This window comes from Melospiza melodia, chromosome 2, assembly GCF_035770615.1.
Source record: "Melospiza melodia melodia isolate bMelMel2 chromosome 2, bMelMel2.pri, whole genome shotgun sequence".
Lineage (NCBI taxonomy): Eukaryota > Metazoa > Chordata > Aves > Passeriformes > Passerellidae > Melospiza > Melospiza melodia.
This window is the reverse complement of record NC_086195.1, coordinates 126,410,881-126,482,969: the sequence shown is the minus strand read 5'-3', so window position 1 is coordinate 126,482,969 and position 72,089 is coordinate 126,410,881. Positions and strand designations below refer to the sequence as shown.

The 72,089-nt window shown below is 39.4% G+C and overlaps 1 protein-coding gene across 1 annotated transcript; it reads right to left on the bottom strand.

Moving 5' to 3' along the window:
- Positions 1–11,703: 11,703 nt before the first annotated feature.
- TUBGCP3 (tubulin gamma complex component 3) lies at positions 11,704–60,196 on the bottom strand. Its single transcript, XM_063149946.1, has 22 exons — positions 60,014–60,196; positions 49,540–49,647; positions 47,707–47,774; positions 45,116–45,193; positions 44,279–44,496; positions 40,626–40,798; positions 37,759–37,877; positions 34,508–34,633; positions 30,950–31,018; positions 27,220–27,352; positions 25,773–25,939; positions 24,278–24,388; positions 23,773–23,881; positions 19,768–19,957; positions 18,390–18,525; positions 17,534–17,602; positions 16,656–16,791; positions 15,656–15,744; positions 15,389–15,520; positions 14,853–14,993; positions 14,188–14,304; positions 11,704–12,763 (listed from the first exon to the last, which is right to left on the bottom strand). Exons 1-22 carry the CDS (start codon positions 60,087–60,089, stop codon positions 12,605–12,607), a joined length of 2,724 nt encoding a protein of 907 aa, XP_063006016.1. The 5' UTR covers positions 60,090–60,196; the 3' UTR covers positions 11,704–12,604.
- Positions 60,197–72,089: the final 11,893 nt, after the last annotated feature.

Here is a 72,089-nt window from a genome sequence, read left to right as displayed (position 1 = left end):
GACAGCGGGGACCGGGCCACACTGCCACACGGGGCTGGGGACAGCGGGGTCAGGGCCACACCGCCACACGGGGCTGGGGACAGCGGGGACAGGGCCACACCGCCACACTGCGACCCTGGGCGCTGTAAACCTCGGGTGAGCTCCAGGCTGTGCTCGCTGCCTGCCGCACACAGCGCTTCTGCCGTAATTACGGAGAAGGCGTGGAGTGAAAACAGTGCTCGTGTGATGCAGCTGTATCCGCTCTTAATCCGTCATTAATGCCTCATCAAAAGAGTACTGTACTTTTCGTTTGTTTCGTTTGCCGAAGGTCAGCATACTTGGAAGCTATTGTCATACAGCATTGCAGACTTTTTACATATTTCTCTGGTATTGTTCCAAGCTATTGTATACGCAAATGAGTCAATTGGTATGCAGATTGTCTATCATTAAAACCGTTTCAAAATCAGCTTTGTTGTGGGTTTAGCGAGGAGCCTGCATACCCTTCCTGAATGTAATGTGTGGCTCTGCTCTGGTGCCGTGAGGTGGTTGTGGAACCTCACATGGGACCACTCCTCGTTTTCACATCGGCAGAACTTCCAGTGAAATCGTGGGAAATTTTCCCTGGGAACAAGTCTGCGAACTGAAGTCCTCTGCTTGCCTCACCCTCACCTTTGCAAACCACGCAAGGCTGCGTGTGGCCATATCGGTGCCTGTACTTTTACCTCGTCCCCCTTCTTTTATTGGGTTGTATTTTGCCTCAGTGTGAGTTCCTAAAGTCTGCGAAACTTTTTCCTGGTCTCCTTGGGGGACGTGTCAGCCCCGGAGCGGGTCCTGCCTTTCCAGCGGGCAGCACATCTCTGCAGCACCAGCGCTGAACCTTCCCCATCAGCCCAACACATCCAAACTTCACACACACTCAGGGCAGAGCCTTCTGCTTTGTTCTCACTATTGAATTTTAGCCTTGAACGAGAAACACTGCTTCAGGAAATAAAGGCACTTTCCTTTACTATCACTTTCACATAGTTATTTATTGTTTCCTCTGTGTTTTTTAGCAGTTCTTACCCAGGTATCACAAGCTCTTGGTGTAGAGCCTGGATTCACTTGTCCACAAGAACTATTTTAATGACTTCTATGTGAAAAAAATAAAGTATTTTTATTTGCAGCTGCATTGTGTCAAGTGGCATAAATTCTTCTGTCTTTAACAAGAGAACTATAATCATAATAAGAAAAAAAATGAAGGGTAAAATAAAAGCTACATTTTTATAAAATAATTCAATGCCAGGGAATGTTCATTTTAACAACTAGCAACATATCAGGAGGTTTAGAAAAACAGAAAATGTAGATATGGAATTCTTGCCAGAAGTGGAAGAGAGCTGAGTCAGAGACCATTTATACAAAGCCAGTATATACAAGGCTATGGGACCTCATAAGGTGCAGCTGAAAGAGCTGAAAAAGTTGGTTAACCTCAATGCAAACTGCTTTCTATCATCTTTGAAAAATCATGCAGGTCAGAGTGCCAGACAAGTAGGAAAAGTCTAATTTATGATCATCTACCAAAGAAAGATCTGAGAAACTACACACCAGTCAAGCTCACAATTTTCCTGTGAAAAGCTGTGTATTGAACCTTCATGGAAGGTATGTCAAAGCAAATTTAGGTCAAGAAGGTGACTAAGACAAACCATATTGGATGGCAGCCTTCTCTGCTGAAACAACTTGCTTGGTAGATGAGGGGAGAACTGTGGAGAAAACACTACCTTAATTTTAGCAAGTAATCTGACAGCATCTCCTTTAAAATCCTTGTTGACAAGCGGGAAAGTTTTAGTGAGCATGGAATTGCAACAATTCTTGACTACTGAGACCAGTTGCCAACAAGACATATTTTTCTGTCTTGGTTTCCAAAGTTAAAATAAAAAGCAAGAAGAAATTTTCCATTACTTCCAACTATTTCTTTATTTCAAGATGTACAGATGCAAGCCAGAGCCAGATGCTCATATCAAGATTTGTCAATGGTCTTTTTTCTATCACATCTGAAAAAAATCAGCTAAAATCCATTCCCAGTCCAGAGCTATTAAAACATTGGCTCTTAGCTGCAGAGAGACCACCTCCCTCACTTGTCAGCATCTGGGGAGAGATGTCACTCTGACACCACTGTTTGTGCCACAGGTGATGCTGGAGTGCCCTTGGGTTAGTTTTTAATGTCCATTTGAAGGCAAAGTTTAGTGTAGTCTTGAAGCATGATTCATGATCTACTGCAACTGTATGGACTCGTGTTATTTATTCTGATCTGGGCTGGATTTCAGAGCAATTTGTGTTTGCTGAGTAGACTGAATACTACACACTCGTTTAAAAGGGTACTGGCGGAAGCAACATCTTTTGCACAAGTGATTTTTGGTCTTTTGATTTGTGTTTTAAAGCATCATTGCATAAAGGAAAATTGTAATTTACATTCTGAAAGCACTCCCACCCTGGTGTCAGGTAAATTTGTGCAGATAAAATATTTCCAAATTAATCTTCTCAGCCAAGAAAATGGCAGTAAGATGTACATGGGCATGTGATGCCTGACAGAGCAGTAGTCTGGTGTAAAAAGGAGGAGAATAAACTAAGGCAATCTGTGCTTTCTGTTTCATATTCCCCTGACAGGCCTGAGATAAGAGATGTACCCATTGGTTCTCCAGGCATTTTGAACAGGGAGAATTCCTTTTTGTTGCTCATCAGCAGTGTCTAACTTCCTATGACTCTGGGGGAAGAACTGGGCTGCCTGGAGCTTCCACCAGCTCTGCCTAGTCCTAAACAAAGGCAAGCACTTAGATCACTGAAGCAAGCAGCAGTAGCACCCAAACACATAGAAAAAAGGTCAATTTATGGTTGTCAGTTCCAGTACAACAGTCTAGCAACTCTGGAGCCCTGACATGATGTCAGGAACCTCCTTCCCATCATTGCTCTTGCCCACTGTGATATCACAACTCATTTTAGGTTTTCAGCTGTACTATCCAAGGTGAGTGGTCACCAGAGACACCCTTCAAATAAGTGTGGAATATAGTCACCTCCAAGTCCAATTCACCCCAACTGAAATAGTGATGTTACTAATCTTATTTCTGTTTTCAAGTTCTTTCTGCTTGAAATATTCCTGGCATTTCACTGGGCAGAGTAAGTATTTGACAAGGTAAAGTCAAGTCTACTTGCCTGGTAGCAAGGGGTACAATTTGGTGATACCTTTGTTGCTGGTGAAATCAAGAAAATGTTGCTGTTGCAGGATTTCCACTCATTCAGAGACACTAACAAAGTGAAAAAGAAAACTTCCTGTCAGTGTCAAGACAGATTATCCAAGATTACACAACAATGTCAAACACTCCACGGGATTATCAGCAATGTGGGGTCTTGCCCTCTAACACACAGATTGCATGATTCCCTCCAGGCAGGAGGAACACAAATGCTGCAGATATGTATGAAAACATCAAATTACAGTCTCTCTGGCAGTCTCTGACTTCATACTGGTTGGGGGAGTGTTGGCTTCAATAGTTACTTCAGTGATGGAGAAAAGAGCTGATCCCCTCCCCACCCCACATAATTCTTTATTAGATTGTTGATATTAGCAATTAAGTGCTTGCAGTCGCAGGATTCACTACTGGACTTTGAGTAGGGCATTAGCTGGTAACAATACTGAGGTCTTTGTTGTAATTTTCTTTTCATTATCCTTTTATATCAGTGAGTATCATGGAATTGAAAAGGACAGAAAAGATCTCTCAGATCATTGGATCCAACTGTTGTCCTTTTCTGAAACATTCTTTCTCTTACAGAAGAAGAATATTAACTAATACTGATACTGCCTAAAAAAGAAAAGAATCAAAATCAGAAGAACACAGAAAAAACTCAGGAATATAAGCAAAAAGAGGATGTGATTGCCATACAAAATACAAATCTCAACAATAGTTGCAGTCAACTGTCCATGACTTCTAGGAGAGAAGTCCTAGGGCAATGGTATGGATTCAGTGATTTCAGAAGAGCAGTCTCATCATGAGACACCCTACACTAACTCAGCACCAAAAGCAAATTATAAAAATACTGGAATTTCTGTAATTCTACTGTACCCTAAAATCATAAGCAGCTAACACAAATATCTGTTATCCACAGCTGCTGTTCAGAAATGAAAACTTAACCACAGTGCCTGCCTCACAGCAGTGGAGTTGGTCATTTACTGGTCATGACAGTAATTTGGTACAGTCGAACAAACTGTGTAGTACAGTCAAACAGACCAGCAGTGTAAGTTGCAGGTTCTATAACCCAGGTTATTCTGGGGAAAAACACTGGACACATTATATTGGAGCAGGGAGAAGGAGAAAGAATGTCTTTGCCTCAGCTACAGAATTTGTGATGTCTTGTCAGCAAATCTTTTTCAAAGGATTGGCAGCCTGCTAAGAAGTTAATCTACCCCTTTTGATTTTGATTTAAAAGGCTTTCTCTTGAGAGTGATATGTCTAATTGTCCAGACAGAAAATGACATCATGGGCTGAATCCCCACCTCTCATGCCCTGTGTCCAACCCCCTCCTGGGACTGTCTGGTTACCTGAACATTCCCTCTTCTCCACAGCTCCATTCCTTTTACATCAGCAATGCAATCGAAGGGTCAGTGTCCATCCCAGCTGGGAAGGGCAGGTTACCCTGCAGGATCACCCTTTGGGAAGCTCTGCTTACACTGTCAGCAGTGTCTGCATGGCCAGGGACAGACCTCTCAGTCTGGACCTGCAGGGTTGAAGCATCTTCCTCATGAATCAGAGCAGCTTTGCCTGCATGGCCTGGGAGGGGCCCCTGCATCCCAGGCGGTCAGGCAAAGTAAGGGCAAAGTGCAGAAAAAGTCACAGACGTGGTTCATTTGAGAGCAGATTTAATTAATGAATTCCGCACAACTGTAACTTCAGTCAATACCAGTATCAAAGCCTTGTAATGGGTTTGCTTGCCAGAGAGATCTGCAAACCACCTGTGCTCTGAACTGGAGCCTTCTCCTTGCTTAACCTGCTCAAAAATTAATGTCTTTCTATTGCAAAAGGCAAAACAATTGTTTGAAAGATAACTGGTTTTTTAAAAATTTGTACTTGTGAAACAGAATATATGGTTACTTCAATTATCTGACATAATGGCTTTTTTGCAAACAACTTTTGCAGAAACATTACCTCCTCCAACATCTGGATAGAAATATGTAAGTATATATATATACAGCAGGAAAATAAGGAAAGAGAAATAAAGTAGATCTTGATTACCCAAGATATTTTTTAACATCAGTTTTTGAAAAGGAACTATACTTTCCTTTGACACCATTGGGATTTTAATTTAAGTTCTTAGGATATTTCATTAGCAGTAAGGTCACTCCAGATCTGCTTCTACAGTTCACTCCTGTAAAGTAACCAGAAGATTTTCCTACTAAATGACTACTATTTGTAATACCAACCTTGAAAATGAACACAGAAAAAAATCTAAGTACCTAAGGTTGATATAAATATATCACAGTATTGAAAATTACGATAACTAAGTGTTTAATATAACTTCTTAACAAGAACATTTAGTCTGAATCCAAAACTCCTGGCTATAACCAAAGTGATTTAAAATAGAGCAAGAATGTATTAAAAGCTACTCATATTGTATTTTTAATAAGGGAAATGCTGCTTTCCATAAACAAAAGAACATGTGATTTTTTTGACACAGATATAAGTTACAGTGGAAAAAGCTCAGAAAACCTCAAATAAAATTGGTGTTTATTTAAAAGGATGGTTTGACCAGTTGATTGGATGAGGTTCAATCAGCCCACACCGTCTGGTAATTCTAGAAACATCAGTGTAAAAAACCCTGCTTTTTTTGCTTTCTGCTATCCAGTGCCACACCAGCACTGGCTGAGAACGTGTTGCCTGCAGCAGTGGAGACCTCACCTTGAGTCTGTGCTGGAGGCACGATGCCATCACACCCAGCTCAAGCACACCCATTTGGTGGGGATCATGCAGCAGCACAGGGCACCCCGCAACAGCAGAGACTCTGCCCCAGTGCCCCAGCCAGCTTCTAGCCATTTCAAGCAAAACCTAATTATAGTATAATTATTGCTAGAAGCTGTCCTGAAATTTCACCCAAGATTTTCCAGGGAGGGAGATGTGCAACATTTTGTCCCAGCCAGCAAATTGCGTACAGATTTAAAACCCTATGCCAAAGGCTAGGATCATCACAGCCTCCAGAAAAGGTCACCAGTATTTTTATTGTGGGACAGTGTTACCTTTTCCGTGAGATCTCAACATGAAGAAGTGAATTCCTTTTGGCAATGCTGCTGTTCATTTAGTGAGGCCACAGCTTAGCCAGAGGGAAAGGCTACAATATAAATAAAAACACACCTCTGTTACAAGTCACAACCTTGTCTTGAGAAACTATAACACACATTATTACTCTGTCTGCACCTTGAATGAGAATTCATAATTCATATAAAACCCAAAGTATCCCAGATTATGAGGCCACTGCTGAAAATGCACCATTTGCAATTCTCCACTGGCCTCTAAAGGCTGCTTCAGGAATTTCAGTCTCTGAGTTTGAAAAGCAAACTCTGTATCCACATACTAGAGCACAAGTCAGGGGGTCCAAGAAATGTGAGAGGTTTATGAAGAGCTTCAGCTGGAGCTCTGCAAGCCACTGCAAAAGATTGGTCTGACCAGGGACACAGAGTCACCACATCTGTGCCATGTGACACTGCACTGGCAGCATCACTGGCTCTGGCGAGGTATGGGATCAGCAGGATTTCTGTACTCCTGCATCCTGATACATTTCATTTTGCTGGTGAGGTTTGGAAGTCCCTCAGCAGGGCCAGGTGCCTGCTACAAGTAGTAATGTGCATCCAAATCAGCTTGCCAAAACTGAACCAAAAAATTTGGTCTTGTTTGGTGCCTTCCTACCCTTTTAAAGGTGATTTTGAGAAGTTCTTTTTTTTATGAAGGAGAAAGGTCAAACTTAAAATAAGCCTGCAATTATACAATTGTCCAGTAAGAAACCTTCTAGTTCCGGCCACAAACAGCTGTAAACTTCTACACAGCTATTTCTTCTGAGTCATTTACAGTATTGCCCTTTTACAGTCTTAATCAAGGAAGTGGTAACATTTGTTATTTTATTTTGCTTCCTGGCTACCATCCAGTTACCGTTTTTTTTGTATTATTTCCTATTCTATTATTAATATCTATTTTGATCTTTTTATTTGAAGGTAATTTCTTTAGATTTCCCAAATATTTTGCCTGTGAAATACTGAAACCTGTGCATGTGTCCTAACTCTGGGATAAGCCTGGATCTGATTCCGGTTTTGTCTTAAACTTCAGTTCTGTTAATAAAGTGGCAATGAGTGGAAATTAAGCTTTTCTCATTTATCAAGTACCATTTTCACGCTACATTTTGTGTTCTCTTTATGCCTCCTGTTCACCACTAAATGGCGCAATTTCACTTCTCTCCATCTGATGGTTCAATTGCTGTTTTCTAAAGAATTTTAGTTTCTTCGTTTTCTACCCATCATAATGTGCTCTATACCTTATTTTTACACATTGTTAAAGGAAAGCTCCCAGCTGCCTTTTTAGTTACTGCTGCAAGTCTGTATGTAATTTCCCTCTGTTTCTTTATGCTCTTCTGCAGATTCAGCAAAAGCAAGAGGTAAAACTCAGTTCAAATTCCCTCTTTTAAGGAGTGAATGCAGTGCCTTCTTAGAAAGCAGGGCAGAAGACTGTTCTTTATCTCCCTCTCAGTAATTTTTTGGAAAAACTTTAAAGGGTGATGAAGTGGCCTCGAGTAGCTTTGGGAATGTTCCCATTGTAGAATTGAGAGGCATCCTGGGTGCCTAACTACCTTGTTCTTGAGGCAGGTAACTCAAATGCAAATAACTCATTTTCATTTTCTGCAGCACTGGAAGAATTCATAGACGGGGTAATCACCTTGTGACAGCTTTTTCCTATCATATGTTATAATACTCAGACTGATGGTAATAATCACTCCAATTGCATTTTCTATACCTAAATGTTTAGCTAACTTAATTGCTGTTCTGATAACTTCTGAAGGAAAACACTCAACATAATTTGCTCCACAAAGAGCTAAAGTGAATTAACTGTGCAGTGATAGAAATTTCACCTCCTACACTCCTCAGATTTTTCTTGGTATGTTTTTCTTTCTCTACAATTTCCTGAGCATCTCTTCGGCCACCATTTGATGCCTTTCAGGGCTCCTGCTCTCTTCTCTGCCCTTCTCTCCTTTTGTGCATGAATATCCACCAGTTTGGTTTCCTTAACTCTCCTGACCTCTGTGTTCTCTCTGACTCCATACCCCTCTGGTCAGCTTTGGCTTTTCACTTGCACTTGAGTCCCATATTTCCACTCATGTGGCACTCAGGTTTTAGTCCAATGATGTTATGAAAAATGTACAGTACTGGGTTGTCAGAGTTTATTAGCAAAAAGATAACTTTGGAACAAAAAGAAATAAAATAAATACTGACTGAGGTACCTTTGCTGCTCTTCTGGTGAAAGAGAGTAAGCACCACGTTAATCCTTATGAGTGATTTTCACACCTTAAGGACTGCATTGCACCAAGCTAACAAAAATAGTTAAAGTACTACATCAAGGAGCCTATTACTTTAGGGAGTCTGAGTGGTTCATACCTTAAAGTCATAGTATTCCTTGTCAACATAAAAATAAAATGTTTCCTTATATTTTAAAACTGTGGTTCAGCAAGCTCTCAGAATGATACACGCTAAATCAATGGCAGCAGAAATTTTTCACGCTGAACAACTGCAGATTAAGAAAGAGTATTTTACCTGTAATTGTTTATTATTATCATTCTAGGTATTGTAAGTAACCTTGTTTTGTTAAATAGGGTAGAGCAGGCAATGGTTACAATGCCCTTGTAGAAACCAGAGAGAACTAATTCCTGAATTCTGAAACAGCAGGTTCTTGTTCTACTTGCCAATATTTGCACATCTCATGCAGCTCTCCCAACTTTTTCCTCTCTCCAGTTAGCAGAATCTTATTAGTGTCTAAAGTGGCATTTTAGATTTCAAGTAATCAACAGATGATTTTCAAAATTAATGAGGCACTTTGGAGAACTCCCTGAGCACCCTTATGTGAGTGTGAAACACATTCTGTCATCTCTGAGGCTGCTCATTCAGGTGAAAATTGAAATGAGTACAAATGTGCACAGCCACAGCTTGTTTCTAAGGTCAGCATTAGGAAACATTCATGCAAGATCACAGACAACTCCTATCTTTAAGTCTAAAAGTTTAAAATAAAGCTTCAATTTTCTGTCCAAATACCTCCCTTTTACCAACCATTTATTATCTTGCAACTCTCAAACTCTGTTTAAAAAGTTACATATGTACTTAAAGAGTGTCCTCAATACTGAAAGTCATTGTTAGATGTAGCATGCTGGAAGTTACAGCTCCACATTGACCAAAGATAATTGGTCATTCTTGATAAGAATGCTATTTTAAAAGGTGGAAAAAGTTCTTGTCCAAAATACGAACACCTTACATATGTGACAGGAGGAAGATAGCATCCTTCCACAACTAATTTTAACAAAACATATCACATAGATGTAGGCTTTTAAAAGAAATAGTTTGTTCCTTTACAAGGCTGAGAGACCTTGGCATTTATTCACTGCCTGTGGTATGAGAGGAGAAAATACACAAGGCCTTGACTGGATAGAATCACTTAAATAAAACTGGACTATGATTATACTCCATCCTTGATCTCCTACCCTAAGCTTATAACTAATTCACTGGAAAAGACATTATATCATGAGCTTCTCCATGTCCTAGTGGATGCTTCTAAAATACTAAACTACATCATACAGTACCCTGGTACAGTCAAGCTGATCGAATTTACAGAGGGAGATGAAACTTTCAGGGGTTGTTTTTTAACTTTTTCTTCTTCAGAGGTCACATTGGTTAAGATATTACTTCCCTTCAGTTACCAGAACAATATCCCTTGTAGTTTAAAAGGAAAAATCATATTTTCCAGCTCTTTTAAAGCATTTATGATATTGGTAGCACCATATGGATAGGCCTTCACCCAGAAGAGTGTTGCATATTGTATGACACCCAAAGTTGGGTGATAGTTTTATTCTTGGTTTCTGCACTTCTACTTTTACTGCAGTTTGTCCAAAATTTCTTTAGGCCTTGGCAACCGTGAAAAGGAAGGGGCCAAGCGTGCAGGTTCAGTTGGCAATGGCCCTGGGACAGGATACAGTGAGCAGGAGCTGGGCTTGTTCCAGCCTGGAAACATGGCTGGAGACACAGACACACAGCTGTATCTGTATTTTCAGACACTGTAACTCTAAGAAAAAAACACTGAAATTACCATTCAGAAGTGTGCATTAAAAAATAAAGAACATCCTTGCATAGTAAATGCAAAGTTGCTAAGAGTTATCCTTTAGCATTGACTGCAGTATTTAACTTAAGTGTTGAAAAATAAAGAGGTGAAAATCTCTCATATCTCTCCTCAGAAATGAACCTTAATGGTGCTGCTGCCACCCACTACAAGGAAAGCCACTTGTGCAGTCACAGCAGCAGGAGCCTGTCACTGTGTGCATTTATGTAGAATTCAATATTGGTCTTTGGGCACAAATGAAATATCAGATCATTGCTCTCACACTTGTTAGGAACTGTTGACAGAGGTGAGGTTGTCACAAGGAAACCCGTGTAAATTGAAATAAATGTCTCAGCTGCCAGGTTACAGGGTAAGGGACAGGCGTCCACCCACAAAGCAGCATGGGGCAATGGCAGGTCCCCACTGGTCCCCTCAGCCTGGCAGTCAGAGCAACTCCTGCAGCAGAGAAGACCTTTCCCAGACCAACAGGTTGCTGTAAAATCACATCAAAATGATCATTGCCAGCATGGCCAGTACTGTGAGTTTCCTGGATACTGCTGGATTCATTCTAAGAGCAAAGAGAGTTTAACCTTCCTCTGGAACTTGTCCTCTAGTTCCAACACTGGTGCTGCCTCTCTGGCCTCTGACTTGTCTAGTGATGTGACCATGCAACAATCTTTCAACACAAACATGGCCAAAAGAGCACTCATGCAGCTAATATTTGGTTGTGTTTTTACCAAAACTTAATCTTTGCTGTTCTTCCAGACTTTACAATACGTTCCCACCACACTGGCAAAAACTGAGTTACTCCTGTCTATCAATGATCCATGACCTTATGATGCCAAGCTCAGCATCCTCCAGCTTTCCCTTGGCTCTCAGAGGCCATCCTTGCTCACAGCTGAAATGCTGCCTGCACACTACACCCAGTGACAGCACCTGCACCAGCAGGGCACAGGGTGAAAAGCCTCCCACATTTTAACAAAAGCAAGGATTCTGAGGCCTGCACAACAGGAATCCTGGTGTCCAGAGAGCAAACTAGCTAGTCCAGGGCAGCAAGTCAGCACATGGCCCCATCAGAGCTCACTGCCATGAAGGGTCACAGCAGCCTTATCTGCATGGCTGGGCAGGTGCCTCTGACTCCCAAGGGTTCCAGCAGAGTAGGGCAAATGGCAAAAAAGGCCCCAGACCTGGTTGATCTGAGGGTAATTGTTAATTAACTGCACACAACTCTCAGTAAATATAAGACTAGTACCAAAATCCTGCAATGGGAAGGGTTCTATAAATCAGTATAATTTTAACTGGAAGCTTCTCCTTTCTTAACCTGTGAAAAAAAATTATAAACTTTCAATTACAAAAAGCAACACACTTGTGTGAAAGATAATTGTGTTTTTATTTTTCTAAGCTCGCACTTGTGGAACATAATAAATGACCTGATATAATGACAACTTTGCAAAAGAATCCCCCTCTCCCCAACATCTGGACAGCAATATATAAATATTTACAATGGAAAAAATAGGAAAGTGAAGAGAATGACATCAACATTAGCCAAGTCAGTTTGTTTCTACATATCTGATTTTGAACATTAAGTACTCAAGATTGACCAACACTTTCCTTCAGTACTGAGGCTTTAACTTCATTTTCAGCTCTTATGTGCAACAGATACACTCCTGACTCTGCTTTTATAGTTTGCTCCTGTACAGTAACCATAGAATTTCCCAACTAAATTTTTATTCCAGGTTTTTAACTTTGAAAACAACAAAAAAAATTAAATATAACTTTATGTCTCCTGATACAAAGCTTCTCACACAGTCAAACACATCACAACACTGAAAATCAGCATAACGAAATGCTGTATAGCTTCTTAACAAGGACAATAGGTCTGGGTCCTGATCTGTTGGCTTTAACAAAAGCTCTCTTCAAATAGAACAAGTACATATAGAAAAAATAACCTTCTTATTTTCTTATTAAAAAAGGAAATGGTGCTTTCTATAAACAAAAGAACATGTGATTTTTTTTTTTGACACAGATATAAGTTACAGTGGAAAAAGCTCAGAAAGCTTCAAATCAAATTGGCGTTTGTTTAAAAGGATGGTTTAACCAGTTGATTGGATGAGGTTCAATCAGCCCACACAGTCTGGTAATTCTAGAAACATCAGTGTAAAAAACCCTGCTTTTTTTGCTTTCTGCTATCCAGTGCCACACCAGCACTGGCTGAGAACGTGTTGCCTGCAGCAGTGGAGACACGGATCCCACGGTGTGGTGCGGTGTCACATGTGCGAGCTGCGCCTGCCCCGCGTGCCCAGCGACACGCGCAGCCGCGGCTCCCGCGCCTTGTAGTGCTCGTTGAAGTCCAGCCTGAAGCTCAGGAACCGAAGGCTCTCGTCTGAACTGGTCATCAGCAGGACCAAGAACTGCTGGACAATTCCCTGAAAAGACAAACCCACGAGACAGTTACGGAAGCACCCCTGGTGTGTTTTAAACAGGAATATCAGGTGGTGCACAGATCTGGTAGACAGACAGAATCTGGGAAAAGGCAAGCACAAGGGTTCATATCCAACCGTTATGGTGGGTTCACTCTTTCTGCAAAAACCCAGAGCTCCATTTTTAAGTCTCCAGTGCAAACAGCTTGGTCTTCTAAAGTGTGTTCCCCACTCCCTGTGCCCTGCTGGCATACTCCATCTGTCTGAAGGCTCCCAGGCTGCAGAGCAGCTGCCTCTGTGTGCCTCAGGACAGCATTCAGGATCCAACCTGTGCCAACAGGAGACCTCACCTTGAGTCCATGTTATAGGCACAATGCCACCCAGGCCAGCATTAGGGCACTGCTGGCTTCAAACATACCCATTTGATGTGGCTTGTACAGTAGCACAGGACACCCAGAACAGCAAACGTGTGCCCAGGAGGACAGTCAGTGCTGCAGACCCAACCAGACTGAGCATTTGGAGCAATGTGAGGGGGGGATTTGCACTTGGCAGGTGGGAGGTACACTTCTGCATCCCATCTTCCCATTCAGCTCTAGCCACACCACTGCAGGAGCCCCATAGGACACAGGAAAGGAAAGGATTCTGGGAGGAGGGGAAGACTCATTTGAAGAGCTCATTCCTAATCTCCAGTAAATAGTAACGTGAACATGTCCATAACTAGAGCACTCCATTACTTCCAAAGGTGACCAAAGCTGGAAATCCTGTTTGGAAAATCCATAATAGGGCTCAGAATGAATACAGTCCAAGGAGGCAAAACCTACATTGCCAAATTGTAGCAATCTTGTAGAGCACATAAACCACAATTTATTTACAACCTACATTTAAAGGCCTACACTCATTTTTCTGGGGAATGGTAGCTTTAGCATCAGATATAACAAATAAAGACAAAGCCAGAATAAATTACTTACAGAAGACAGCCTGCACATGTTACCCCAAACATCTTATCCACTTCCCCCTCCCCCAGTGAACTTAAAACTAAGAGTCAGGCCCTTAATAATAAACTTTCTGCAGTCTTCAATAGCAATGACTTGCAGAGACTGTGAGGAAACAAATGGAATGCAGAAGGAATTCTGTCTTTTTCTCCCTCAGACTACACCAAAAGATAGCTATTACTTTCCCTGCTGGAGGAAGACAACTTACATGAAAAGATTCTTCTCCTTTGTCTGGGGAATATAAATGATCACAAAACCTTTGACTACTAAGCAACAGTGAACACAGGCTTTTAAGTAGAGAAGGAAAAAACAAAGGCCTAGCTCCACAAACTGCACACACATGAATACAGAAGTTACATCAATATTTGAATTGAATATTTGAAATTCATTTCTACACAAAGCTCAGCATATTTTAGAAAAATATAATTTAAGAGGCACCTGGTAAAAGTGAGTGAGTATTCGCAGCTGTGAGCACATTTTAGGTATTGAGTCTTGAAATTCTTTCATCCTCTTGTTCTCTTCTTCCTCTTCTGATGCAGTTACACCCCACTTGCCCTACAGAGAAACCACACAAGTTTAGAGGTGAAGCATCACATGATTCAAGTTGCTAACTAGGCCACCTTCTGCCCAGCTGCATCAGGTTTATTAAAAACAACCACTGCCATAGAAAGACAAACACAGAGCCTCCAAAATGGAAACTATCAGACCCCCCCCCTTGGTGGTCGTACAGCACATAAAAGAAATCAGAGGTTTATTAGCAAGGCAAGTCTCACACCAACACTGCATGTCAGTCTTGCAGCAAGGAGGCAGACATGGAGCTACAGCATCTTTTGCAAAAGGGTTCCACTCACTTCATCTAAAAGAGCCCTTTCTCATCCTCCAAAGTCCCCTAGAGAAATCAACTCAGATTTTGAGCAAGACAGAAATCAAAAACACCACTCAGCCATTTTGCTTGAAGTCAGCAGCAATGACTTTTCCAATGACTTTTACATCTGCCCCAACTATATTTCTCATCTTTACTGTACCTCTACATGATATCTAAAATCCTCCATATATCAAAAGCCTCAATTCATTTTCACACTCTAGAAATATTCTTCTTGTACCTCAAGCTCACGCTGTTTTTTCCTCTCTTCAAATTGCAACCTCAGCTGCAGCTCCTCCAGAGCAGCTCTGTACATGGCATCTTGGGCATTCTGGAGCTCAATGATCTGGTCAAAAACTGCTCGAAGCTGATTGAGAAGTACCTGTGAAACAGGTAGCAAAGTAATTAAACAGCTGTACAGCACAAGAGTTTTAACTTACTACCTTTCTCCAGAAAAGAAGCAAAGAAAAAAAAAAAGTAAAGAAAAAAATCTTTTTTACACAGCTGGAGAGACTGCTCGGCAAAGCCCTAAGTCAGCTGTTGCATGATCTCACAGCTTCTCAGGATGAAAAAGAACTGGCCCACACTACAGCAAGCCTTATTATCAACATGTGTCACTATGTCTGGGCAGTAGGTAGTGAACCTACCATTATTAAATCTTATATCAGAGGAATAAAAATTACTTTTCCCTTTGCTCCTACAATGTTAAAGAAGGTTGTTCCTGACATATATGCCAAGATCATAAAGTTACAATTACATGCAAAGGAGAAGACTCACCCTGGAGTCACTATCCAGCAAGCACCGAGCTATGATTGTGTCCAGAAAAACTTCATGAGCTGCAATGATGTGGTCCAAGTCCTGTGCTTGTTGGACCTTGTTCCAGAGCTCATCCCATGAACATTCAAGCACCTGGAGCAATGACACAGGATTGGGCTGTTTTGATTTGCTAGATGGCAAGCTCTTTGAAATTTAAGACACGCAACACATACAGAATATAGCAAATGCTTCATTTTCTAAGTAACTAATTATGTGGGTAGAGCATACCTCAAATGTAATGTAATACTGCATTTGGTGAATGAAATGGACCATTTCTGATGCCAGAACGTGACACTGATGCAGCACACCAGAAAGCTCTGTAAAAATCCAAAGAGACAGCATGTTAAAGACTGCAAGGACAAGCGCAGCCAACAAATCAGCTTGGTAAATTCTCTTCACCATATTGAATACTTCATAACACAGCCACTAATCTTAGATGGTAGCAGCAGCGACCTTCTGAGGCCAGGCGCCCTCTCCCATCCACCAGAAATTCTTAATTATAAAACAATAGATTTGTAAGTATTGCTATGCCATAATAAAGGGTAACTCTCAATAGTTATTTTTTACTGAAAGACATGTAGATAGATTAAAAAAAATTTCAAGAGTGAGCCAGTACAGATGCTCACAAATATGGCTATATTCTCTAGCTGAGAAATAGGATCAAAAAGTCCTGGTCCATGAAACATACACCACTACATTTCAGAGCTTTCCTATTTCTTTTCACACATCTTTCTCTTCTTAGCCTCTTCTGTTCTTAGCTAAACAAAAGCAGAGGGAATAAGTGAAGGTAAAACTAGTAAATTCAGAACTGTGCATACATGAGACTTAATGTATGCAGACAGCATAAGAAAGAGGGAGACATGGGGTACAAATAAGAAGGCATCAAGGAAGATGAAATACAAAGGGATGGAAGAGGTACAGTCTCACAACGAGGCCAGCATAAAGATACATACATAAGTGCAGCTTTGCAGGAATCAAGGATTAAGTAAAACAACAGATATGAAACTTCTACTTACTATTATGTTATTTTACTTTGATCACCCTTACCATCATTTACCATTAAAGAGCCAGTCAAGAGGAGCACCAAAAGGCAAAATTAATCTGAACATAATTAATCAGACACTCTTTTCCCTCTTAACACACAGTTTAAAATAAGATGCAGTCTAAAATAAGATGCAGTCATCTGTATCTATTTTAGAAGCATGTCACCCATCTGGACACCTCTCACCTGGCATACTTTTCAGAAGCTTTGCATTGCACATGTGCCCTTTCCATATATCAGTAAGAATATACTCCATTCTCTTTGCTCTCCAAAGGAAATTAAATACTCTTAGATAGTGGCTCATGCACTCACGTGTAAATACCTACAAAACAAAGAAAATACCAGTACAAATTAATAGACATACCACATGTCCTGAAGTACCAAGAACTTATTCACAGTTCATCTTATCTCGTATATGCAGTTTATTGGTAAATATTTAAAAAAAAAAAAGTTTCCAGGAAATCCCAGAGCTTTTGGAAAGATCCCTTCTTGAGGGCTGAACAGGGCACTGCTGGAAGTGTAAGAAGGGGTGAACAAAACTAAGCCTAAGCTTATTTTGAAACCGCATAAGAAAATTCCTTCTGCTGGTCAAACTCACAGTTTGTCCTGCTTAAAAGAAACGTTCTTTATAGAGGCTAAATACATTCAGATAAACAATGCAACTCCCTAACAAATTCCATTTAGACAGCATAAGTAAGTTCTCCACAAATACATTCCTCAGTTCCCTTCAAATTTTCCCAAATTAGTATCTACAGACGAGTAATTATCAAAGAATAGGGGCACTCAATTTATTAAGTCCTTGCTAAAAACTGTGCTGGAACAAATTAATTACTGATTTTCAGTAATGATTGTTGTAAATGTAGCTTTTTCAGCACTCACACTAACTGGTAAGAACTGAGATTTTTGCTTAACTGTTGATACAGTGGGTACATCCTAGATGCAAAAAAAAAAAAAAATCTCTGGTTTCACACTCCAGAACAAAAAAAGGTTACCTAAGTAAAAAAAACACAGTAACTTAATTCAGCACCCCAAACACATTCAGAAGCAGCAGTGTATGACATTACCGTTGCTATTGGCCCATCAACATGATAGTCCAAGCTGAAGACATCCCATCCAGTGTCCCCAGGAGATACCTGCATTAAAAACATATGGGACTGTCAGTGTGTAATCAGAGCATACTAAAGCTGAAGATGAGCATCACTTGCTAACTCTTTCATTCTGAAGGGCCTATGAGCAAACAAGCATCCACATCAACAAGAGATACAGGAGTTTCTTGTTGAAAGTAGCAGATTAGGCAGAAATGGATCAAACTATTTGATACAAGGGTGAGGCTGATCTCACACAAATACTGATGTTTGCAATGTCAGCGTTTCTCCACTGAACCTAGTAAATGAAAATACCAGTAAGGACAAATTCTTTGGCATCTGAAACAGATTTATGTCCGATGCTACAGCTCACTGAAGTCTAAACTCAGGGACTGAAGCTCTCAAATTAACTCAAGTTTCTTACTACAGGCCTCTTCCATGAAATGTGCTATCACTGCTTCCCTTTTTCTTAACTAGAGGCAAGAAGGAGGCACACACCCCAGCATGCCCCAGTTCTTGTAAGAGCAACAGCATTAAGAGCTGTCTGGAGAACTTCAAATCAGCACCACCAGCATCAATTTCTGTTAGGCCCCAAATACTCAACCTTGTATTATCAATGGCTGTAAACCCCCATCTTGAAATACTAATAGACAATAGACAGGGAAGGCAAAAAGAAGATGACTTATTAAATGACCTTTATATTACTCAAAGTAAACTTCAGTGGAAAGGAAGGGGGAAATGGATTCACACATGAAAATTTTGTTTCATACAGATGTCTGCATGTATACACACAAACAATGGCATCTTTCAGACCAGAGTCACCACAACAACAGACCTCCAGAAGTCGCACATCCAATCGCTTGAGAATCTCGGGATTATCGAACTGGGCATTCGTGGCCCTCACGGCTGTTTCCAGGATTCCAGTCAGATTATGCTGATACAAGGTTGTAGCTGGACGTGCAAGCTCTGGCCTGTGGTTATGGAACAGTTATAGTACATGACTGAAATACTCTGCAGCAGCAATTTAGTAGTAACTGCAGTACACAGCAAAACCCTTTTCTAACAGACATTCAAGACTATTACTCTTTCAGAATTAATCATGAAGAAAATCAGTGAGCAAAATATTTGCACAGAGTATGAGCAGAATATGTCTATTCATATGCAGCTACACTCCTGAACATGAGCATGAGGAGCAACTTAGTCCTCATTTAATGCCAGTAATTTGAAGTTACCAGGATTGCTAGTTTAGCTAGTCTGTAATTTGAGTTGCATTCAGATCTTAAATGAGGCAGATTACATCATTAGCACATCAAACCAATAATTTCCCTTTAGTTTTGAGAAACTTACTGATAGCCATCTCACAGGCTCAGAAGTGCTGGCAGGAACACAGAAACTCACCCCACCTATGTAACTTCAACTTTCCAAAGAGTTGCAACATGCAACTCTTGTAATACTCTCTGTCCCTCAAAAAGGAGAAGACTGGAAAACTTCTCACTCCTTCTGTCTCAAATGTAATACTGACTCCACAAATCAACCTCACTCAGCTTCACATTAAAAAGCATATACTGTTGATTTTGATTTACAAACAAGTTAATGAAAGCCTTATTACAAAGCCTGCCTTCTGGATCAAAGAAAAGCTTTGCAAGCCAATGCTTAAGTTTCATCAGTAGCACCAGCATGTAAAAATCAACTTGCAAATAATCTTAAAGAATTGGATTCTGTAGCTGTGGGTGCACCTGAGTGCTTGAAACAGAAGCTGGTGAGGAATCAAATAGAGTTTTCAAATTGCACTGAAGGTTTTGACACTATGTTTTAGACCAAATACCTCCAAAATATAGAGGCCTAATAATTCCAGCCAAGCTCATCAGCAGCATCAGAAGCAGAATGTTTCTGCTGAAATTTGCTGACAGGACCAAGAGAAGTGCCAACATCCTCGAAGCTGTCACAGGGCCAACATAAAGATATCTGTATTAGTACAACTTTTCAAGACTTTGTCAAATGGTACTGTATGTACCACTTATCAAAAAGGAAGAATAAGTTTTAATCCTCAGGGTCAAAGAAACAAAACCCAAAACAGAAGTTTTAAAGTTATTACTCAAAGATTTAATTGAACAAGGTACTTAGAGGGTCCTCTTCAAAAAGCAAAAGTTTCTGTGCTGATCATGCACAGAATCATCAGAAATTGAGCATAATTACCCTTCCTATTGTCTTACTTGAGCAAGTCCATTAAATGCCTGATAAAGTCTCCTTGACCAAGTAACAAGTAGCGCCTCATGGCCTGCATGTGTTCCAGCAAATTGTACTTCTTATTGAGAACATCCAGCAGGTATTTGCTGGTTTCAAAATAAGCTGCATCAATTTTCTCTTGAAATGCATTTTCCAGATCTGTGAACAAATCAGCAGCTAAAAGAAAATAAAAATTAAAATTAAATTAGTAGTTTGCAAAAACTGAGGCAAATAAGCTTTGGAGTTGAAACACACAAACAGAAAAACTGCCATGTCTTCTGATCCACTATGTTATACATTTGCCATAGCCAAAGCAGAAGCAAGTCTAAAGCAGCCTACACTTCAACAATATTACTTTTAATCTGTGCCCAGATTGTACTTGCCAGTAGAAGCTCATGTTATGTATATAAAAAGTTGGGGATTTTCAAGCTTGCTGAAATACTGCAGTTGACAAACCAAATCATTTATTGAGTTCTAAAAGCCCAGAATTAGGAAAAATCTTTGATGGGTGGAATCTAAATCAGAAGGCACCTCTAAGGGTGTGGGGAAAAATAAATCAAAGAAACAGACTTAAAACACTCAACAGAAGAGAGCTTCCATAGATAAGAGAATGAGAGAAAAGGGAATATGCTGGAGTTACCTGGGGGACAGCCAGCAACCTGACATTTTCTCTCCATCTTTCATGCATGGCAGTTTGGGGACAGAAAGCAGGAAGCAGCAAAAAGTAGTAGGAAGCTTATTTCACTGTTTTCTACAACTACAAGCTCATCAAGAAAGAGACTCCAGTAAAACTGTTATGAGTTAGCAACTGTGGCCTCTCCAGGCAACATGGAGCAATACTCCAAACACTGGATTGCCAACTATCATAAGATTCAGACCTTCAGCATTAAAGGATATACTCCCACTTTAACTACTCAATTAATAAAATGCTTATGAATAGAAGAAATAACCAGTGGCTCTAATGAAGAATTCACTCTGGGAAGGGAAGTCTAAAAGTCTGGTTCACTGACATTCCTGGAAGTTTCCAAACTATCATTCAGTAACCAGTGAAACTCTCCATAAGACACAGAAGCTCAAGGAAATGACACTTTTATAACACATTGCTGTGTTTAAAATCCTTTGACTAGAGAAATGCTACTCAGTCAAGCAGCACACATCAACCTTAGGGATGGGAGAATTGCACTTACTACAGCCTGCAGTAAGTGCAAGCGTCTTTGCTCAAGGTGCTGCAAGCCTTGCAGGCAAAACAAGAGAAGGAAAAAGCCAAGCCACAAAGAGTTACCAGCTGATCTCTTCAGCCCCTGGACACAGAGGCTGGGCCTAGCACTGGCTCAAGGCACAAGCAAAGCCAGCAGGCAACTCCCTGGCTTGTCTATAGCCAGCCCAACATGTGAGGCATGCTGGTCCTGTCTCCACTCACACAGGGGTCTGTCTGTCTAAGAAGTAGCTCTGGGATACACAGACCAGTCTCAATTTCTTACTATCTCAAGCAGAAAAAGCAGTCTTTCCCCTCTCCTTAGTACTGATCCTCTTGCCTTGAAGGAAGTGACCTGGCCACAGCCCTTCAGCTCAGACTGGAAAGTCAAGTTTACATCTGTAGCTGTAATGCACAACCTCTGCATACACACACAGCCCCCAGCACAGGCAAAACACAGCATTCCTGTCTGCCATGCAAAACTGCTACAAAGGTTCTTTACATCAACAAACACAAGGCTTAGGCACAAATTTTGAAAACTATGCAAAATTATCTCAGAACACTGAAGAGCCAGAAGTGGATAAAGAAAGGGTCAGACTAAAATCACTGACAGGCAGGTCCATGAACTGCTACTGAAAACAGTGTCATTCCTGGTCCAGAAGTCCCCAAACTACAGACAGCTACATGTTGGAGCTGAGGTCACTTTATTGGCCTTTTTTACTGTTCCTCTTTCCCAAATGCTACAATTCTCTGCCAGGCAGGATGACCAACTTCTACACAGTTACGTCAGACTTCTTGTTTTAATACATGTTCAGACAGTTTTCCACACCACAATTATTTCAGCATCAAAAGGAAACTGGGGAAAGATGATAGTTAAGGTTCCAAAGCAAATGAAAGAAATAAATAATACAGCCAAACCCATGAAATGCTCAGATTTAAAATGAGAAAAAGCATCCAGAACTCAGGCTGGCATCCTAGCTTTCCATTATCTTAATAATTAGTAATTATCTAAAGGGACTTTCAGGATACTGTTAGATGACACAAACAAGCACAAAAGGAAGCATTTCCAACATCCCTGACTTAGAATGATCTTTCAGCATTAATAGGTAAAATGCCCTAAACACAAATGCAGTTTCATGCAGAATTAAAGCAGTGCAATACCATGACGTATTAGGCTGCCAGCTGTAGGCTCAGCACACCTTCAGCACATTGCAGATAGAGTAATATATTTCTAAAACTACACTTCTGTCTCAAACAGTTATTCTCAGCACTTAGAATAATGTAGGTGTTCTTTGAAGCTCATCTCCCACATAATAGGAAACCTGTATTTGTGCAGATCTTCCATTCAATCAAGGAGAGAGAGAAACAAGTGCAAATTTAAAGAAATATTGGAAAAGCATGGCCATAAATGCTGTATAAAGTGGTCAAAGTAGTGCAGCCAAAGAATGGTTTTTTCCTTTTTTCCAGGAGTAGCTGGCAAGATGATTGTTCAAATGCATTTACAGCCCTTATTCACTTAACCCTGATGCCTTTCTGCACTTTAGGCTTATCTTTGACTAAGCAAGCACTGAACACGGTACAAGAATCACATTATTAGAAGACATAATCTTCCAGATATGAATGGGATTTTATCACTACAACATTTTTCATGGAGGTACTCATGCCAAAAGCCCACACTTTGAAGTGTTAATACTAAAACTAATCCAAGGTTATTTGGAGGTGAAAAAACCCCAACAAATCTAAGCCTAACTACCCTATATATGTATATGACTTTAAAGCTTGTGTAAGTAATATTTTGTTCTAAAATATTAAGAAGTATGTTCTTTGAAAACAACAATTTGACAGAAAAATATTTAAATTAGCATCAGAACACTTATCTCAGTGAGCTATATCTCAATGGTTAGATTATCTTTGGTATATTAAACAAGTTATCAAAACAAGTTACAGTAGCAAAATACCCCTTCCACCAGAAGGCAGCAATCTGCTCTTTCTTGGAGATGTAGCAGCACCCTACACATTCTTTGTTTAGTATTTAGACCAAGTCTCCTTGGTTTAGATGTTTACTATTTGCTACCTTTCATCATAATAATGTTGATTTCATTGCAACAAATATGCCTCCAAAAAATAACCACAAATGGTATAGAAGTTCTCATTCATTAGAACTGGGATCTATTCTAAATAAAATAAAATTATCTGAAGGAATTTAACAGTTAAGTTTTGGTTCCATGTTCATCAGCTGGATGAATGGCAATCCCATTTTTAAGTAATTTTCAAAAAGAATTTTACTAACCTTTCACATGCTTTTTGACATATTGATATAGTGCACTTACAGAAACGCTAGAAAGGCTTCTGTTCTGTTTTTACTGCTTATTCCATTATTTACAACTAACTGAGTATTTTTATTTTTCAACCATAGAATTAACATAGTATTATGGAACTGTATGATGGAATATATTTGATGAGAAGTCAAACATACTAAATTCTTATTGCAGCACTCAAGAACATTCCTGCTCCTCCCTGAGTCGAGGCAGCTGGAGGTAAACTGTTTTTTTTAATTGTTTCATTCACAAATTCAGTACATTAACAATCATCCAGCAAATCTATCAAATTAAGAAATTTATACACATGCATCAACATACATCTTTTGTAAAAACGAGTACACATTAATTTATCTATGCTTTGGGGCAGATGGGATTTCTGTACTCCTTTCCACCCCACCATCCAGTTTACAGTCTAAACCACACAGAGTACAGGAGGTCAGTTCAAAGGGAAATACTGAATAATACTAATACTGTACCATCTTTTGAAGACTCTGCAGATTTTGCAACAGCAATCATCTTTGTAGATGGAGTTTGGTCATGACAAACTTGATGCAAGAAGTTTATGGATTTTCCTATTAAAAGGACCTGAACAACACAGGATTTTTTTTTTAATTATTTGCATGTAAGAAAAAAAAAAATCAAACAAAGAAGCCATCCACAACCACCAGGACAAGATATTTTGTTATCTTTCTGTGCTCTTAGTTGCACAATCCCAACCACAGCAATCCAGAATAGCAATGCTAATATAAAAAGGTTTTAAACACATTTTAAAACTTCTTTTCCCCGTACTTGAGATCTCCTCCAAGTTTAACAGTTAGAGAATGGAAAGGAGAAACAGTCCTATAGCCCTCCTCAGCAAATAATTCTAAAATTCTTGAGAAGATTATTTTTTGTCAAATTTGGCCTCTATTTTCGCAATAGAAATCTAAGCAGCAGCACAGGGCAAACAAATCACCAGAAGATGGAATTTTAGATTCATACCTTTTTTGACTGCTCCATTGTAATAAAAGATGGGATCATTGATTTCCTCAAAGTATATTTGTCATGCCACAACCGATCAGTTTTAACTGTAGGATCTGAAGCTACAAAAAACTGAAGATTGAAATAAATATTTAAAGCAAAAGATTAATGTAAACTGTAACCTATAGTTTCAACTATTATTTCTGCTATTTTCACAGATGCAGAGGGGAAAAAAGAAAATACAAGAAAAGCAAAAACCCAAAAAATTTTTTCAATTGATATGGTGATCAAATGTTCCAGTCTCTCAACTCCACCCAAGAGAATCCCCTCATTTGTAAAAAAATTAAAACTAATTTATTAGTTTTGTTAAAGTGAAGTTTGGATGGATTATGTCTTCATCTTGTAAAACAATATACCTATTTCCTGGACACAAACTCTTTTCACTGTGTCCAAATGCCATTTTCCCCAAGAATGGCCAATTGTCTTTCTTCAAAACTGTCTATCATATGAAAATTATAGCTTTCAGTACAACACATCCAACAATAATTTTCACTTAAGAACACTCTTAATTTTCTACTAAGAACACTCTTCCAGTGCACATGCAAAGGTTAAAGCTAAAAAACTCCCTAAAATCCTAAAAAGACAGAATCTTAAATCTGGGGAGTAGGTGGGAAAAAAATAAGTGTTTTACACTTCTAAAAAAAGATTCATATACATTTTACACAATTTTACAGCTTAAAGATCAGCTGTCACTATCACTCAAATTTTGACCAAAATAAGGACATTCCAAGACAACAGACAGTATATTTGACCCTCAAATAAAATTATTCAGATTTGTCTCAGAAGTGCTCAACCAATTTTAAAAAATTATTCTTTGGCTTCTTGTAACAAAAAAAAAAAAATTAAGAAAAAAACCTAATAACTTTAAAGAGATTGTACTGATTGGAGGAAAGTGGTGAGAGAATTTAGAAAAGCATACAAAATATTTCCACGAAGAAAAAGGACAATTACTGGAACTTGATGTTACAGAAGTCACAACAAATAACTTTGCAGAGTTTCAATTCTGGAACTATAAACCTCTTCTACCCAGTCTGACAGACTGAGCTTATTTATCAAAGATAACAGTATGCAGTCACAGAAAAATATTGTGAGCTTCTATCCAAACACAAGGCTTGCATTCTGAACAGTTACAAAGAACTCTGCATACATTACTGCAAGAAAAGATACAGAGGAATTATTTTGTCTTCAGAAACGAGGACCTAGTGTCAGAACACCATTCTGACTCTACTAACCAGACCCAGCATATGATTAGTTGAAGACAACACATTGCAACCTGCAGATATCAAATTCATGAAGAATTCAAGAAGAGAGTGGTATTTCAGGTTATTGTGTGTATTGCTTACTCATGTTATACATTTTCATCACACTCTACTTTTCAAGTTCTCCTCTAAGCTTCCCACAGATTATCACACCACAATGCAAAGAGATGAAGCATTTACTGTAGCATATACATTACCTCATGGTATGTATCCTCCAGCTCTCCATCATAAATCCAGCGATACAGGAAGTTCAGGACAGGATGGGATACTAGGCCAAGAATGTGCTGAACCAGAGACCTCATGTAGGGATCTCCTGTTTTAGTATAGGCATGAACTGCTGAGGCTAGTTCACCACCTTTTCTCCCTGGAAGAAGAAAGAAACAGAAACATTTGAAAGAAAACCATATGCACCCCATTTAAATTTAGCAGCCACTGATTTTAGCTACCCCTGTGTCACATTGAGCTTGCTGAAGAGCAACTCTAAAAGGTAGCAAAAGTAGATTTTTTTTTATTGCTAACAGGGAATTCCTAGGTTTTAGGGCATGAATTATTAATCTCACTAAAGCATTAAGCAGAGTTATCTGTCTACTTTATGGCAGCTTAGAGGAAAATTCAAGGCATCAGATCACACACAGAAGTTGATGCTATGCTTCCAGAGAAGCATTAAAGGAGCCTTAGAATGTTTTCCTTCTCTCCTGTACTTGACACTCTCAGATATTCTGTGTGCATACATGCACACAAACAGGGTTTTCATGTTTCTTGGTTATAGCTGCCCTCATAGTCCCATTAGGGAATATCTCCTGTCTTCTTGCAATTGTAAAGTAAGAGGCTGTGAAAAGAAGAAGTTAAAAAATAGACTGAATATTTGATTTTGCTGCTATGCTCCACAGTTTACCACTTCCTTGCAGCAGAGGCCATGCAGCTCAAGATTTTCATGAATGTCTTAAAAATAAAGCCCATTAAAAAAAATTTGTTAACAACTCCAATAATTAAGGTAAAGCAAGTGTGGTAAGCTTTTTTTTGGCTAAGATGCTCTTTTCTGAAGGGCTACAATCTCAAATCTAAAGTAGAATCAGGGAGAAGCATCAATTACTGGTCAGCTTAGTCACCTACTGGTCAAAATTCTGGTAAACTCCAACATGACTCTCCCCAACATCCTCTTGTGGATTGCCAACAAAACACAATATTTGCAGGTTTGCAAAGTTTTTTTGTTTCACATGAGTCTGAAGACAAGGCAGTAATGACTCCTCTATGCCATCATATATAGAGAAATTGCATAATACTCAAAAATAGTGAAGAAACAAAGTCAACCATTTCATAACACATTAGTAGGGCTTTTTCATTTTACCATTCTCTGAAAAATGATTAAGCAACTGAAAATAGCATAAAAAGTGCAGGCTTAAAATTGAATTTTTGAGCACATTCTAGTCTTAAAAAAGTAAGAAGTCTGAATGTATCAACACAACACTATAATTTGTCATCATTTGTTTAAACTAAAAGAGGGAGAATCTGAACTACCTACTTGAAATTCTCTAAAAAAAAGAAGTCCAAACAAGCACTAATATTATTGATACCCACCTCTAGCATGCACAACTACTCAGTTATATAAAATCCCCAGAAATATTAAATTAATGTTAAACAGACCTTGACAGTGATCAACAAGTGCTGCAAGGGTCTTTAACCTTATTTTGGGGTCATATGTCCAGACTAGAAGACGGCGAAGTGTTAAACTGCTCTCAAGTCCCAAATTCACACCCTGATCATCTTCCAGTTGCAACTGATCAAGTTAGAAACAGAAAGACACGTCAAAGAACAAAACTGAGGAAGAACTCAGGTTTCATAGTTTGTTCTGAAGTCAGATTTTTACTAATACACTTGAAATACCCAGTGTTATGTATTCTCTCATCAAGTCACTGGGCCAAAACTTGAGAGCCAATTTTTAGAGAAACAGACTTGAGCACAGGTGAAAGAAGAGAGATAAGCATAAGCACAATGAGGCACACAAACCACAAAGACCAAGAAAGTTAAAGACAGCAAGGTAATAGTCATGAAGAAAGAAGAGCAAAGAAAGAGAGAAGAAATCCTGAAAGACAGCCTAGACAAAGAGTAAAGAAAAACATCTAAAGGACAGGCAGGCTGTGAGAAGTAAATTTTTCATTATTGCACATGCAGCTTATTTTAGTTCAATATGTGACAAATCCCCTTCAATGCCTTCCTCCAGAAGCCATCAGAACTTAAGTTAGTCTTATAGTGAGATTAAGGAATTGCTATGTTGAAAGAAAAACACCAAACTTTAAAAGCTACAATAAGAAAACTATCATAATGTGACTACCATGAATCTTCCAACACCATGGAAAATAAAAGCCAAGTATTTGCATCCAAGGTGCAAATGCAAATCTTATACAAGAACAGATGGAATAAGCAGGACAAGAACACAATTCAAGATTACAGAAGCAAGCTCCTGGAGCAGTACAAGGAGACAATCTCTTAGAAAAGATGCTGCTTCTGATATATGACAACCAACCCACTATGTGCTTTCCCATCTAGCACCTTTTTTTAGTCAAATGCAACATACTAGTTAAATTTAAGGCTAGTGTCATCCACATTAATCTCAGCCTTAGAGCCAGTTAAATTCATTTGCTTCCGAATTCTCCTGGGTCCATGCCTGGGACTTTTCTTTGGTGTTTTTGGAAATCAGCAATGACAAGAGAGATACATGAGCCACCCTTTGACTTTAGGGAAGACATGGTACATCTTCATCATGGAACTGCATTTTTAAATGGGCTGACAATGTGAAAACAACCTGCAAGAAAAAGACCAGAGACGCTTATGGAATAGCAGACAGTATGCTCAGGATTAGTCATTCAAGGGCAGAAACATGCTCAGGAGAAGCTCTGAAGACATAATAAAATGTCATAAAGAGAGTATAGAACCCTCTGACAAGATTCTTGTTTTTCTATGACCATACTGCTCTCTAGAACTGCAGTTAACAACTCCTAATCTGGCAGCCTGTATGAACTCCTGAATCAAAAAACGTCACCTACACTCAATTTCAAGTCAATTTTCTACATGCTTTCAAGAAGGTAAAAGGTACAGGTTTTTGTCCATTCTGCAGCGTGGCCTTCAAGCCCTTCCACCTTTCAAGTCACAAAAGAATCTCTCCTCCACTGCTGGATCTCCTTCCTTTCATGTCTTTGGGAATAAATGTTGCCAGAAGCTTCTGAAAATCCGAACATAACGTGATTCTGGGAACCCTTTCAGTTAGGTGCTGAGGGACCTGGATTCCCCAGAAACTCCAGTCTGCTGCTGCAGCAAAGCATTGCTGACACTGTACTGACTGTTCCCTATGAAAAGGCATTTAATCAACATGCTCAAGGCACTCATGAACTTTAACACTGAAGATGAATCTGGCAAGGAGCATGAAGAGTAACAATAAGACCAGCAGTAAAAGTAAGACTGGGAAAAATGTGTCTGAATGATGCTACATGAGGGGTGACACAAAAAAATGGAAAATGCTGAGGTACTTAATGCCTTTTTTGCCTTGGCATTTCAGTAAGATTTGCTGCTGGGGATACCAGATGTCAAGATAACAAGAGAGATAAGTCTGGAACAAGGAAGACTGAGCTCAGAAGGATCAGACTAGAGTACACCAAACAGATGGGATATGCTTAAGTGTGTGGGTCCTGATGGGATGCACTGAGTGTTGAGGGAAGGAGTTGCCCAATGTCACTGCAAGGCCACTCTCCATTATTTTTGCAACACAGCAATTAGAGGCAGTTTCTGACAACCCTGAGAAAGCAAATGTCATGCCTCTCCTCAAGAAGGAGAAGCCATAAAACTACACACCAGTGAGACTCACTTCATTCCTTGGAATAGCAACTAATCCTGGAAAACCATTTCTAAGCTTATGGAGGACAAAAACCTTCCTCAGGAAAAACAGCTCAGGAAAAGGAGAAGGAAATGGGAACATTTGTGGTGATGGAGTCTGTCTTCCCAAGCAAGTGTTAAGTGCCCTGAGGCCCTGCTTGCCAGGAGCAGCTGGACATCTGCCTGCTGAAGGGAAGAAGTGAATGAATTCCCTACTTTGCTTCGCTTGCACGCACAGCTTTGGCTTCCCCTTCTACACTCACTAACTTGACTGACTTGTCTTTTTGTCTTCCTTCTACTTTCTCCCTGTTCTCAAGAGACAGGGGGGAGCAAGAGGCTTGGGTGGGTGCCTGGCTGCTGCCCAGGGTCAACCCTCCATAAAGGCAAATGCAGTTTAAAAAAAATAACCCCAGAACTTTTGTCTTTTTCTTACAGGCTTTCCCTCCCACCCTACTCATCTCTTCTGTTGCAAGGTTTGGTGAGGCAGGAAAGGTAGACAAACTGCATCTCAAAGTACTTGAATATTTTAATGGTCAAGAAGTTTTAGAAATGAGAAAAAAAATAAAATCAAAGCACCAGCAAACCAAGAGAGAAAACACATTTTGGACAGAGCAAGAGGTAATTACAAAAGAATAACTGGATAATAGCCAGGAAAACCAAGCAAACACTATATATAACAAGCATTCCAAAAGTAAGAACGTTCAAGAACTGCAAGTTAAAAGAACAGATGCTTTGAAAACATTAACAAAAGCCTATGACAAACAATAAAGATTTTATTGAAGTTAGAGTTTTAAAAGGCAGTATAATTTAGCTTTAGGTCAATTCTCAGAATAAATTTTTCACCATTACAAGTAATGAACCTCTTGAAAGCCCCTTTCAAAAAAAGGCAAGCAGAAGAATGTTTATTTTATTTTAGAGACAGCATCTAGATGCACATACCTACAAACATTTGTGGAAAACCTGCAAAATTATCAGTACTGAGTTGGTCTGTATGTTACAGGAAAATAGTAAAACATCGAAATATCTGCAGAACAGATGTCTTTACTCTCAGAAAAACAAAGGGACAAGAAAAATGTACAAACTGCCCCACACAGGAAAGAAGCTGGAACTGGTACTTGTTATTACTAGCTGCTATATTGTGCACTGCTGGAAAGATGGACTGTTTTTTTCTCCACTCAAGAATGTGTGACATTGTTCAGGATTTGAATGATAAAGATATTATGCAAGGACACTGACAAAAAGGATGCAAAACAGGGACAGAGACTTAGAAATACACATTGCATTCTTTGCTTATGCAACACATCAAATACCAGTGAATTCTTAAGAGAAGAACATTCAAGGACACATACAGCAGAAGAGCAAGAAATGTACAGAGAATTGTGTTCACTGTCAACAAAAACTGCTGTACATCCTTTACATTCTAACAGAATAGGTAGGTACTACCTTTATAGGAGCTATTAGATAACAGAACAAAATAGTGAAGTTGAATATGTACCACCTAGCTTACCTGAGAATGTAAAACAGACAGAAGTCGGTAGTATTCTTTAAGTTCCTGATGTAAGGCTGCACAAAAACTCTGTAAGAGAAAGAGAAGGGAAAAAAATAAAAGGAAAAGTCATCAGAAGTCCTTCTGATTTCATTCTATCACCACACTTCCAACACAGTCAGAAATTTCTTGAAGGGAATCTTTCTAGAAGTTTCAGCATAAAAGCCAACTCTTAGAGTAATGGCCAAAGTATAAGTGCTTCCCTAAGAGCTGCCTCTACCTTTTCCAGGAATTTATACACATTATCAAGTGACCTTGTTTCTTGCTACCTTAACTCTATCACCATAATAAACTATGAAAAGTGTAACTCTTCAAGTAGACATATCATTTCAGTAATGGCAACAATAATTAGCACAAGGATGTACAAATTGTAACATGACCCGGTTGAAGATTTTTTTTTAAAATAATCATGTAAGATACAGTATGCAGTGAAGCAACAGAGTTTAAATTTCAGGAAGGCCTCTAACAACAGAACACAAAAGTTAGGCAATTAGCATTATATTTACAGTATAGACTATATTACATGAACAAGAAAACACAATGCTCAAAAAATGCTCCAAATAAGTGCTGCCAGATCTAGAACTATAAAATTTTGACCTTTCATCAATTCACAGTTATATACGATTGTTCACTTGACATGGAAGAAATGAACAACACAAAGTATATCTTCAGAAATCTGTAAAATGTTAAGAAGTTAATTTAGAAGTTAATTCAGGCTAGAACTAAAGCAAAAATTCTTCTTTGTAAAACAATTCTAAGCACAGCTACTTTAGGTTGTTTAAAAACCAAGATAAATTTTAAAAACAATTCCTGAAATAATACTTGTTTAGTGATAAATATTTTCCATAGTTTAGGGTTTGGGGGAGGTCTTGTTTTACTTTTGTAATGGTCTTAACCTAACATACAAACTAAAAAAATACCTGCAACACATTTTTCAAAACAGAACTAAAAATATGGCTCATTAATTTGGGAACAACTGATAAAGACCTTAAAATCCCCCAAGAAATGCCCCAAGTTTTTTATTTGTTTGGTTTCTTGGAAGAATATGCTCATGCACACACACAAATTCTTCAGAACTTTCAACCAATTCTCAGCTAATGAATTCGATATCTATTTTGATGAATTTTTTTAATGGGAAATTTCCCAGGATTTTCCTTCAAGACCTTTAAAAATTGCAGTCAAAAGAATTTGGAAAAAGAAAAACTCATAGAAAGAACCCAAGAACTTAAAGTATTTATTCACTAGAGTATGTAAAAGGCAGAAAAAATTTCTAGAAGCACAAAGAGAAAATAAATCTTCTTTCCTCTTAAGCAGCTAAGAAGCCTAGAAAAAAAAGTCATTAATCTTGCCATTGTATCTTTTTTAAGGAAAGGAGGTTCCTGTCTTCAACTCAACATTGTAAATTGCAAAGAAATTTTACATTCTTTTTATTCCAGGGGATACTGAAGGGCAAAAAAAAATCCCCTTATGTGTAACTCCACTCTTCATTTCTTCTCACTTGCTTCTCCATGAAATTTTTGAACCTATTAAAGTGGCACTTGCCAAGATAGAGGGCAGAGCAGAGCCTCTAAGAAAACAATCAAAGACACTGTTCTGGTCAAAAAGGAGAACAGTAATCACTGACTTTAATGATTTAGTAGTCAAAAGGATTTAGACTCTAACTGGTCACCAATTTTTCAGAGAAGCTTTACAAATTAAAATTTACACCCAGTACCAATTCCTGCATCACAAACCACAGACTTTTGCTTCCCAAACTGTTACAGAAAAACTGGACATTACCCCAGAATTCTGATTTGGACTGCTGCAAAAGAGAACTGAGGAAGGAAACAGAATGCTTGTTCAAGAGAAAAAAATTAAAATGCCCATTAACTCAAATGGATCTAAATGGGCTAAATGCCAAAGTAGAAGCTAAAGGATAGCTAACTGCCAATTATTCTTTTTATTTTCTGAGGACAAAGTAAAATTCAGATATTAATCAGCAACGGTAGGAAAATATTAAGTGTAATATATTGTTGCATCTCTACTTCTAATGTCAATGCCTGACATTTTGTGTGGTAAACTCAGTCACCAGAATCATACTAGAAGAGGTGACCGACATCTTACTGTATACCTGGTTTAAACAGGGGTTTACACAATCATCCTTGCAGAACATTAAGTGAAAGATGTTTTATACCAATACACACTGTTGTGCTAAATTCCTTAATGCACAGTGCACAGCACCTGAAATTCTCAGCTATGAAAGCCGTGATGAGCATGAAGGCATACTCTCTGTGCCCAAATACTGACAGCAAGAGCAGAATATAAGTTTTTGTTTGTACACTTATGTCCTAGAAATATACACAAGTGCTTGCCTCAAGCAAAATTAGCAGCATTAGAGCTATGCAGACTCAGGTAACTTAACTGCACAGCCTTCTGCACAGGATCTGAAACCTGCATACAGAAGCCAAGATACTACACATTTAAATTCACTGAAGAATTAAAGTTCTCCCCTTTCTGTAAACTTGAAGATTAAAGCCAGAGACAGTAAAAATAATCACAAGCAGGAAGCTGCTAGATAAAGAATAAAAGTTCACCCAGATATAAGGGGGAGAGTCCAAAGAAAATGCATACACAGGAGCACTGCCATATAAAACATGGAAATTAGCACTGGATCAGTAGAAAAATTATTATTTATATGTAACTAGAAGGGTTACTTAGAATAAGAGACAGAATGGAACAGAATAAAACATTAGAAAAGTAGGAAGCACTACAGTGTCTCTACTGACCTCTTAAGAAAAATTAGATTGAAGGGAGAAGCACTTCAATTTCTTGGCAGATTAGGTAGGATGTTATGGCTAGAGGCAAGGATAACATTTCTGTCGACTCAGAAGGGATAATATCCAGTTTTACAGAGGGAGCAAGTGAGAGGAAACGGGAATGTCTTAGCAGTAAATGTGGTTTTGGGTATTACAGCAGCAGTGAAGTTACTGTAGACTATAAATCATGATGATGAAACCTATGAAAACAAAAATTAATATTCTTTTGATGTTGTATTCAAAAGAAAGGGCAGAAGATAATGCACTACTTGCATTTTATGTAAGCTAGTGCAGTACTAACACATGAACATCAACAATAGCTGACAAGAATGTCTCCTGCACAGGTCACTAACAACTGAATTGGTGATTAATTACCTCAGGGATAACATCATCTCATTTAAGAAATGTTTTTGTTTATGAACATGCATGAATAACTTTAAAATATTGGGGTTGTTTAAAAATGGAGATTAAGAAAAGGAATTTATGAATGTTTCCAGCTACAAATTACAGGGGCAAATCCTTAAGACCAGAAAGGGAAATGCCTTTTCCTTCCCTTCTGATTATGACCCATATCAGATGCAGCATCCACAAATGGAGTATATCAAACAATAAATTATTCAAGCTCCACAGGTTATGCATCATTCTAGCACTGCATTTACTCAATAGTTTCTTAGCCAAACAAGAACAAACACTGAAGTTAGACTCTTTTATCTAGCTGACCCACCTGTCCCACCAGTCCAAATGCACGATCCAAACTCCTCTGGTCTGTGTATTTCCTTATTTTGTTATGGAGCCACCCCAGCTCTGCAAGTCTGCTTGTAGTATCTCGGAGAGATTTTGACAAGCTCACCTATAAAGTTAACAGAAACAAGTTTGCAATTAAGTCAAATCTGCCACACCAATACTGATTTCTTCACAAAGGTCCCCCTTTCTAATAAAAAAGCCAGTTTCAGAAACAATTCATTTTACATTCTACAGTACAGATACTACAGAAAAGCAAACAACCATGTAATAAGCATTATATTTATACACATGTGCATTGAAAAGGCAGCAGCAACAAACTACTGGCAACTTTGAGACCTTCTCTTTTGGAAATCTTAATATAACAGTATTCATACACTCTTTTTATATCAGGCAATTATGGCAATAACAAAATGGTCTTCAGAAAAAAGGAAGAAACCTGCATTTTCATGTTGCAATATCAGCCTCTTTATCTTATCCTGACAACCAGCAAGACTGAAAATACGAGTGTTGAAACAGAGGTATTAATGACTGAAACTAATGAAAAAGCTTTGACAAAATAATTAGTAATTGCTACATGTGAAAGAACCCTTCAATAGAAAATAAATGACCCAATGCCTGACTAAGCATCAGGAACCAAGATTAAGTCCAGATTTTTAAAGTTATTTAATCATATGTCCTTCTGAACCCTTCTAGGCTGTTTCTGGTTTTCTTCTACTATCTCACTAACCTTGCAAGCCTGCCTTAGTCCCAACACCCTATTTGGCTACCACTACTACTTTCATCTGCATCAGCACATTTCTTCCTCTAATTTACCAACAGATAAGACACTTCCCACTTGAGATTTTCTTCTTCCACATTTCACCATATTACTCAAGAACACTACCATCAAACATTCAAAATGTCATTGAATAAAAATCCCCAAACAATCTGACTGATAATACAAACCACGGGACAGAGACTGACTTCTACCCACAGCAACTGGGCCTATCCCACCTCTACAGGCAATTTTAACTGTGACAGTCAGCTGGAACAGTCAAAACCAAAGCAAGGAGTTGTTCCAAGAAGTTAAACTGCCAAAGAAGTAGAAATCAATCCCCTTCATTAAACCTTTTAGTTAACAGTACAGGCATTCTCCAAGATAACAATTAGTGTCAGAGTGTGTTATCCACACCAGTGTGGGCTTGAAACAGGCTGCAGCATTTGGTTGTAAGACCACAGTTCAGTCCCTAGCCCTCTTGTTTACCCACAGAGGTACAGCTTTAACTTCTTGAACAACTTCTGTAGGGTAAATTCCAGCCCAAACAAGCATAATTAGACACAGAAACCCTGCCCACAGCTAAAACCAAAGAGATGACATAAGAACTACTTAAAATTCTGCAAGTACAGAGTGCTTGGCAAACACTGAGCACAACACATATCCGCTGGAATTAAATGAAGAACAAGCAAAATTGGCTTGGTGTTATTACATTTGTATGCCTTAGACCAAATCAGAAGCTGCTAGCTTATATGGTGCTGAATGTCACCACCAGACCTAATATTAACACTAAGATTAGGAAACATTTCAGCAAGAATAGCACCTTAGAAGGTGTGCTTCTTTCTGGAAAAAAAAACCCAACAATCCAGACTGCATACAATGAGATTGCCATCTGAGGGAGAGCTACATGCTCTAACTACTATTTTACCTAATGTGCAGTAACACAGCCAGAGGAGGTATGAGCTTGGTCCTCCTTGCTTGTCAGAAGTTCCAGCTGCAGCTCTGGTGGGTCAGATAATCTCACCTTCACTGGGTCCAGTAGCTCAGACCAAGTACAAGTAAGGAAGAATGGAAGACGACTGATTTCACAAAAATAACTGAAGACAGGGCTCTCAGGCAAAGATTATTCAGCTGGCTTGTGGTCAGTAATTAAATTCCCTGAATTACAAGTTCCAAGTAAAACAGCTTCTGACCTCAAACCAGCCTATTGGATATGAAAGCTACACAGAAAACCAATGAACCCATTGCCAATTTTGTAATCACTGACTAAGTTTTCTTCACTTTCCCCTAGAAAAATATACTATGCTACCCTTCTTTTGCTACATATAATCCCATATATAGAATATAATTTACTCAGTGAAGGTGCTAAGGAATTACAAACTTTGCATCATCTACAGGTGGATGTTTATTAAGAATCTGTTAATTAATAAGATTTAACAGGATTTAAGTTTTTTCATTTATCCCTCCATTAAGCAGCTGTAAGTGTCATTGTAAAGTTATGGTGAACAACTACAACATTTTACTACTATCATGAAGGAAAAAAGGAAATTAGCTCAGGTATCAACATTAGGACCCATCTACCATGATCTTGGCACATGAAATGGCCCAGAAGTAATTTCCCCACCATTCAAGGACTATGTAATATTGTCATAGTAGAAAGTTTTTAATATAAGTAAAAATTTAAAGTGTTGTCTTTCCATCTGAATATAAAAACCAATTAGTAGAAACTGAGTTCTGAAACTGTACTGTCTAAATACTGAATGTGAAGATACTAAAGCAACTAGCACCATTCTTTGTTCTTTTGGGTCAGCTGCCCCAATCACACTCTTGGGGTTTTTGTGAATTGCAGACAGGCGTAAGATCTCACCACCTTAAAGCAAAGTCTCTCAGGCATCTCTCCTATTCTTTTGTCCCTTATTCAATGTCTTCATTCAAATTCACATGAGACCTTTCTTCAGTTCTACCACCAGTCCTTTCTTATCTGGGTCACCTGCATCTGATCACTTATAACTGTAACCAGGCCCTTAACAACAAGTGGCTAGCATCTACTCCACATCTCAGGCTGTTAAACTTAATCTAATAAGAATGCAGTAAAATGCCTGCATCTGCTTTATGTTAATTCTTATACACTGGAGAGGAAAAATGTTGACAGAAATCCTCAAAGCCGTAATTTACAAGTCCTTCTATTGGATTAAGAGTTGGGAGACTATTCACGTCTTGTGAAATGCTACATTTTCTGCCTGGCACCTGATCTACCCAATCAATTCTCAACTACTAATGTTGAAACTACTCTGTTGTAGTAACAAAAGAACCCCCAAAAACAAAACAAACAAAACCAGCAAAAAACAAAACAAAACAGCTGGTAGAGGGAATATAGACTTGTAATAATATTTTAACTATTTTACATGTTTCTCACAGCTATTTTTCCCCTATATTATTTTCTGTTCACATATGAAATACAAGTCATCATACAGTACCTTTCCCTCCACTTTATAGCAATTTTCAGAATTGCACATTTTGATGTTTTTGCCATCTATTCCCTGGAAGACATATAAAACATCTCTTACAAGATTTGCTTCCGTTATTTCAACAGAACCTAGAAAGGAAAAAAAAAACAAAAATAAAACAAGTATTTAGATTTGTTGAGACAATAAGTTTTGATTATAACTTTGAAGAACTATTTAGATGCATAGCCAAAAAAATCCCAAACTGTAAAAAAATATGCTGGGCTTGTAACTGGTAAAGAAACATTTCAGGTCCTCTCAGTCTGACAGGAAAGCCCAAGATTGGCTTTACCTGCCTCTAATGCCACCTGTGGTTCTCCCAGAGCAGTCAGTCTGCATGGCACAGGGCATGTCCTATTTAACTGACACATTGGCCAGTTTTTAAACCTGGTTATCTCTTGATACAGCACCAGTGCAAGTTCTGAGGGAAGCACCACAGTAACTTTATCTTTCTTTGAACAAACAGTTCAAGTTGGAATAGACTTCTAGAATAATCTCTTCTACATTCACCTAGAAAAAGAACAGTTAATCCAGAAGGAAGAACTGCTTGTTTCATAATGGCTTTCAATTACATATGCCACTGCTCAGTGAGAAGACTGATCAAATCAGACTGCGTAACAGCCATGGAGCTAGAAAATATTTAAGTGTGAAGTTTGCTTCTGGTTCTTATCTCTAGTCAGAGGGTAGATTGTGTTAGAGATGCAAGATATTTATGAATTTAAAGGCAACATAAAATCAAAAAAGGCATTGTGTAGGCCTTTGAATCTATCCCCACCTTTTCTGGGCAAACTGTCACCACATGCTTTTGTAAATTTATTTAGGATTTCAAGAATTAAACAATTTTAACCACAACTATCCAGAAACTGAGATGCTACAATTTGCTTCTCCCAATTTAGACAGTACTCTTACTCTTGTCAGTTTGCCTCCCCAACAATCCATTTTCCCAGAAAAAATCCAAGAAAAATTAAAATCTACTCTTATTTCAGTATAAGTAGTCTTCAGATTAAGATACCATTTAAAATTCAGTCTCCCAACATAACAATAAGATGTGCATGACTGTAGGTTGTCCTTCTTAGGAACTTGTAGTGAAATGGTGAAAGATTGAAGTGCACATTTCTTTCATTGATAAATAATACGACAAGTATTAACATCAGCCATACAATGTGCCTTTTTATACTCTGTGTGTGGATGTAAGAGTAAGAAAACTTCAACATAAAAAAAATAAAAACAAGCAACTTTAGGAGAAAAAATTAATTACAGGAATTTAATATTCATAGAAATGTATCATCTTGACAATAGACTTTATATTCTGAATGCAGTCCTACTTCCATTTCTACACCAGCAAGTGAATACATTTAAGACAACTGTCAGTCCTTATACCCATCCCACACAGGAACCAAAATCACAGCTGCTGGCTGACTCAACAGAAGAAGTATTGCTTTTTATAGCAATCAGTATAATATATTAAGAGGCAGTGCTAGATTTTATCTTTTTCTATTTCTCTTTCCTATGCTTTTTCCTACTCCTTTTTCTACTTTTTCTTTTTTCTATTTTTGTATATATTAAATCTATTGCATACATAAAACACATATTTACATTATACAAATATAATGTATATATCTGTATAAATATGTGTTTATGTATAATGCACATATTCTTCTTGCATACAACAGTCTTGTTAATTAGGTTCTAAATGTCAAATATTGCCCTCAGATACACCAGTACAACTCTGATCTATAAGCCACTGCTTTGTACACTGCTACTCAATGATGCAGAGGCTGGCAGACAGGCCATATTATAGTTCCTTAATATCCACACTTACTTGAAGAGAAGTTAAAAACAACCAAAAACAAAACACCACAAACAAAAGCCTGCATCTCTTATTTTCCTTTGTCAGAGAATAATGGTGCTATGGGACGACAACATCTGCCATCAGCTCACTTATTCAGAACTTACTTTTACAGTAAGAGTTGCCACAGAGATCACCTGTTAAACAATTCCTCCTCAGTTGCACTTGTGTAAATTCAGAATAGATCCTCTAGACATCAGTTTCAGGTTTACACACACTTAATCGTGGATGTAAATTAGCAATATTAGGAATTTAGGAAGAAATTCTTTACTGTGAGGGCTGATAAGGCACTGGAACAGGTTGCCCAGAGAAGGTGCGGATGCCCCATCCCTGGAAGTGTTCAAAGATACTCTGGAAGGTTCTTGAGCAACCTGATCTAGTGGAAGGTGTCCCTGTCCACAGCAGGAGAGTTGGAACAAGATCATCTTTAAGGTACCTTCCAACTCAAACCATTCTGTGATTTCATGAGTCTATATTAATATTTTTTTTATTTTATTGACAATATTTTATGTCACTTGTTCTAAATACAACCACTGTAAAGAGTATGCTAATCTAAAGAAGAAAGTATATTCCAGTTCACATTTCCAAGTTCTGAAAGACACAGAACCACAAACAGATAAGAATTTCAACAAGTTCTGTTTACTGAGCTCTCTGACTCAAAAAACAGTAGCATCTTCTGATCATCAAAAGAATGATCATTGCTCACATATCACAATCACTTAACGATGACAAACACTGGAATGAACTCAGTATTTTAAGAGGACCAGAACACAATCCAACTAACCAGTGCAAAAAGAAATTAACAACCAGCCAAAGAGACTGTGGTCAAATACACTAGTCTTGCATATTTGCTTCTATCCTTCTATTAAGCCCATTCTAGAAAAACACCCTTCAAAAAATCAACATGCTATGATCCCAAAATAAAAGATAATGGAGGATATAGATAACAACTGTAAAAAACCTTCTCTTTAACAAATACATCTTTGCTCACCACTTGTGTCCCCTTCTCGCCTGGACCTCGGCACAGCACGAGAGACAGCATTTGGGAAGCCTTTTGAGGTAGTGCTTTGTAAGGAAGGCTGGCTTGCAGTCAAAGTCCATGCAAGACGTGAACCCAGCTGCTGACGGAGGCAATCTCCAACACCTGCAGCTTGATAGGATTGTCTACAAGGATAAAAGGGAAAAAACACCTTTAATTTTATACCCATTTTATACCCATTTCATGGAGTGGAGTGACATAAATTTTGAAAGATGCCCCAAGTTTTTTGCACATGTTTTGTTGGGGAGGGGTAGTGGTGATTTAATAACAGAACCTTAAAAAAGGGTAGAGAACACAAAAGCAATTTATTTTTTCCTGTAAGCCTACATTTTCAAAAAAAGCCCCCAGCTGTAGAAAAGGTAAGTGTAAGTTTGACATACGTGATTTTATATCAAAGATTAACTGTGATGAAATGTGTAATTATACTGAAATAGGTTAAAAGTGAAGGTACTATAAACATAATAAACATAGTCATAGTAGAGGAACCTAAATATTTAAGTTTTGTTATTAACTGAAGATGTAGTTACACGTCAAAGAACTAAAAGAAAATAGAGAAAGAGAAGAAAGCTCATTTTTCAGCTACTCTACTCTTTCAGATAGTTTGTATCAAGTGCCTGAAGATGTTATCAAGGAAGGACTATCCAGACAAGTTCCAATGTCACCTCCTTTCAAACTTGTCAATTTTTTTCACAAAGAAAGTCTTAACCGTGAAAAAACATCACATTGGCCAAGCTCCAGTTGTCCAGGACCTCCCTGGTTAGCCAGGGCTGATTAAATGATGGCCAGGATCTTGGTGAGCCATCCAGTCCCACACACTTGTGAGCATCTAAGTGGGTCAACAGGTCCCTAGATTACAGTAGATCCACCCTGCTCCCTGTCCACACCTGCCAGCCCAGGAGGCCACCTGTCCTGAGAACAACTGGCCTCAGGGCTGAAGACTGAGCTCTGCTGTGTTTAGCACTAGTAAGGCCTCGGAGTACAGCATTGAATTTTGGCTGTTCAAAAGAATATAACTCTAGAAAAAAAGAAAAATGGGTATAAAGAGAAGTTTAGGAGGAATTAAACTTATAGAAAGCTTTAATTTGGGTTCTTCAACTCAGACTACAGGACTAAAGAGCACAGTGAAATTGCAATAAAATGGAACAGTATGAGCAGGTCAGAACAAGAATATGCCAGAAAGAGGGTAGGTTCTGCTGATATTTTTAAGCAAGGAGATATAAGAAATAACCTCACTGACATATCTTTCTACATTGTATCAGTATTATACAATGATTGAGGCTAAAAGTGACCTCTGGAGATCACCTCCTACAAGCCCTCTGATCAAAGCAGATCAACTACAGAAGGCTAGCTGGTAGACTGCTCAAGTCATATTTTTAATATTTTCAAGCACAGAGACTACACAACCTCTCTGGGCAACCCATGTCAGTGTTTCACAATATGCCCCTACTCAAACATACATCCCCATCTTAATGCAAAAATGTGGGGTTTTTTCCTTTTTGATTATCTGTGATTCACAACTCACATATTTTGCCAGTTACTACTTGTTCTTTCCCTGACCCAAAAGAGTCTGGCTCAGTCTTCTTATGCCCCTTGTAATATCATTACATAGGTAAGATGTAATCAGGACTTTTCTTCTCCAGGCTGAACAACTCCAGGTCTGCCTCAGCTTTCCCTCACATGACAGATGCCTCAACCCCTTAAATAGTTTTGGGCTTCTTTCCCCAGACTCCTCCTTCCAGCCTGTCTACATCTTTTCTTTGTACTATAACTGGACCCAGCATTTCAGATGTCCTCATCAGTACTGAGCAGTGAGAAGTTTTATTTCCCTCACCCTTCTGGTGATGTCCCTCACAACATAGCCAAGGAGGCTCTTAGCCTTCTTCACCACACATTGCACACTCATCTTCAACTTGGTGCCTACCAGGAATCCCAGGACATTTTCTGCAAAGCTGCTTTGCAATCAGTCAGCACACAGTATGTACTGATGCATGGAATTATTCCTTCCCAGGTACAGGACTCTGAACTTCAGCAGGTTCCTGTGAGCCTGTTTCTGGAGGCCACTGAATCCCTCTGAGAAGGAGGTTAACAACCTCCTTTAACAACCACTCCTCCCAGCTTTGTATCATCTGCAAAGATGCCAAAGACTCACTCTGTGCCATCAGGTGGGATGAAGGATGCAGCTTCTGGTTATACCATTAGGGACTGGGTTCCAAGTGGACTTTGTGCCACTGATGATAATCCTTTTGAGTCTAGCAGGTTCAGCTCACCTCACTGTCACCTTACCTAGTCCATATTTTATTAAGCCTGTCAATAAGGCTGTCACAGGTAGACAGCATTAAAAGTTTTAGTAAGGTTGAAATAAGCAACCATGAGCAACCAAAGGCATGCTTTCCCCTTGTTCACCAAATCAGTCATCTCATCATAGAAAGCTGTAAGATTGGTCAAGCATGCCTTTCTGAATTCTGTGCTGACTGCTCCTAGTCCCCCCCTTTTTGTCCATCACATGTCTGGACATGCTTTCAGAACAACAAGGACTTTCCCAAGGGTCTCAGCATCCTGCACTGACTTGACCAGCACAAAGGCAAAGCAAGCACCAAGTACCTGCACTTTTTCAATATCTGCCACCTAAGTCCATGCCCCTTGAACAGGGGCCCGTGTTTTCTCTAGCCTTCCTTAACTGCTTATGTAGTTGCAGAAATAGCTGCTGTTTCCCTTCATGCACCTTGACAGATGAACCTCTACGTCAGTTTAGGATTTCATTGCAGCCACTCTGCCTCTGGATGCTCCTTTGCACCTGGCCCTGCTTCCATCTTTTGTACACTTGTTTATATCTGAGTTATGTCAGAAACAACTTGTTTCTCCATGTAGGGCTTCTGCCACTTTTAATTCCTCCTTGCCCATTTCTTTCTGAAGCTTGCAGGAGGTGATCCTTGAATACGAACCTTCATTCTAGTCCAGAAGTGAACCAGATGATCATTGTAGCCCCCTTCAAACAGAAATATCCTATTCTGTTCTCTCCTTAATCCCCCTTTTCTCCAGGGCAGCCTCTCAGGGAATCTTTCCAAGAAGATCCCACAAGAGCTCCACGTCTCCTACCCTGAAGTCCAGGGATGAAATACTGCTTTTTACCATGCTTCCACTTCCAGAATGCTGAACTACATCATCTTATCACTCCTGCAGTACTTGTATTTGTAAAGCCTGTTAATAACAATAAAATTCAGTTCTGTCAGCACTAATTCCATAATATGAATTTAATAATTCCTGTCAAACACACTCTACTAAAAAAATATGTCTTCAACTCAAAAAAAGCTTTGATCCTTTCTGAAAATTCACCTTGTGATTTCATGTTTGTTTCACAACTCTTGGGGGCGGGAAAGAAAATTAGGAGACAAGAAGATAGTGATTTAAAATGGACACATTTGGACAGCCATTTATGGCTTCATATGATCATATGCCAGCACCTGATATTCTGAACTGTTCAGCTCAGAATTTAGTTTCTTTTCACCGAAAGTGGAATTTCCATTTCCAATGGCATACAAAAACAGAGGATGAAGGAAAGAAAAAATGCAAGTCTTCTCCAAACCTATCTGCAAGGTGAAATTTACCCTGGAATGAGTGACTGTGGAGTTGGAGTTGGCCCATTTAGGGCATAGAGGCTGATGCTGCTGATCCCACTGCTCCCCATGCTGCAGGAACTCTGGGCAGACTGAGCACTGCGGTCCTGGTAATTCAATGGAAGGGTCTGAGGCCTGGCATAGTAATAAGGGGTTGAGTGAGCATCCCGTGGCAATGCTTGAGCAAAAAGCGTGGGATAACTTGACACCTGAAAAGAAAAGGATTTGAAAAGGGAGGAATAATAATAAAAAAAAAGATGTGGGAATTGCTTGAAGTTACATCTTCAGTTAATAGAAGTGTAATATCAACAACACAAGAAATATTTGAAGACCGTGTTTGCACAAAGAAAAATTTGTCGATGCAATTATCATGACAAAAAAGTGCCTTACAGTGAGCAACAGTACTTTAGCAACACAACTTCTTTTTGCCTGCAAATCATCATTAGCAAGAGCTGCAAAAAGCACTTTGGTGCCAGCAGCGCTGCAACTGCATTTTGCTTTCCCTACTCCATTTAAAATTCATTATCACATGAGCAGACATCACACCACCAAGCAGAAAGTAAACATAAAAACCACCCTTCTAATACACTCACAGCTTCAGTTACACATGTTGGACAGCTCATATTTTTACATTTATGTAGTGTAAGAAAACTACACCAAATATTACAGATACTTAACAAGTGTTTTCTCCCTTTCAGCCTCACATACAGATATCATCAAAACAACCTTGAGGTATTGCTCAAGCCTGGATAATGATTCTTGAACACGTCTAAAATAAGTGACATACATTTCCTATTTCTCAGAAGCAACAAAAATATCCTCACCTACCTTGTTAGACTGTTTACGTGGATCTTCACTAAGGCTAAGCAGGAGGTAGAGTATTGACCATTTGTTTTTCAAAATGCCCTTCAAAGAAAAATGAAGACAAACATAAATAAGTTCAACTCTTGATAAGAACAAAAGTCTTCTTAATTATCCAACCATGCATGTAAATAAACTTTCCAGATAAATATGACTAACTCAGAGCCACATTTTTTGAATAAATTGGGAATGTGCAGTGCAGCCTCTGTATTGCTAATTTTATGAATTTTTCCACTGTGTTCAAATCATGAATCCTCACCTGCTCTGAGATCAGCAAGCAGGCTGAATTTAAAATTCATAGCTACCAAGAATGAGGTTTATACAGAGTTGAACTGTTACCAGCATTCCCACACACTCTCACCACTTAAAACATCTCAGATGCAGCCATTAATTTAACCTAAATGTGAAAAAGGAAAACTCTTAGTGAAGTTCTAAGCAAGGAACTATCTTTTCTCCTTTCTCCCCGCCACTCTCCTTTACAGGGAGGCCTTGAAAGTGAGGGTTTTGATTTCTGTTACTTTAAATGCCATTTAAGAGAGCTACCAATTTTTTAATAACTTAAGACAGAGATATTGTTAATATGAAACTTGAGGAATACACAATATATCTTTAGCAAACAGACACACACAGACTTTTAGAATAAGACTGTCTGCAGTTTTAGATCTCAGCAGAAGGCTGCCCAACCTCAGCTAAAGTCCAAGCTACAGAGTACTTTAAAATGAAAGCAAGCACTAAAATGATTTATTTTAAATATGCATGTTCCTAGATATGCTACTCCATAGTTCTATGACACTAACACTCGCACCTGAATTTACCAGGGACATAGAACCTTATGATGGACATTAGGCTGAGTCAAAGCAACTTCTACAAATTCCCTCACAAAATTTATCAGTCTATGATCTGCAACACTGAGCAATGCTGAATATAAAGCAAACTTGAGTCATATCAAGATTCAACACAGACTCCATCTCTTATGAAGCAACATAATTTACTAAAGCTCTACATTTTTATATAAAAGGAGACATTCTATATTATTATGTAGAGCACACTTCTATTATCTTCTGCTTTAATCTCAAGAACAAACAACAAGTAGAGATACTGCATCTGCTGCAAGTAACTAATACAGCAACTGATAAACAAGTGGTGAAGAAGGAGCAGCAAGTGCTTCTTCTACTGGCCAGGACAGAATAAATCTAAGTGCTTCAAGAAAAGTGGTTTGCTCAACTGGCAGGCTGCCATAAAAATAAGCACTGACCTCCTTTCCTGTTTGGAGTAATAGATGAAACAAAGTTAAAACAGATTCACCTGCACTTTTTCCCCCCTCCCAACTGCTTTCAAGAAAAATGCTGGAAGAAGAGCCTAATTGATTCAGAAAACATATATCCCTTTAAGCCCTTCCCTATGCTCACAGGAAAAGGAAATGATTGTACACCATTAGTAATAAACCTAACAGCAGATTGAATAATAATTGGTTGTGTGAATTTTAAAAAAGCCATTATACTATTTCACATACACAAGATGCTAGCAGAGGCAAAAAAAAGGTTAGAAGAATCTTAAATGTTTGAGAAGGAAGTAAAATACAAGGAGATAGCTTGCATTAGATTCAGAAGAATAAGCAAACATATAACACAGGCAAGGCATTTTGTTCCAAAGATTAGTCATCATGCTCTGCATCACTTTGCTTGTCAAATGGCAATGCAGTACATGAGCTACAGACACATTACACAAAGTCTGAATTAAGAGCTGTCTGCAAATCAGTGCTCTGCTGTACAAAGCAGTGCAATTAATACACAAACCTACAGGATGCTGAAACCAGGACAACTTACTCAGTAACGAGTCCAAACACTAACAAAGTAAAGGGTGAGTCAAGTATGGAAGAGGGGCGGAAGAGAACCAAGTTCTGTCTAGTCATACTCCCCACAGAATACCTTTTTTGTAATCTTAATCTTAGCATTATCATGTTAAAGGTTTTCCACACACTAACATCTTTAGTGAGAATATTGGCATGCAGTGTTCTTTGATTAACACTGGTGTTAGAGCCATCCAAGTCAGCAAGCACTTAACCTTCAATATTAAAAGACCTGGAGCACTTAAACATTCAAATGCGTGAGAATATTAGATTAGTAAAATCAATACACTGCAAGGCATTTCTGTAAAACAAATTATGAGAAAATTCATCAGTTTTACATATAAAATGATCCCTTTATTTTTATAGAGTCCCTTTCTTCATATGAAGTACCTCTTCACATAACTTGAATCAAATACTAAAAACAGAGCCAGGGTTGAGAGGCATCTCTAGAAGTTGTCTGGTCCAAACCCCCAGTTCAAAGCTGGGTCATCTACAGCAGGTTGCCCATGACTGTGTCCAGTCAGGTTTTGATTTGTCTCTAAGGATGAAGACTCCACAACTTTTCAAGGCAAGCTGTTCAAATATTTAACCATCCTCCCAGAAAAAAATACTGTTCATGACCTGAGCACTCTCCAAAACAACTCCAACATGAGAAGAATGCTTATGAGTGCTTTCAGTTTCTTTACTCTTTACACATTTATTAAACTACCTGTGAACCGAGCTTTCTGTAGAGTTCTGAAAACAAAGCAGCATCTGCTTCCCTTCTTTGTCGCACAACTATTAAAAAAGAAAAAGTAGATTAAAAATTTGAAAGAAGTGTAACAGTCATTTCTTAACATATACTTGAGGTAAATTATAAAATGCAACCAAGAAAGCTTCATGATGCTGGACTGTTTCATTGTATTTACTTAAACACTGTTTTCACCTTATCTGCATTCCAGCCCTAAGAATTCTTGCAATGCAAGTGATCAATACAAGTACCTGCTTTTCTTAACCCAATCAAACTATACATTTTTTGTCCTGGTAAAGCCTAGTCTGCCATTCAGTAGATTTAGGGACCTAAGGGACTGAAGACACAATTGAAAGTAGATAATCATTAAAGAATGTTATAAAAACCACATGCAATTGCTCCAAAACTAGAGTGCAATTGTTTCTATTTTAGGCAATAAAATCAAGGATAAAAGTAGTAATGCCATTTACTGCAAGTCAGGCAGAATTCCAGGGTCACACAACTCTCATGTATTACAAAAATAATAAATCAATGCCAGTTACAGAAGTACCTTCTCAGAGGAGACACATCTTCCAACTAAGATTTCTTAAAAAGCTATGTTGCATCAGAAAGAGTCATGTTCAAAGAAAACCAGGACAAAGACATCTGAAGAAACTTCAGTGATCAGAAAAATAGCTATTAAGTGTTAGAAATGTTAATTAGCATCAAATGTCACTGGTAAGTACACTTTGCCAAGAAAGGCATTACTTGTATGGTACCTCCAAAATAAATGGAAAGTTGGAAGGACATATATCCAGCTGAAGTTTGGGACGAGGATGAGGAAGACAGTCCTCTTCAGAAAACTGGCAACAGGCCCAAGGAATACATGCTGTGTTGTCTACAAAGTAGCCAAAGTATGGCACAAAGTCTATATTGTAGATTTCAGTGTTTTGGAGTTGTAGCTAGAGGAATTCTAAAGGGCTTATTTGTCTGTCAGCAAGCCACGGAAGCTCTGCATTAGCAAACAATACACGTGGACCTTAAACCAGTTATAACCACTGACGTCAGTTATCCTAATTCAATCTCTGAATATTCAAAGTTCAAATATCAAGTTTTCATTTCATTAGTACAATTCAAGTAATTGTTTCTGGACATGCTACTGCGTAGCAGAATCTGCTGAAAGCAGTATTTGGCTTTTCAAGAAGAATTCATCACATTCCCTTTGGATACACACAGTGCAACATGTGACTCAGAGCAGCAGAGAGCACAATGGAATGGAAATGCAACATCCCTTACAAAGTCATGGTCTGATTTTGTTTTTAAGAAGGTGGTGGCAGAAAACTTGTAGAGAAACTGAAGGCAAGCCAGGTAAGTCACAACCCATTCCATCCCAGGATGCTCATTCAGTAAATTTCACACAGGTGCTCATGAAGTTAATTGTGCCAACATGCAATATTCCTGAAGTGCACATCTCAAAAATATCAGTCTTTTACTCTTCTAAGAAGAACTATGAATTCATAATTTCCAAGTACTATTAAGGTGAATGGAGCGCAGTATTAATTGTTCTTTGTCTTCACAGTGGCTAAGATACAAAGCAGCAAGGAAAGTTCAAGTTGAGCATTCAGAAAAATCTGAGCTGTGAATACAAATAGCCACTCAGGAATATTTACTAGGAAATTAATGGCATTTACATCATGAGATTTTCAGGAAGAAAGCATTAATAATAGATTAGATAACTATCTGTGAGGCAGAGCTGTCCCCTTTTCAGAGAAATAACCTTATTAACTTCAAAAAGAACTTTGTGTTTCTAAGAAAGGAACAAGATGCACGTACGTTCTTTCTTGATTTTCTCCGCTACAAGAAATTCATCACGCTCAACAGTGGGAGCAAAATTGCTTCCAATAACTCTCACGGCATACTGAAACTGTTGGGCTGCATCAGCTGAAAGAAAAAGAAAATTCTCTCAGTTAAGTAGAATGCTACAGTTCTATTAAAACTAATTTAAAAAAAAAGCAAGACTGAGATTACATTGCTATGTCTGAAAGCAGCAAAAACATACCCGGCTTAGATCTGATAATGTTGTGCTGCAGTTCTGAGGCCCACTTCTAACCAGAGGGCAGGATAGCACAGTTTATCACAGCATTAATGTGATATTTCAAACACACTCACCTGTACACACTCCACAAATAACTGCATCAAACTTTGTGAGTAAGCCCTTCCTATTCTGAGCTGAAAGAGACACTTAGGTCTACCCAGTTACTCGAGAGCATGTGCACATTAACTGGCTCTGCCCCTCCCATGGACAGAAATGCTGTGGGACCTGGCACACAGACACACAGTTCAGCTCACACACCACAGCAATACACTCATGTTCATCACCTACCCATGGATCTTCACTCAGATATCCACAACAGTGCTTTTACCAGTTTGCATCTTGGTTTGGTTTTGTTTAAAACCGTTTGAATGGCTTCACCATTTGGTTCAAAGCCAGCTCAGATAGACCAGCATCACATCCCCATGAGTAATGTGTATACTAACACAGAGGTCACAAATCAGTGACCTCCTTCCACTGCTTCTTCCTAATGCAGTAATTCTGGTTTTAATCTTATTAAACATCACTGTTTGAGTGCAAGTATCTTGCTTTCTGGGAAAACTAAGAGTCTGGTAACACCAAGATAGGGCCAGGTCAGTGTTAATGCTTCTACAGCATAATCATATTCCTGTTTATCAACCTGAAAATCAAACAATAAGCCTACAGACATGTCAAGTGCCCTCATAAAAGGTCAGACAGATTTTTAATCCTTATCTAGAAACAACTGTAATAACACAAGAAAATATCCAAGCGTGCTTGCCACACTTGAATCTTTTTACTTTGGGAAAGAAACCCATCTAACAATGCTGGATATTGTCTGTTCTGTACATAACAATGATGTGTGCAAATGCATCACAGCCTCCTGTGTTTTATATAGTCAGTTGAGCAATCAGCTCTCAGGGAAAACTGCCAAGTAATGCAGCAAAGGTTCAGCCAAGGATGCTGGTCAGGACAAATATGTACAAAAGGAACAGAAAAATGAAATAAGGTAAAGGACCACTAGAAGATTAGAATATTTTAAGCATTTATCATCTCTTAACTAATTAACTAATATCTGCAATTAGAAAAAAAATCACCTTGGAGATACTAGGAGTCAAATATTGATTAAATGCATTAAAATCTTCAAAAATTTATGGAAAGAGGTTTGAAATTTGAAATCACAATGTGCTAGATTGTGTTTGAATGCTCCACATTCTTCCTGTATGTCCATTTTATACTGTCATGTACTACAAATGTCATCCACCAGTCCAACTCCATCAGAATATAACTAGAACAGCAAGCATTAACCAATTCACACAAAGGAATACCTCACACAACCAGGAAAACAGTCTGCTCAGACAAAATCATTAACATTGAACAGTATTTGACAATACTGGCCTACAGAAGGAACAAGAGTATTGTTGTATTGTCAGAGAAGAAAATGCCACTATTACTGTATGGCCACAAATGTCTATGACAAATGCCTCCTCTACTGTTAGACTAAGCAACCTTTCAACTGCAATAAGGTTTTGAAAATACAAATAGAAAAATTTAATGGTCCAGCTACCAATGAACTAGGTGTGAAGAGTTAAGCATGAGGAAGCATTTCTGTGTAATTCTAAAGTTTAATGCATGTCACAACAGAACCCAAGATTTCAAAAAGTATTCTGCATGGCAAATTAAAGCCAAATACTGGCACTAAGTTATCCCAAACAGCATATGTTCCATTAATTCCTCAACTACGTACTTGGCAGCAGATAGGAAAGGGGCAAGCTTTTCCTGTAATGGGGAACTTTTAAGGAAAATCTGTTACATCCTGTAACCACCTTCTATTTCAACACCAACTACAGCAAGACTAGTTAAAGCACTGAAACTTTGTACAGCCTTTTCCATACTGCCCTAACAAGGCATCTGAGAAAGATCTCTAATTGAAAGACTATAATTCCATCCAAAAAATCCTGGTTTTTAACCTGTTGCACTACTGAAAACATGGAAAATTATCTGTTCTTCATACATTGCTGATTTGCATCAGCAATTCAACAGCTTTGTAGCAAGACTGGTTTTTTATTTTATTTAATTCAGATTTTCATGTTTTATTCATATCAAGCCCAGCTTCCTTTTTACAAACTAAATTCCCTGCTGTGGGTGTTTCTTCAGCAGATTATTTCTCATAAATTCATAAAATAACTTCAGTACCTAAAATGATTAAACATAACTAAATGCAGATGTGTCAGTATAATAAAATTTCACACAGCTTATAACTAACAGGCACATCTAATTGCTTCCCTCCTCAAAGAATCATCATTATGACAGCAGACACACTTTAAATATACAGCCATCTATCTATTTGAACATCCTTCATCAGAAAATGATTACAGCATGACTCTGTTACATAACAGCAAGCTCAATGTATCTGATGCAGCTGTCTGAAGGCTAAAGGGGTAGAACAACATTGATCACTGATTTCCAGAGGTCTGATCAGAGCAGACAGAGTCAGCCACTTCTCCTCAGACTAGATCCCTTAAGGAATACACACAAAATTAATGACTCTGATAAGCAGCAGTTCTCACAGCTGAACAGAGAACTGTCACTTGTGAATCACAAGAAAAAATATGAAAATTTTAAAACTGTCTCCTTTGAACAAAAGCAACCCATCAATCCTACAAAGATCTATATTCCACACAGCCATTCAAACTTTCCTACAATGCAGTATTAGAATTGAATTACTTCAAAAGCCAGGTAACAGCACTTTAAAGCTGAAGAAAATACAAGTGTAGCGCATGAAAAAAAATACACAGAAGCAATGCACAGAAAGAGTCTGGTTGTAAAGAAAGCAGGGAGAAATTGGACTAAAGATAAAATTTAAAGATAAAATTTGTTCACAAGACAAAGAGATAATTAGCCAATTATTACTTGCAAGAAGGCAGCATTTCAGAGGACGTGCTGAAATTCAGCAAGATTTTGCTATAAAGAAGCTTCTAGCATTACCTATAATTCTAGGGAAGTGAATTGAAATTCACTTTATACTCTTACATATTTCTTTAAATAAGGTTGGTTATTGGTCAATTAAGTTTCCAAAAGTGGGCAGGGAGAAATCCTGAAAAATCTAAGTAGTAATTGAAACTGTTTTTCCAAATCATTGTGAGAAACTGTTTCCTGAAAAGAAGACACTTGGTTATTTAAATACATCTAGAAACAATTTCTAAACTATAGGATCATGCTAAACAAAGTTTAGCTAAACCATTTTCTTTCTTTCTTGAATGACTTCAAAGATTAGCAAACTCTCCAGTCAGCTGTCCATGATCACAGACAACCATTTTCCTTAAACACAAACACAAAATTATTGTGAAACAATTACACTCTAAACTGCATTCAGTGCTGTAGGAATGGCGCCGGCAAGGGAAAAATTATTGCTGCAAACTACTTCAGATACAGATGCTGCCAAAAAACACATATGAAAGAAAAAAAAAAAACTCCAAACAACAAATTTCTTTCCTCTAACAGTGTTTGTTGCAAAATTAAGCCAGGAAGAAAAGCTGTAAAACTTCTCACCTTCTCAGACATACCATGAGTACATAGGATGTTTGCCAAGACAGCACTGCTGCTCTATCTCCTCTGTTTTACTCATATCAGATGTTCTACATTACTACGAAGTATTACCTGGGGGGAAGGGCAATTGCATTAACACTGCATATAATGATAAATTAGAAGACTAATCTGAAATGTCATTAGCACTACTATTTTGTTCTTCAGGAGAATCTACATGCATTGTGAGCAAAACTGCTTGTTCCTGTAGAAAACACTGGGTTTGAAATGTGCAGTTCTAGGCCCAGCCTGATTATGACATGCAAGGTGCTGCACTGGCTTGAGGCAACCCCAGGCACAACTGCAGACAGGCAGAACACATTGAGAAGGACTTGGGAGTTCTCATGGATGAAAAGCTGGACATGAGGCAGCAACATGAGGTGTGCTTGCAGCCCAGAAGGCCCGATACCCATCTTGGCTTGCATCAGAAGAAAGGTGGCCAGGAGGTCAAGGGAGGTGATTCTCTCCTTTACTGTGGCCTCACGAGACCCCACCTGCAGTGCTGCATCCAGCTCTGGGGTGCCCAGCACAAAAAGACTTGGACCTGTTAAGAGCAGCTCCTCTGGAGGCCACAAAGATGCTCAAAGGGCTGCAGCACTTCTCGTGTGAAGCCAGGCTGAGAGAGCTGGGGTTGTTCAGCCTGGAGAAGAGAAAGCTCTGTGCAGAGACATTACTGTGGCCTTCCAGTACTTAAAGGGGGTTATAAAAGAGAGGGAGAGCAAATTCTTACATAGGCAGATAGTAATAGGACAAGGAGGAGAAACAACTGTAAAATAAAAAAGGAGACATTTAAACACCATGCTAGGTAGAAATTCTTTACAGTGAGGATGGTGAGACACTACAGCAGATGGCAAGAGAAGTTGTGGATGTCCTGTCCTGGAAGTGCTCAAGGCCATGTTGGATGGGTTTTGAGCAACCTGATATAGTAGAAGGTGACCCATCCAATAGCAGCAGGGTTTGAACTAGATAGCCTTTAGGATACCTTCCAAATGAAGCCTTTCTATGACTCTATGAAGTATTAATGAAAAAAAATTAATTTTACTTCAGTCTTCTGATTTAGTCAATTATCTTAAACTTCTCTTCTGTTGATGAAAAATTTTAGTTGAAGTATTTTAAGATTATTGTTAATATTTTGATGCACAGCATAGGAAACAAATATTTTTAAATTCTGTTAATATGGCTGGCTCTTGTTGCCTTACTAGTAAACAGTACTGTCCCACTGGACTATCAACAACTCTGTCATAATCATTTCAGAACTTTTCCTCACTGGGAATTTTTGCCACTTTTGCCAACTCCCACCTGCTCTGTTATTAGCATAGGTAAAACTCCCTCCATATCACACTTTGAATGAACTCTATGCTTTTCCCTAGGCTTTAATTTTAACATCTATTCCAATAATTCAAAGTTTTAAACACCAAAATCAAACAGCACTAACAAAACTGCCCCTGACACTCTGGAGATGAAATTGAGGCCACAGTATGGACTTCAGGTAGCAAACTGCTCCCCAAAGACTGAAATGCTACTTTACTTTCTAGAGCATGCACACCTCCAACAGTACTTTGGCACACAAAAATCTTCTTAGCTTTCAAACTCAAATAGATTTAGCTTGAATATTTACAGCAATTCCATTTGTTTCCATTGGAGGCACTATGAGTTCTTAGAGTTTTAAGATTACCAGGTTTGTGAAAGACAGCTAAGAACAAGAAATTCTTTGTCAGGACTAAAACCACTGTCCAAAGACAGGTGTGTGACCCTGTATAACTGCTGGAGCATACAAACACAGGGGAGGAAAAGAAAATTATAGAAACTACTGCACAGGTAAGCAAGCTCCCTGCAAGATCAGGTGTAAGTATAAAAATGAGTGGATAGCCTGGCAGAACACAGAAGGTAATATAAAGCCAGTGCAGTAATTCTTAGACACTATAAGAACATGTGAAGAGAGAGGTCAGCAGCAGCTCCACCTGCAGGGGCAGAGACCCCAAACTAATCCCAGTATGACTGCAGAACCACAGCACCACACAAAGCTTTACACCCCCGTGAGGTCTGGCTAGAGCACAGCAACAGAAAGCTTTCCAACACTAGTTTTAGGGAAAAAAAAGTTCAGGTAGATAATTTAAAAAAACCCAAAACAGACAGACACCTAAACAGTTCTTCCACACAACTCAGTAGACATTGTAATGAATTTCTCAGACGCAGAGCTGTTTGCAAAAAAGTAAATCCCAGTAACTAGGCCTATGCAGCTGAGTGGTTCTGGAAACAAAGCAAGCCCTCCACTTAGGGGATGATCCCAAAAGGGAGAAGAAAGAGAAGATGGCTCCACCACTGAGAGCCTAAAGTCATAGTCCATCAAACCACAAATTCACTTCAACATTAATCTTTAACTAGCAGACCAGGTGGAAGCCTTCTAAGGCCATCACAGGCAGAAACAAAAAATTCCTTGATGAGAGTTTATGGAAGACTTCAGGCAGGGGATTGCACAATGTAGACTTGGAAGGAGAGTAAGCCCACCTCAGCCTTAAGTGAACAATTACCACACAAACATTATATAAACAGAACCCTTCATCTCCTCCTCCAGCTGCAGCTTCCTCACAAACATAACAACACACAAGTGCTGAGAAGGAACAAAGGGAGAACAAAAATTCTCAAGTAGAAACTCAGGGAATGCACAGGCAGGAACAACCATTAAATCATCAAACATCAATTCCTTCATTATTTAACAATTAAATTTCACTCAATTTCATCAGCACCTTGTACTCCACATTCACAGCAGGTTAACTACACAAATGGTCTAAGATGGATGTTTTCAGCTCCTTGTCTTGAATTGTTAGTAGAGATTTCTCTACTAAATTTAAAGATCTTTCAAGTATCTAATGTTTTTGCCGCTGAACTCTGTAGGAGTACTTGAACATCATAAATTACTTTCCAAAGACTAAACTGATAACACTTGCAAAGTTTGCTCCAAAAAAGAGAATGTGCATATACAAAGCAGCCTAACTTGACCATACACAAGGAGCAGAGAAGCTGCACAGTAACCACACACTAATACATTACTTCAAATTTATCCTGTGCTGAAAGGAACAGGAATTACACTGAAAAACAGCAAGACGCTAAACAGCTTGTCCAGTGGGTTCCTTACCGCCTTCAGATACATGCACCTTCCTCAACACAGAGGATACTAGTGCTAACAAAATTACCTCATTGTCTTTTATGTATTCCTTGGACATAGATATCAAGGGGGTTGGGAAAAAAAAACACTACACAGGTTTCATGACTGAGACTTTCACAGAATTTTTGATTTATTAATCTTTATGCATTTGAAGTCTATAGCTGAGCTAACACATGTACTTCAGTTGACTGCTCCAAGGGAAATCCTGTCTCAAAGGCTGAGGTTGCAGTGCTAGCATTCCTCCTAACAAAGGAATAAAGAGCAGGGTAAGAACAGGCTTCCCATCTGTCACGTGCATAAAAACATGGGTGATAAATGTGGCAGACAACCCAGGTTTTTTTTAGCTGTGACTTCAAAGAAGTCCTCAGATAATCCTCAAGTGTGCAGACGAGCAGACTACAGGTTGCACACAGAAACTTACTGTGCTTTTGGCCAAGATTTCCACTTTCATTAGTCAAACACAGAGAGGATTATAGTTACATTATCGGGATTCCAACACACATAAACAGGTTCAACATTTTAAAAACAATAAAAATACCCAGATCTCTTCCATGTTTTTGCACATACTGCTTGTAAATAAAATTATTATTCCAGTCAGGAGATACAGAGAGGTATCGAGGCTATGACTTGAAAAAACAGCTAGATAATAAGTTACTACAAGTGAGCCATCTCACCTCAATACTCATACTTCAGTTGATACTCATGCTCTTTTTAACTTTTCAAAGTATCACAGACCTAGATAACACTAAGAAACAAGCTTAGATTGAGTTTAGATTAGATTCCAAATATAAAAAAAGAGTCATGAAGAAAACAGGACTAGATATTATAAAAATAATGTCCTTGAAAATGTATCCACTATAGCAATATAATTTATTTTCCCATTTTCTTAAAATTTGTTTTTGGAAATAGAACTAATAATTAATACAATAATTTGAGATTTCTGGTAGCAAATGTTTGAAATACTCTTAAACAAGAACATACACCAATTGTATCAGAAAAAAAAAGTTTCCAAAGAATGCTAAAGGCAAGAAAGAGCTTTAAAAATAGAGCTAGAAGACTGCCTTAGAATTGTAGCCTGATGTGAAATACCCTTTAAAATACAGTTAAAACACTTCCTAAAAGAAATATGTGGTAATAGAAGAACACAAGAAGAATTAAACAGTCTAGAAGCTACTGCTGATTTGGTGGAGATAGGAGAAGAGGAGAAATTTGGCATATCCTGATAAAATCTTACAACAGGAATTCTGACACAGAAATACTATAGATTCTGGAAAAAACATACTGCCTTAGAGAAGACTTAAAAATGCAATGGAGAAGGAAAAGATTTTGAAAAACAAAACACAGCAATCAATAGCTTTGATCATTGAATTATTCGGGTTGAAAAATACCCTTAATATCTTAGAGTTACATGGAGTGTTTTCTGTGAAGGAGTCCCTACTCAACAGTTCAGGGAAGACAAAGATTCCCATTTCCTACCAACTTTACCAAGGTTTTCAGATGAACCACAGAATCACAAAATGGTTTGGGCAGGATGGGACCTTCAAAGACCATCTAGTCCACTTCTCCTGACATGGGCAGGGACATCTTTCACTTGATCAGGTTGTTCAAAACCCCATTCAGTCTGGTCTTGAACACTTCCAGGGATGGGATTCCCAACTCCTCTGGGCAACCTGTTCCAGTGCTTCACAACCCCAACTGTAAAAACTTCCTTCTCTGTGTCCACTCTAAACATACTCTGTAATTGTTTAAAGCCATTACCCCTTGTTCTATCACTTTAGCCTTGGTAAAACATGCCTTTCTTATACGCCCTCTCTAAGGACTGAAAGGCCACAGTGAGATCTCTGAGCAGAGCCTTCTCCAGGCTCAACAACCCCAGACCTGCTTTGGAGGAGAGGTGCTCCATTCCTCTCACCATTTCCATGCCCTCCTCTGGACCTGCTCTAACACATCCACATCCTTTCAGAACTGGGGACCCCAGAGCTGCATACAGCACTGCAGACGGGGTCTCACAAAAGCAGAGCAGTGAGGGGAGAATCACTGCTCTCTACCTGCTGTCCTTGCTTCTTTTCAAGGAGTTCAGAATATGCTGCCCTTACAGGGTGCACATTACTGCCTTATGCCCAATTTTTCATCCACTCCCCACATCCTTCCCTGCAGGACTGCACTCAATCCACTCATCCCCCACTCTCTACAGATACTGGGGATTGCCCTGACCCAGGGGAGAACCTTGAGGTTCACACAGATGTGTTCATCAAGCCTGTCATGGTCTCTCTGCATGGCACTCCCTTCCCTCAGCACATCACCCGCACTGCTCAGCTTGGTGTCACCTGCAAGCCTTCCAAAGGCACTCTCAAGCCCACTGTCTATGTTATTAATAAAGATATTGATCACTGTCAATCCCAATACAGACCTCTGAGGGACACCACTTCCTACTGGTCTTCATTTTGACATTGAGACAGTGACTACAACTCTTTGGATGTGGCCATGCTGCCAGTTTCAGTTTCTCATTCACCAAACAGTTCATCCATTAAACCCACAGCTCTCCAACTGAGAGACAAAGATGGGGTGTGACACCACGACATGCTGTCTGCAACACATGGAAACAAAGTCTGAGAAACAGACAATATATATATATACACGCACCTTGTTACACACTTTCTAGATTTCTAAGATAGCAATAATCCACATGTAGGCCATGTTCTAATAATTTTTTACAACAAGTAATGCTCAAAAGTCTTAGTTACTATCCTGGAAATATCTAAAGGCATTTGTCAGAAGAAAGGGGCATGAAGAGAGGAAAGAATAAGGGACTTAACAGCCATTACAAGTAAGGGAGAAAGTCGTCTCTCATACAAGAAAAAAGATGCATTAAGAGCTTCTGCATGAGTTTCCCTAGTGAGCCATGCTGATAAACAGAGCAACTTAAAAAGGAGACTCAGCAGATGCACGCCTTCCTTTCCACCCCTCCGACTACCTACTAAAAACAGTCTTCGCCTTGACTGCGAGGGAGAAACTTACGCAAACAGACAAGAGATTCATTCCCCTGCTGGAGGCTCACAGCAGCACCAAGGCACCGAGGACCTGTAGCGGACCTGGCGCACGTCAATGGCTCCACTCGAGCGGGCACCGGCGGGAGGCGGAGGATCCTCAGCCCGCACACGGAGCCCCCGATCGCCCAAACACCCGGGCACCGCTGTCCCGCTCCCCGAAGAGGAGAGCGCCTTCACGGGCCGGCCAAACGCCCTGGGGGAGCCGGAGGAGGAGGGCAAGGAGCCGTGTCCGGCCGCCTCCCGCCGCAGGGCTCCGGCTCGCAGGGCCGCTGCCGTGCCCGGCCGGCCCCTCGGCACTGCCCGGGCTGCCGCCCCCGGGCCGGGAGGCCGCCGACGCTCCCTGCCGAGGGGCCCGGCACCTCTCCAGCCCTGCCGGGGCAGCCCCTGCGGGCTCCGAGCGCTGCCGGCGGGGGAATGGCGGGGGGACGCCGTTACCTTCGCTCTTGCCCAGGATGCGGCAGCACAGGCTCTGCAGCAAAACGTTGGGCGATTTTTGGTCCGGAGTCGCCATCGCCGCGCTGGAGGCAGGAGGCGGCACGGGGGCCGGGGGCGGGCGGCAGAGCCGGAGCACGGCGGAGGGAAGGAGGGGGCCGAGGACGCGCCGCCCGGTCGGCAGCGCAGGGAGCCGGCGGCACCTCCCGCTCCCGCCTACGGCGCCATTTTCACGGGACCCGCCGAAAGCCGCAGCCGCGGCCGCGCACCCACCCACAATGCCCCGCGCGGCGGTTCCGGGGCAGGCACCGCCCCCGCGGGCAGGCCCGGGGCGGGAGCGGCACCGGCACCGGCACCTCCGTGCTCGGGAACGGCTCCCAGCCAGCCCCAGGGTCTCTCAAATCATGTTCCATCAACGCACGCATTCACTGCAACACAGCTCTTCTACCGAGTGCAGGAGGTGGAGGCCTCCGCACGCCATGGCGGGCAGGAGCGAAAAAGCCCTTGATGGAGTGCTGACAGAGGGCTTCAGACGTGGGGCTGCACAATGCAAACACGGATGCCGAGTAATTCTCTTGCCAAAGCAGGTTCATTCACCCGGTGTGCTAGAGGCCAGTACATACACAGAGTCGAGGTATTTTTGATTTATTTACGGCTGAAAGGGGAGCTGGGTGGCAAATTCACAAAGCCAGCATCCCAACTATCAAAACTCTTTACTATTTATACATTTTAGTAAGCAAAGGAATTAGTGTTTATTGGCTACAAGTTACATAGTTCTCTTCTTCATTAATATTCTACCTTCTATTAATGATTCCATTGCTTCTCATGCTTAGTCCACATTCTCAGTCTTTCTCTTGAGTCAGTGGCCGTGAGTTGGGTCACAATCTCATCCTGCCAGAATTACCTTTTAACCCAGTCAGAGCTGATTTCAGCACAGCTCCTGAGTTATCTTTGTTATTTACTTCTTGGAAGTTCTGCTAGATGTCCTTGTGACATCCAAATTCTGCATTCTTTGTGCCCACCATCAGTGGTACATCCTTCATCCCAAGTTTTGTTAACCTCCCCCTGGTCTGAGATCATTGAAACTTATCAAGCCCTAAACCTTAACAAAGCAATTCTTCCAACAACTAATTTGTCTTTCTGACGCCTGGACATCACTAACAGCCTTTTAGTTGCTCTATGTTTCACAGATTAAATCTCCTTGTTGTTTAGGCTTAAAAGTATACAAATATCGAACATCAGAGGACATACTTTCTTCAGAAACATTTACATATTCCACAGTTTGCAACAATCCCACATTAGCTGTAAATGCTACGTACAGACATCCTCACAAGTGCTGAAAAGGAGCACAGCCAAGGAGAGCAAAAATTCTGAAGTACAAACTGAGGGAATGTACAAACTGAGGCAGGAGCAACCATTAGATTGTTGAAACTCAAGTTTTTTTTGTTATTTACCCATTAAATTTTGCCCAATTACATCACTACCTTATATTTTACATTCAAAGCGGGCTAACTACACAAATGGTTTGAGATGCAGATTCTCACCTTGTTAGGAATTTTTACTAGAAAGTTCCTAACTAAATTTGAAGATCTCACAGGTATCTAAGGCTTTTGCCTCCAAACTCCATAGGAGTAATTGAACACAGTGAATTACTCATGGGCAGGTCAGGTTCACTTACTGCCCCCAGAGAAGAGCAGGCCCTGGGGTGGCTGCACTTCTGTGATTTCCTGCCTTGGGGATCAAGGCTCGTTTGTGGCTTTTCCACACAAAGTGATGATGAAGCAGGGTGGGTCTGGAAAAATGTGTTAGGGTGCTGCACCCATGTGAGCATGACCTGCTGTGCCGTGCAGCTGGCTGTCCTCAGTCCCTGCAGAGGGCCTGGGCCCTGGCTGTGGGGCAGTGTGGGGACCAGGGACAGCACAGTCACAGCTGGTCTTTGCTGCTGCCTGGGACCTGCTCTGTCACCATGATACTTTCTGAAAAATCCCTTTGTTAGCGTTCAAAAACACATAATCACGGAGCGATTATATGCGGTGCTTTTTATTAAGAGCTCTGGGAATTGGCGTATCATACATCCGAAATGATCATCTTTTATACTCTATTGTTACATAACTTTCATGTTAATTATTAAACTTATATTGTTCTATTGTATACATAAATTTAGCCCCTCTCTGAATTTCCAACATAGTTTCTCACTATTCTTCTTATGGTTATATAATAATTACATTTAATTACTAAACAATCATCACATCTAACAATTATATAATTTATCATACTGCTTACGCAGGTGCAGTTGATCTGGGAAAGCACAAAGCCTAACATTTTAGATTCTATCTTTAACTTTTTCCAGGGTTCCACTATCACCTTTGCCAGGATTTTTCCCCTGAGAAGCCTCAGAAAAGAAATGTAAATTATTATCTGATTGTTCTGGAATGTGGTCTGGAAATTGTTTACCAACATGTGCATCTTTGATTGGTTCCATGTGAATTGTTTTAACTTAATAACCAATCACAGCCAGCTGTGTCGGACTCTCTGAGTCTGGCACAGGTTTTTATTATTCATTCTTGTCTGGCCTTCTGATGTCTCTCTTTCTTGAGTATAGTTTTAGTATATTAATGTAATGTAATGTAATATAATATAATATAATACAATACAATACAATATAATACAATACAATACAATATAATTAATATAATATAATATAATATAATATAATATAATATAATATAATATAATATAATATAATATAATATAATATAATATAATATAATATAATATAATATAATATAATCCTTCTGGAAACTTGGAGTCAGATTCTTATCTCTCACCTTGTCCTGGGGACCCTCACAACACCATAACAATTGGTGACCACACTGCTCCTCAGGCTTGTCACCCCTAGCACAGACTCTGATGTTACCAGGTGTCTGAGTTCCATCTCTTCAGTAAATTCATGCTGTGTCCAGCCCAAAATACATGCTTAGGAAATAGTTATCACCCTTGTGCTGCTGGAGTCCTGCATAACCTGTACGGGGTGATTGGAAATGCTGTAGCAGCAGCAGCCAGGTGGGCTGGTGCACTGCTGGCCATGGACAAATTCATTCCTGCTGTGCAGCACATGGTTTTCTGCAGCCCCAGTTGGCTTCATTGTCTCCACAGCCACAATTTTGTTTGTATGCTTTCTACAGGCACGTACACATGGCCTTTCATTATGGGAACATTACAGATGTAAACATCAGCTCATTGCTAGCATTACTGCTAGAAACAAATCACAGTGGCAAGCCAAGAACTGAAACACATTGAGGATGTATGGCAAGTCATTGCTTGGAATATTCTAGTAGAAACCTTCATAGTCTCATCACTCACACTATAACTCTTCAGTTCTTCCTGATACATTCTTTAGATTCTTTTACTTTTTTTTTTTTTTTGAGAAGTAAAATAGGACCCCAAACTAATAACTTTATCCCATGTAAATATGGGTTGTAAGCTCAATTTTCAATAGTTCTGAAATAAAGACTTCAAAGATGTTGTGAGCTTTATTTTTTTTGTACTGAACAGCAGAAGAGTCTCTGTTCCATTTTTCTGCCCAAAGCAAACACAGTTGTGCTACAAAGGGCTGGTGACTCACCACTGCTGCTAGTCACTTCAGATTTAGATTCCACCGTGGAAGGTGTTAATCTAGCAAGCAGCAAATATGGTTCTCACATGAGGCAAAAAAATAACTTTGGCAATTATATCTGGAAGTGGTATTCCTTTATAAAACCTTAACATTCCAAGGGAATCCAGTCATTCACAAATATCCTGTTACTGCTTTTAAGTGGATATTACTTACTGGTCACACTAGTTCATTTTAACTGAGGCAATTGTGCCACTGGTCTGAAATCAGAACATATTACAGAGCAGCACAGTGAGAATGTGCCATTGAAATGGGTGCACTCAGGCCTCCAGCAAGCAGCAGTACAAACACAAACCTAAGCTTTTCAACTTCAGCACAACCACATGCTGTGTTGTGCTTCTGAAGTAGTGTGACATTACTGACAATGTATTCTCTCATTTCTAGTCTCTTTTGCCTAAGGAAATGAGGCTTAATGCAGTTATTCTGTATGTCAGTGCCTCCTCATAGCTCCTGGATCTCATCATCAAGTTTAAACAAATTCAGCAGAGGCATAGAGTTCTTAAGGATATTAGTAAAACTTAATGGCATTCAGCAGCTGGGAGTACTAAGGCCTAAGTCGGTCCCCCCTTGAAAAGAAAGGTAAGAGCTTACTTCTCTCTGCTGTGTTTGCCCTTGGCAAAGCAGCTGATTGGTGTGCACACACCTGGGCAGGCAGACACATCCTAGCTCTGAGCCACCTACAGTGCCAGCTCTGCTTGCCCAGCCTGATGGATGGATGGTTTAAGAACTGAAGGGACAGAGAACTCTGGAAATAATGTGGAAAGTAGTCAGAAAGAGACAAGAGGGATGGAAAATGGAGAGAAACTAAGCTTCATTAGTGTCACTCCTCACAGACCTCCTTGCTTTTTTTGTAATGGAAAGAATGAATCCTAAAATCCTGTTTAGAAATGCTAATTCTGACAAAGCAGGTTGCTAGCACATGCAGCTTATTGTGGTTTTACCAACTCTGGTACAAGTATGATTGCTTAAATCAGCTTAAAAAATCTCATTACCAATGAGAAAGAAAAAATATAAACTATTTTCTTACTATATAGCTATAAGCTTGGTGCACCTTGCTGCTTGGTCTCTCAGCATTGTTAAAAAAAACGTTATTGCTGCTCAGATTTCTCACAGTACAGAATGTTCATCAGTTAGCAGAGTTAGATGTGTGCTTTTAAAATTATGATACTGTCTTACAAGAAAATCAGCTCATCCTTAGAAGGTTAAGGGGACTTGTGTTTCAGATCTGCTACTTAAAGATCATATTTCTGATAGTAAATAGCTTTATAATGAAAGAACATGTAATGAGATCCAGCAGGAGGTGGAAGCTGAAGCTTGCCAAAGTAAGGCTAGAAACAAATGACAGTTTTAATTCAATAAGGATATTCACTCACTAGAGATAGATGTTTAAAAGCATGGCACTTTATTCATATCTGAAACATTTTAAATCACCCTTCTAATCCAGGCTTAGTGACCAGATATGAACTGACATGGGAGGTACTGAGTTGCAGTTCCATTCTGCGCAAGATCAGTCTGTAGGGTATCATTGTCCCTTTTAATCTTAAATCATCTAAATCTAATCAATAGTACTAAGCAAAAAAATCTTATCCTTACAAAAAACCTAAAGGTTAATTGTGCTGGTTTTGTGTACTCTTCTTTGGTTATGCCTACAGGGCGCAATACCTTAGACACCTCTTGCTGTTCATGGGGCACACCAAAAGCAGTAGGGAATAATTTTTTACACCTCCAGCATTTCAATGTGCTGGACAGACTTTTTTATGTGTCATGTAGCCAATGTTAAGAATTAGAGTGGCTGGAAATAGGGATGGATACTGTGTGTGCCTTAGTTAGCATATGGCAGCCCTGGAAGTACAGCAGCTGGGCCTCTCCTGGCTCCAGCACCGCGTGGCTTCTGCCCCTAAGCATGTATTTTCCACACAGGCAATCTCATAATGGCCTAGAGCCCTGCTATGCTGAGTCTGCAGCATCAAAAGGGTATTAAACAGATCTCATTTTTGAAAGGCCATATGTTTTAGGATGATGTTCTGTGACTCAGTTTCAGATGCATGTCCCTGTGCACAAGTGGGGCTCAGATGAAGAGAGCGTTTAATCCAGTTTAACCCTCCTGCTCATGTTAGTTCTGCATTGCAGCCTATTTGTTGTGACTGTCACAGTATTACTACCACCTCTCCATTTTCAAACCCTTCACTTCAGCTGTTCCCCTGTTGACTCAGGAGCCTGAGTACATTATGGAATGTAATGTAACTTTCATATACTTACAGAAAGTCTACTGAATCAGTGTTATTCTATCAAAAAAAAAAAAAAAAAAAACAAAAACTTGCGTTTCCCAATACTTAAAGAGAGGCCAGAAACTATGATTTAACCTATATAAGAGCAAAACAAAGGACATTTAAATTTTTTTTCTTTGGGATTTTTATTCAAACTTGTAAAAAAATAACAGTTTTATATCACAGAATCACAGAATGGGTCAGGGTGGAAGTGGTCATCTGGTCCAATCTCCCTGCTCCAGCAGGGTCATCCTAGATTGTTTGGCACAGGATTGTGTCCAGGCAGTTCTTCAGTATCTCCAGTGAGGGAGACTCCACACCCTCTCTGGGCAACCTGCTCCTGTGCATGGTCACCCACACAGTAAGGAAGTTCTTGCTCATGTTCAGGTGGAGCTTCCTGTGCCTCAGTTTTTGCCCATTGCCTCTTGTCCCATTGCTTGGCACCACTGAGCAGAGCCTGGCTCCATCCTCTGACACCTCCCTTCAGACACTGACAGACACTGACACAGTCCCCTCTCAGCTGTCTCTTCTCAAGGCTGAACAGCCCCAGCTCCCTCAGCCTTTCCTCATAAGAGATGCTCCACTCTGTAACCACTCTGAAGCCCTCTGCTGGACCTGCTCCAGGAGCTCCATGTCTCTCTAGTTCTGAGGAGCCCAGATCTGGACACAGCCCTGCAGATGAGCCTCACTAGGGCTGAGTAGAGGGGCAGGATCTAGATCAATAACATTAACTATCTAGATTAATAATACTCCTCTCCTATAAAATGGAAGTAGTATTGATATTTTGCATCTTGGGACAGTTGTCTTTCTTCTGCTGGTGCCTTGGCTATCTGAGAAGTTTCGTTTTTTCCTGTACTCTTTAGTCACAAACAGAATTCCTTTCCAACAGGAAGACGCACAGACAGATGCACATTGAAGCCCACTCCATAGTAAATGCTATTGATCCCACAGGGGTAGACACCATCGTACATCTTTCCAAAGAACCATGTAGCTGCAGCCAGCAAAAAGATTCCAACAAGCTCAGTAAAACTACCTGACATTTTCTTAGTCCTGTACTGTCTGTCATATCACAGTCATGTTACATGTATGGAGTTTCAGTAAAAAAATCACATCAAATCATCTTCTGCCAGCAAGTGATTCTATACAAATATTTTGCAAGAACACTTCTACTTTGTCAAAACTCCCTAAAATACTGTCAAAATATTATTGAAAGTTAAAGCAACTTTATGGCAATTATTTAATTTTAAAAATCAGAACAATAATTTTGGAAGGGAGCCTGGAATGAAGCCCTGTAATACAACTGAGTTAATATTTCTAAATATATATATTTCATTTTTAATAGATCATCAGCTTTTCCATAGGAGTTTTGACCATATCTGGCTTCAGTATTTTAGAGCAAAATGTTTTATCTTGATCAGCCGTAGAAAAAGGTGTATGGGGGGAAACTATCAAAATAGGAATAAAAAAATGGAATGTAGTAAACCAGTAAAAAAAGATGTGCTAATGTATTTATAAGGAAATTATCTCTATGAATGTGATAATATCACTAGGCAAACATAACTCATTAAATACAGCATAAGTCAATAATAAAGCTCTATAAAGCATTGTGATACTATGCAAGCAGGAATGACAAAATAATTGGCATTTTCAGATTTTTTTTTTTTGGTATTGGTGTATTTAACTTTAAAGCAATAAAGTCAGAGTTGGGAGTTTTACGGTATTATTTTATTTTAAGAACCTTACTTTGTTTACTCATTTCCCCAGGCATATATTTCTCATTCCAGTAGCAACTCTTCATGTCCATGTGAGCTGAAAGCCTCAAGGTCAAGGTTTGGGTTTTTTCTTACATCACAAGAAGAGAAAGTAACCTGTTGGCAAAGGACGACCCAATGGAGGAACGAACCATGTGCTTTTGTTTTAAATATCAAAAATATTCATGAACTGATAAGCAAATGTCATTTTGTGATTGTACCTGAGCTAGCTGTATTTAGGCAGTTTTCTGACAGTGTACTCTTTAAGGAGTCAGTCTGAAGATTTCACTCTATGATGCTTTTTAGAGTGTTTATTGATTTTTCTGCTGTCCTTTCAGTTTTTGGAGAGTTTATCCTGATGCTCATTTTTTCCTTTCCAATGAGCTAGTCAAGAAAATGATGTACTAGCTGTGTCCCTAGCTGTGTTAAATATATAGAGTAAACAGTTTTAAAAATAGAAGGAAACATTTTAATTTTCTTTCCTGCAGTACAGCAATTAGTCACTTTGTAACAATGTGTACCATACTTCCAGACAAAAATGACTGTCAAGGTAACAATATCCCCTGCAGAATACATCTTGAACTTCATCTTCCTACAAACATTGGAAGAAAAATTGCTACTCACTTTAGTGAACTCTTTGTATTTATGAAGCTGATTATCCATCTCCTAAAGGCCACTTCTTACCAGCCTGAGCTTTTTCCATTACAGTTCTTGAAGATTACTGACTTCATTCACACTATTGGGAGGAGTCTGTATATCACTATATATATTTTTAAGGGAAAACAAGCAAACTTCAATCCATGGCCTCCTTAAGAAAATAAGAACAATTCCTAGTGTTCCTGCCTATCACATTCTACCTGATGGTTATTATCCCATATATCTACATTAGTGGTTATGGCATTTTTCTGTTTCCTGCATGAAACTATCAAATAATTTTTCTATGCCTGGTTAAAAAACTACCATATTTGATTAGGTTAAGAGGTGCAATAAATAGGCCTGAGCAAGTGACTTTTAAGGCTTGACTTTATAAAGGCATGTAGAAATACATGCCCCTATTGCTGTTAAAGCACTGGTGGGTTTTAGGCTTGTAAGTAATGTCTGTGAACCCAAGCCTACATTACATGTTCCCAGATGCTCAGATTATAGGAAACTAGAATTCCCAAGTGCAGCCAATTACTACCAGCATTGAACTGCCAGCAGTTGAGGGACAAAATGAGCAGCACTGGAGCTGCAAAGCTTTGCCAGTTCTTAGGTGTGTGCTTTAGCAGGGGAACCACTTTTGGTTCCTGTGTGCAGGAGATTTCATTGGCCTGAGGCAGGGTAGTTTTTATGTAGGTAACTTCTTGTGTGTTATACTGTTCAAAGATTTCTTAAATATAAAATCTAGTGGGTTAGAAACTAATCTCAACACTTCCTCCCTCCTGAAGTTAAAATCATATTCTAGGAGAATCAGGCTCCCAGAGACAGAAATAAATACGCACGAGCGATACAATCAGGTAGTAACTGGAGCCTTTGAGAATGAGGTTTGTTGAGTCTATTTCTTGGGTTTCCTCTGTGTGATTAGATCAGCTCTAAACTGAGAGCCTGTGTAGCCATATCCTGTGTTTCCATTTATAATGTCAGATAACACCTTCCATCTCAGGATGTCTGTCTCTGCACATATATTTTTAGTATTCTCCGAGGCAGAAAAGGGTTATAGCCCCCATTTTATACAGAACAAAATATGGAAATATAGACAGGCAGAGGTGAAGCATTTTGCCTAAGGTTGTAAGGAAAAAAATCTGCCCAGTTCAGGAATACAATGCAGATATTCTCTTTTTCTTATACTTTGACTACAGAACTATTGTTCTTTCCTACTTAGAATGCTCCCAGTGTTTTTAAATGCTGCAATTATCCTTTGACTGGTTTCTATTTAAAGATAGGGATATACACTCAGCACTTCTCTCAAAGGCACAACAGCAGCATATATTTGTTAACAGATTGTTCAGGTTTCTCCAACCTCCTGAAGAAAGAAGTCATTATTATCTTCTAGAGCCAATATGGAGTTAAAAGTCAGAAAAACCTCTTATCCTCAATATAAGAAAAAATAGTGAACAATGTGTTCCAGATAATTCAGAAAGAATACTTTTTCTCATGAAAATTGGAATTCACTGGATTATGATTACAATTATCATTATTGCTTTATGAGGAAGAGAGTATAATAACAGTGGCATAATCTTTGTGTAAAAGTCTTCTAATAATCTTGTTTAGTAATATCTTTTTTTCCAAAATGAGCTCTTGGCAATCTGAAGTAAAATTTCCCTTCCATTGTTTCTGATATCTTAGAGAACTGCATGGTGAGCATTATTGTTCTGCTTTATAGGGACACTGTGAGACAACTAAATATATGATCAAATAAGCAAACAAAGCAGAATCCAGTCCAGGAAACTGTGCAGGTTCATTTCATTTCCCAGTCACTTCCTCTGCTGGACAGAAACACAACACAAACCAGACAGAGCTGTTTATCAAACCATTAAGATGGAAAACATCGCACTGAGTCATTCCAACACAGTCTGCTTCACTGAATAGAGGAAGAATTTCAACAACAAACCTTATACAAGTTAATGCTTGAAAAATCAGTGTTAGATGAATATCATCGATTTTCCTCAATTGCCTAATGTAATGTGAGGCATCTAAATTAAGTTATGGGCACCTTAGTATTATTGCCTACTTATATTTGCCTAATTATATTTGCCTAAGGGAAAAGTAGTCATGTTTATTGTGAGAGGGCTCCACAATTTTTTTTTTACTGTTTACTTGGGGGTGCAGCACTGCTCACAGGGGGGGCCCAAATGTTGCTTACCTCTACATGGAAAGAGGAGCATAAGGAGGAGGCTATTGCATGCCCAAAGCTTGTTCAAGTATGGGGTTGGGAAACTTGGAGGCTTAATCTTGTCAGAAGTGACTCTGGGTGTTGTATGTCAAGGTAGTTCTAATTCCAGATGACAGACTCCACATATCTTCATGTAAAATTAATATAATAAGGGAACTATCTATGTTAATAAGTACCGGCTTAGCTAATACATTGTGTGCATCTGGTAATCATAAATTTTCTGTCATTTTAATCCCCTACTCAATTTTAAAGATAAATTACTTATTGTTTGGAAATGGGAAAAGTTGTCTAGAGAAAGTTAACATGTTTAAAACTACAACTCTCAGCTGAAAACGATGGAAAGAGAAAGCAGTTAGCAAACTCTGGATTTCTGATAAGAGTAAGTTGGTCTTCTACAATGTAATTTAATTTTAAAAATGAGGTCATTTGGCTGCATGATAAGAACAAGTTATAGACTGTTGGGAGAAATCTCCCCCAGCGAGTTCTCCAGGTTATATTTCTATCAGTGTTAGCTTCAGAAGATGCGGCTGAACAACTGCAACCTGAGAACACAAGAGTACTACAGCAGAAATGAGACAAGTAAAACACAAATGCTGAGACATGACATTTAGTAAAACAAGCACCAGAGTCTGAATCCAATATTCTGCTACTATGAAGAGCAGAACAACACTAAAACAAGCCAGAGCTCAAGTTTGATCTCACAGAATCCTTTTCTCTGCTTGACCCAGCATCTTATCAGTAAGGTGTGCTATAAATCTGATTTCTGCTGCCAGTCAGCATGGAACAGTAAAGTTGGTAGTGTGGCTATTAGTTTTGTAATAACTTCAGTTGGATATTCCAAATAAACCTGCTTTGTAATAACTTCAGCTATATATTCCAAATAAATCTGCTGTCATGCTCGTATACCATTTGTAATGGCCTACGAGCATGAAAGCAGGTTTATTTGGAATACCCAGCTGAAGTTATCAGTCCGGAGGAGGCTCTTTTGGGTCTTCAGAAGGCTTAGAGGCCGAAGCTGAGGGCGCTCTGTGGCGCAGGGGGCTCGCAATGCCCGGCGGTGCCCGGAGCCGGCGGCAGGTGTCGCTGCAGGAGCCGCGCTGCGGGTGAGAGCCCTGCGAGGAGCGGGAGCCCGGCGGGCACGGGCTCGGCGGCTCTGCCTGCGGCCGCCTCGTCAGCCCCCTTGTCAGCTGGCTGCAGGGATAACTGCACATCGGCAGGGACCAAGAGAAGGGCACGCACCCCCTAGTTAATAAAGGGCCTCTGTGGTATCCTTGTTTGCATGTAGACTGCAGCTCTCGCTTGGGAGAAGAGGGCTGTTCAGTTCTGCCTTGCTGTCCCCGGATGTATTCGTTGTTCAACACATATTCCTGCTTTCTGCCCACTGTGGTGTTTGTGCACACTCTGGAGACAGTCCAGACTTGCCCAGAAACCAAACTGACTTCCCTATGCACACCACAGGGCATGGGCTCTTCCCTAAGCTTTTCCACTTTTGCTCGAGCAAAAGCCACAGCAGCAA

Coding starts and splice junctions, on each gene's coding strand:
- TUBGCP3 (XM_063149946.1), bottom strand. CDS start 60,089: ATGGCGACTCCGGACCAAAAATCGCCCAACGTTTTGCTGCAGAGCCTG. Junction 37,878..40,625: donor GCGAGAAGGGGACACAAGTG/GTGAGCAAAGAT, acceptor TTTCCTTTCTAG/GTTCTGTTGAAATAACGGAA. Junction 15,521..15,655: donor AGTATTACATTACATTTGAG/GTATGCTCTACC, acceptor TCATTGCTCCAG/GTGCTTGAATGTTCATGGGA.